This window comes from Pseudophryne corroboree, chromosome 2 (assembly GCF_028390025.1).
Source record: "Pseudophryne corroboree isolate aPseCor3 chromosome 2, aPseCor3.hap2, whole genome shotgun sequence".
Classification (NCBI taxonomy): domain Eukaryota; kingdom Metazoa; phylum Chordata; class Amphibia; order Anura; family Myobatrachidae; genus Pseudophryne; species Pseudophryne corroboree.
The window spans coordinates 32,755,892-32,827,980 of NC_086445.1; the positions used below are offsets into that span (position 1 = coordinate 32,755,892).

At 47.5% G+C, this 72,089-nt stretch overlaps 1 protein-coding gene across 1 annotated transcript; it reads left to right on the forward strand.

Annotated features, from left to right (window-relative positions):
• The first annotated feature begins 39,414 nt into the window (after nt 1-39,414).
• LOC134989848 (E3 ubiquitin-protein ligase TRIM39-like) lies at nt 39,415-40,482 on the forward strand. Its single transcript, XM_063950630.1, has one exon. The coding sequence runs from the start codon at nt 39,415-39,417 to the stop codon at nt 40,480-40,482; it is 1,068 nt and encodes a 355-aa protein (XP_063806700.1).
• Nucleotides 40,483-72,089: the final 31,607 nt, after the last annotated feature.

Here is a 72,089-nt window from a genome sequence, read left to right on the forward strand (position 1 = left end):
AGTCAAATTACACCACACAGTAGTGTCCATCAGTCACATTACACCACACAGTAGTGTTCATCAGTCACATTACACCACACAGTAGTGTCCATCAGTCACATTACACCACACAGTAGTGTCCGTCAATCACATTACACCACACAGTAGTGTCCATCAGTCACATTACACCGCACAGTAGTGTCCGTCAGTCACATTACACCGCACAGTAGTGTCCATCAGTCACATTACACCACACAGTAGTGTCCGTCAATCACATTACACCACACAGTAGTGTCCATCAGTCACATTACACCGCACAGTAGTGTCCATCAGTCACATTATACCACACAGTAGTGTCCATCAGTCACATTACACCGCACAGTAGTGTCCATCAGTCACATTATACCACACAGTAGTGTCCGTCAGTCACATTACACCGCACAGTAGTGTCCATCAGTCACATTACACCGCACATTAGTGTCCGTCAATCACATTACACCACACAGTAGTGTCCATCAGTCACATTACACTGCACAGTAGTGTCCGTCAGTCACATTACACCGCACAGTAGTGTCCATCAGTCACATTACACCGCACAGCAGTGTCCATCAGTCACATTACACCGCACAGTAGTGTCCATCAGTCACATTACACCACACAGTAGTGTCCATCAGTCACATTACACAGCACAGTAGTGTCCATCAGTCACATTACACCACACAGTAGTGTCCGTCAGTCACATTACACCACACAGTAGTGTCCGTCAGTCACATTACACCGCACAGTAGTGTCCATCAGTCACATTACACCACACAGTAGTGTCCGTCAGTCACATTACACCGCACAGTAGTACCCCTTATACCATGTTAGAGCTCCTTACACACATTACACCACAGTAGAGCAGAGCCCCTTATACATGTTACGCTAGGTAGCCCCTTGCACACATTGCACCAGGTAGACCCTTATACACATTGCACCAGGTAGACGCTTATACACATTGCACCCTTATACGCACTGCTACAAGTAGCTCCTTATAAGCACTGCTACTAAGTAGCCCCTTATACGCACTGTGACAGGTAAACCCTTATACACGTTGCACTTATTAAGTGCCCCCTATGCAATGCCCTCATTAGTAGTGCTCCCTGTAGTTATGCCCCCAGTAGATATGCCCTCTGTAGTCATGTCCCCTGTAGTTATGCCCCCATTAGATGTGCCCCCAGTAGATATGACCCCTGTAGCTATGCTGCCAGTAGAGATGTCCCCAGTAGATATGCCACCAGTAATGATGCCCCCAGTAGATATGCCCCGATTAGATCTGTACCCAGTAGATATGCCCCCAGTAGATATGCCCCCACAGGGGCGTAACTAGAAATTTTTCTCCCCCAAGCCAAAACATTCTCTGGCACCCAACCCCCCTCCCCATTAATTGGCACTAGTAAAGTGACGAATCTGCGTGCGCTGCAAAGGGGACGTGGCCTTGCTGAAATGGGTGTGGCTTTGCATAAAGGGGCGTGGCATTGCAGGAAAAGACTACTTAATACCCCAGTTTTGCAACCTGTATGCCCAGACGTTGGCCACCACAGGAAAAAAAATAATCCTGATTCATGCCCCTTACATTATTTGTCATTTTTCCTCCTTATAGTAATGCCCAGTATACATTATGCCACGTACTGCAATGGCCCTTAGACATTATGCCAAACACAATAATGCCCATGACACAATATGCCACACACCCTAATGCCCCCGACACATTATGCCACACACCGTAATGCCTGTGACACATTATGACAGGAATCGCAATGCCCGTTATACATTATGCCACACACTGCAATGTCCGTGATACATTATGCCACACACTGCAATGCCCGTGATACATTATGCCACACACTGCAATGACCCTGAGACATTATACCACATACCACAATGCCCGTGATATAGTATACCACACACCGTAATGCCCATTACACATTAAGTCCTACAATAAGGCTTCTAATTACTTTTAAATTACCTGCTCGTTGCCAGGGGTTTCATGCGTTGGGTGTTATGCTTGTTGCCAGAGGTATCATGTGCTGGGTTTCAAGTTTGTTGCCAGGGGGTAATATTCGTTTCTAGGGGTATCATGCACTGGGTGTCATGCTCGATGCTAGGGGGAAATGCTTGTTGCCAGGGATTTCATAAGCTGGGTGTTGTTCTTGTAACCAGGGGGTAATGCTTGTTGCTAGGCCTGTGCTCCCAGTGCCACATATGCCCCTAGTGCCAGATATTCCCCCACAGTGCCAGATACACATATGCCCCCAGTGCCCCATATGCCCCCAAGTGCCAGCTACACATACCCCCAGTGCCAAATATCCCCCCCCCCCAGTGCCAGGTACACATATACCCTCAGTGCCAAATATGCCCCCCAGTGCCAGGTACACATATACTCCCAGTGCCAAATATGCACCCCCAGTGCCAGGTATACATATACCCCCCAGTGCAAAATATGCCCCCCAGTGCCAGGTACACATATACCCCCCAGTGCCAAATATGCTCCCACACTGCCAGGTACATATATACCCCCCAGTGCCAGGTACCCCCTCCCCCTCCCCCCCCCGCCCTCCCCCGCTGTTGTGCTGTTTTGGGAAGGACACGGAGGGCACAGTGCGCGCCTCTCCTGTGTGTCCCTCCTCGGTCTCCGGCGGCAGCGGCGTGTCTGTTAAATGAACTGCCAGTTCATGAGCCAATCAGAGCTCACGAACAGGCAGTTCATTTAACAAACACGTCGCTGCCGCCGGAGACCCAGGAGGGACACACAGGAGAGGCGAGCACTGTGCCCTCCGTGTCCTTCCCAAAATAGCAGAAATCAGTGGTGGCGGCAATGGCGCCCCTGCAGCCCTGTGCCTCCAAGCAATCGCAGTGGCTGCGGGGCCCTAGTTACGCCACTGTGCCCCCATTAGATATGCTCCCAGTAGATATGCCCCCATTAGATATGCCCCCTGTAGGTATGCCCCCAGTAGAGATGTCCCCAGTAGATATGCCTCCTGTAGTTATGCCCCCTTTAGATATGACCCCTGTAGTTATGCCCCCAGTAGAGATGTTCCCAGTAGATATGCCCCATGTAGTTATGCCCCCAGTAGAGATGCCCCCAGTAGATGTGCCCCCAATTGATGTGCCCCCCTAGTAGCGACGCTTGCACACACAAAAAACCCAACACAGTATTCACCAGCCCCACTCCTGCTCCAGACCAATGCCCTCCTTCTGGCCGCCTGTTCCTCGGACCTGTAGGAGAGACATCTCTCCCATAGCGCCGCACAACCGCACACTGCCTGAGCCAGAAGATGGAGCCGGAAGCCGGAGCTCAGGAGTGAGCTCCTGCCTCCGGCTACAGCTGAGGGGAAGGTGCCAACTGCAGCAGGTTCCCACACAGCCAACTGCACCAGGGTGTGGGGTGCGGGTGGGTGGCAGGCACCTGCAGGGTGAATGCGGCCGCGCCCTCAGGCCGCAGCACCCCAAGCACCTGCCCGGCTTGCCTGTGCCTAGAACCGCTCCTGTAGGTAAGGTACAGTAGGTTGGGGTCTTGTGTTCTAGGGGGTCAGAGTCCTGTAAGTGCCCAGGTCTCCTTGTGACCCTCTTTAATCCCTGTCCCCACTGTGGTCCAGTTCTTGCCAGTGTGCAAGCCTGCACCCTGACTGGTAGCAGTGTGGCCGCGTGACTTCCAATCTACTACATTCCAATCTATTTTTATCAAGCACTCAGAACCCCTTTCTTTCACAGACCTGTATATGGTCATTTTTGAGACATCTGGCCTTCACCACCACAAACTAACGCTTACCCTGAGTAAGGTGTTACCTAATTGCAGCCTGCAGAACTGTCCTTATCACTAGTCAGGACAACTGGGACTAATATTTCTTACAGTATAGCCTGTATCCATCTGTGACAAACCAGGTAAGTGTCGGGTTTGGACGGATATGATGATTGGTTGAGTTACCTTTTTATTCCTGCCGCCTGGACCTTTAGCAGTATAGAACTTTGCTGAGAGGTGTGTCGGACAACTCCTAAGAAATAACCGTTGCCTTTAGTTGCTTAGAATTAATTTCAATTTATTGATATAGCAATGGTGCTTAAGAAATTCCTGGTAAGTTAAATAAGTATTAATTCGATAAACCATCACAATACGGTTTCATTGTCAACAGAATAATTAACTTTACAGTTAGTAACCGTGTTTATTACACTACTCCGTACTGTCAATTCCGCATGTAAATAAATGGATACCCAACTTTCTCTAATAACATGCCGGTTATAAGTGAATACAAGCATAAAACATTTGGTAAAACTCTAACAGACCAGTATTGCTGGTTAAATGTACGTACTACAACTTTGTAAGATTAATACATGTATCACATCCCCGGTACTCCCCAAGTCTGACTTCAATATGCAGTTCAATTGGGTACTACTTTTATCATGTTAATTGAACTTGTCCTTAACGATGGACGAATACAGTTACCACTCTAATATGGGTGACGTCCCTCAGTGGATCTATCACAATTAATTCCCGTCCAAGCTATAGTCTCTCGTTCAGAATTTACTGTTGAGATCTGTAAAACGCCCTGTTACTCTAAATGACTGTGAGTGCCTTAATGAAGGTATTTATTAGTCACTCCATTACCAAGTCACTGGTATTCCTCTCTCACTGGGTGGACATGCACATCTATGTAACTTGACGGATTCAGTTCATTCTCCTGACTTTAGGACGTATTACACGGACTCCCTCTCTTTGTTGTTAGCATAGTAGGGTAGCAGAGGCTTGATTCCTGACGGAAATGTGATAGCTCTTAACTGCGATACGATCTTCTCTCCTATCGATGCTTACTAGTTGTGTCGATTGCTGCCTCCGGACTACTATATAAACGTGTTGAATCAATGCTGAATTACACTGCAGTGTGTCTTTTACTTCTTTTCAGTCTGTTTAATAAGTGCACTTATTGCTATTTGCAGGTAGCTTGACTCTCTGTGTGGTGTGGCTGCGTGGAGTTGTAGGATTAATAAAGTTAAGGTACCTTTCCTATACTCTCAGCTGTGGCTGACTCTTTGTTTCTTTTTATTATAGATGGCTCCGCCTCCCTGGCCGTCACTCACCAACAGGCCGCTCCTCTCCTCTCCCTCCGGATCTCTGCGTCACTGCCAGCCGCCTCAGCTCAGCTCCTCACCACCGCCGCTGGAGGCTTGCGTCCCGGGTCCCGCCGGCGTGGATTTTCCGCTCACTGCTGCCGAGGGAGAGCTCACATCGCTACTGCTGCTGGGTGCCAAACACCGGGTGAGAGTCGCTGATCGCGAAGGGAGACCAAACCCTGTCCTCAAGCTCCGTAGCCTTTCAGCGCTTCCCCTGCTTCATTAGCTCAGACCCCCTCTCTTCCGTTGCTCAACTGCCAACTGACTCGTCCTCACTCCCCTTCACCTCCTTTCCCTGAGTCCCCGTATCCTTCCGCCAGGACCCAACAGTTTTATTCTTGTGCAGGGCCAGTCTCTCTCCATATCCCCCATGTGCGGGTCCCCCCAGACTATTGTTCATGCAGCACAGATTTTTAGATACAATAAATTCAATACAATAAATACAATAAATTTAGATACAATAAATTCACTGCCCAGTGGGTGACAACAATACCACTATATTTACTACCGTGGTGCACAATTATCATCTTCACGGCAGTGGGGCACCACATTCAGCCCCACTTAAATGATGCTTGTCCTCATGCATCTTACTTTTCCACCGAACAGTTACAAAATGTCTTACAATTTTCCTAAATTACTGCATATACTAATGACTTAAATCAGTGTGATACAATATCTCATGCATACTTAGAGTGGACTTACAATTGTCTAAACCGGAGTGGTTTGACTCCCCTAGTGCTTCTAACCGGCCTTTTTGAGCTTATTTCCATATTGATCTCATCCTCATTTTCCTGAACCGGTTTGGGTTCCATGACGTTCTCATTCACTGGGGTGCTTGCAGGCGGTAGGGCATCTACAACTCCTCTACTGGATGGAAAGGGCCCACCCATAAATAGTAATAATTTAACTGGATCTCGTAAAGGATAACGGTTTGCATCTTCCCAACTTTTTATTGCGGGAATGGTTTCTCTTTGTACACCCTCTGACATTGCTTTGGATACGCATAGCTTGAGCTGATTTCGATGTACCATTATCGTTCTACTTTCAATTCCTTCTTCCTTCTTTATCTCATAGACAACGGTGTCCGGAGTGGGAAGGTTAATTACTATATATGGTATGAGTTCCCATTTATTATCCAATTTGTTCTTACGCTGAGTGTTCTTTTTCCAGACCCTATCTCCGACTTGTAATGGTTCAGCCAGCGCATCTCTGTTGTAATAATCCTCCTGTCTTCGATGTACTTCTTCCATCTTCCTTTCTACCACTTCCCTAGCTTCCTCAATGCGACGTTTATGCTCCGTCACCCATTCGGTTTGTGGGACGAGGGCATCTTCCGGGATCGTATTTAACTCAAGATCTGCGGGTAGTTTTCCCAGCCTTCCGAACAAAAGGTAGTATGGTGTATACCCAGTAGATGCCTGTTCCATATTATTATAAAGATAGGTCAATTCTGGCAACAACGCAGGCCAGTTTAGTCTTTGGGGCAACGGAATCGACCGGATCATTTCCAATAGGGTCTGGTTTGCTCGCTCGCATAACCCATTACTTTGTCGGTGGTATGGGGTGGTCCGAAGTTTCCTAGACCCATAGATTTTGCACAATTCTGTAAACAGCAACGATTCGAATGCGGGGCCTTGATCAGTTAAAACGCGTTCCTGATACCCATATGGTCGGACAAAACTCTTCAAGAAGATTTCTGCTGTGGTTTTGGCGGTGATATCTCGGACCGGAACTGTTACAATAAATTTGGAGTAATGATCGATAATCATGAGGGCATATTGATATCCGGCATTACTAGGCCCTAACTTGACATGATCCAAGGCTACGAGGTCCAAGGGGCGTTGACTAGAAATGGGATGTAATGGTGCTTTCTGCCCCGGCTGAACGTCTCTTCTCACCACACAGGCAGAACACCTTTCTATCCATTTCTCTATGTCCAACCGTAAGCCGACCCAAAAGAATTTCTTTCTTATGGCTGTCTTGGTCTTCTTGACTCCAAAATGCCCGGAACGGTCGTGATAGGCTTGTAATATCTGATCCTTCTGTTGTTGCGGCACTATATTCTGATTCACAGCCTGGTGGGTTCTTGGGTCTATAGTGCTGCGGACCATAATCCCCTGGGCATAACTAACGCGATCCCTATGCCTTAGTAACTGAAGGAGCTCGGGATCTAATCCTTGTCGTTCGGTCCTGCTTGGAATTTTTCTTGTAGAAATGATTTGTTTGAGTTGTCGCAGTACTGGACTTCCATCTTGAATCTTTTTCCAATCCATATCATGCTGACTTAGAATGTCATCAGTTACTGCAGAGATGAGGATTTCTGTATGGTTAATAACCGCCACCCGTTGTTTACTTGGTCCTGGTCCGAACATAGGGATTTCTACTTCTTCCCATTGATCCTCTACTTCTTCTTCCGGACTTTCGGGCAGTCGAGATAGTGCATCGGCATTAACATTAGACCGTCCACTCCTGAATTTGATTCGATATTGGAAGTTTTCCAGCCGGGCCATCCATCTCTGTTCTAACGCCCCTAACCGCGCTGTCTGGAGGTGTGCTAGGGGGTTATTATCCGTATAGATAACACACGGAGTTGCAGCCAGGTAATCTTTAAATTTATCTGTTACGGCCCAAATCAGTGCTAATAGTTCTAGTTTGAAGGCACTGTAATTTTCATCATTCCTTTCGGTTTTCCTTAGCCCCCTACTTGCGTAAGCAATTACTCTTTCTTTTCCTTCCTGATCTTGCGCCAAGACCGCGCCCAAACCTTGAGTACTTGCATCGGTATACACTTTAAATGGAATCTCATAGTTGGGATAAGCTAGGAGTGGGGCTTCTGTAAGTAATGTCTTCAATCTCTCAAATGCTTCATCCTGGCGATTCGTCCACTTGATGATGGTATTCCTCCTTATTTCATTTCCTGAATCGTTTCTCAACAGTTCGTGTAGTGGAGCGTCAATTTTTGCAAAATTGGCTATAAACCTTCTATAATAGCCTACGAATCCCAAGAAGCGTCTTACATCTCGGATCGTTGTAGGGATAGGCCAGTCTCTTACCGCTCTTACTTTTTCGGGGTCAGGCTCCACCCCCTTGGTGCTGACAATATGGCCTAAGTATTGTACCTTGGACTTGAGTAAATAGCACTTAGATGGCTTCAGTTTAAACCCATAATTGGCGAGTCGACCGAAAACTTCATCCAGATGCTGTAAATGCTCTTGATAATTTTTGGAGAAGACGATAATATCGTCGAGGTAAAGAAGGAGCATGTCGAAGTTACGATACCCCAAACAGTGTTCCATTACTCGCTGGAAGGTGGCGGGAGCGTTACATAATCCAAAGGGCATCCTGTCAAATTCAAATAGTCCCATTGGGGTAGTAAAGGCCGTTTTTTCTCTGTCCTCCGGGGCCACCGATACTTGCCAATACCCACTAGTTAAATCCAGGGTGGAAAAATAAGCAGCCGACCGCAAGGCTGCTAAAGATTCCTCTATTCGTGGTAGGGGATAGGCATCTCGGTGTGTGACTGAATTCAACTTCCTGTAGTCTACGCAAAAACGCAAACTTCCATCCTTTTTCTTGACCAGTACCAGGGGTGCAGCCCAAGGACTGTGACTTTCTCTAATCACTCCAGTCGCCTTCATTTCTTCTATCATACTCTTCACTGGTTGATATAGCGCAGGTGGGATAGGGCGATGGCGTTCCCGGACGGGAGCAGCCTTCCCTGTCGGAATACGATGTCGAATGCCCTCCACGTACCCGAAATCTGATGGATTTTTACTGAAGGTTTTCTCATTCTTCTTTACTAGATGTAGGGCTCCCACCTTTTCTTCTTCCGGGGTATTTTGATCACCAATAGTTATTTCTTTCCACCAGGGGCCGTCTTCCTCTTTTTCAGTAGGGCTGCTTGTTGCCAGGCTCTGTTGAGCTACAATGGGCCCAAGACCATCCACGCCAACTATATCTTGGAACGTAACTTCAAAAATCTGTGCAATAGGTTGATACCGATATAATCTAATTGGGTGATTATGAGGGTTTAAGACTCGTACAGGCACTTGGCCTTGGTTTACCGTTACTACACTTCTAGCCACCGTGAAGTAATCAGTCCAGCCTCTCTGATTCCTTTCGATTATGGCTTCGTAGTTTCTTCCTCTGGGTCCTATTCTGGTCTTACACCACACGATATTTTCCGAGTTTGGCGGTAACAGTATAGTTCGCTTTTCAGCTACTCTGACAGTGCCGATTTCCCCATTCGAAGGTACGAACCGTTGTTGGCACTGGAGGAATCGAATGGCGTGTTGTAACGTTCGTTTTGCTAAGCAGGTACGATTAAATGATTCTTTTTTTAATATCGTGACTAATTCTTCAGGGCAACTCCTAAGAATATTCATTCCAATGATGACAGGTGGAAAGTTCTTATCATCCACCATAGTAACGAGACAGCCCTGTCTTGGTAGTTGAGCTTGACCGATTTCCACTTCCACTTCCCAATACCCACAGCACTCAATTCTTTGGCCATTGCTGGCTAGCAAGTTCAACCAGGCCGGCGGTGGTGTGGTCATATCCTCTTCTCCCCAGTGTCGAGCAAACTCATTCCATTGGATAGTGGTAACCTGAGACCCTGTATCTAAAAGCGCTGTCATGGCAACCCCATTGATCTTAATTTCTATCGATGGGCATGGACCCACATACTGAGGCCACCACTCTCGAGGTGCGGGACCTACTGTGGAGGGTTCTCCCGAGGGGTGGTCCCTGGCCTCGGGATATCGGGGTTTAAAGGCTCCCGTTGCTGACAATTGCGTTTCACATGCCCACTCTCCTTACAGCGTCGGCAAATCGGCCTGCCTTGGTCGTCGAATCGATCTGTTGATAGTCGGCGAGAAGTCCAGGCCGCGTCTCTTCTATTGACATAACGTGTTCTCCTTTCTCCTTGCCACTCTTGTCCTTTGCGACTTAGGCGTTTCCTTCAAAGCTTTAAGCTCCCGACACAGTTCCGTCATTCCCTGGGTTAATTCAGCTATCTGCCTTCTCATTACGTCTTGAGCATCAATTGTAACTGTCGACTGGTTCCCTTGTGCTACTGCCTCCAAGGTTACAGTAGATGGTCTGAGCGGGGGCGTATCCCCAAAAATCTTGATTGCCAGCTCCTTGAACTCCTGGAAGCTGCACGTCGGTTCTTGGCGTTGCAACATTTTTATTTGGCCCTTCGTATGGTCGCTATAAATTCCGTCTATGAATTGATTTATAAGAGTGTCGTCTTCCGGTATAATTTCAGTGGGTTCGCACAGTTTAATGGCTTGTAGCGCTTCATGTAATTCTACAGCGAATTCACGTAAACCCTCTCGGGGCTGTTGCTTCCTGGCGTAGAGACGCGTCTTTAGTTCTGACAGTGTCTTGGCATCATACATGTTAGCCATTTTCTCTAATATTTCTTTGGCAGTTTTCCTTTGTCTAGCGGGCCACGACTTCACTTCCCGTCGCGCTAGGCCTTTCAATTGCCCTATGACTATCTCAATCTTTTGAGATTCATTTAACGGGTACAACCGGAACATAGCCTCGATTTGATCCTTGAAGTCCCTAAATTCCTTTGCTCTTGTGGAAGGATCATCTCCCGAAAACGTGAGGAGCCAAGGTGCGCCAAAATAGTATGGCATGGTAATAGGGGCGGATGCAGGCATAGCAGGCCCTTCCCGGTCAGATGTTTCTCCTGCACCTGATTGGGCCTGGTCGTCTCCTTGAGACATTTCGTTTGATTCCACGGGGACTAACCCTGACTCTTGTACGAATCCTGTTCGTGACGCCACAATGTGACAAACCAGGTAAGTGTCGGGTTTGGACGGATATGACGATTGGTTGAGTTACCTTTTTATTCCTGCCGCCTGGACCTTTAGCAGTATAGAACTTTGCTGAGAGGTGTGTCGGACAACTCCTAAGAAATAACCGTTGCCTTTAGTTGCTTAGAATTAATTTCAATTTATTGATATAGCAATGGTGCTTAAGAAATTCCTGGTAAGTTAAATAAGTATTAATTCGATAAACCATCACAATACGGTTTCATTGTCAACAGAATAATTAACTTTACAGTTAGTAACCGTGTTTATTACACTACTCCGTACTGTCAATTCCGCCTGTAAATAATAAGATTTTACTTACCGATAAATCTATTTCTCGTAGTCCGTAGTGGATGCTGGGGACTCCGTCAGGACCATGGGGATTAGCGGCTCCGCAGGAGACAGGGCACAAAAATAAAGCTTTAGGATCAGGTGGTGTGCACTGGCTCCTCCCCCTATGACCCTCCTCCAAGCCTCAGTTAGGATACTGTACCCGGACGAGCGTACACAATAAGGAAGGATTTTGAATCCCGGGTAAGACTCATACCAGCCACACCAATCACACAACTTGTGATCTGAACCCAGTTAACAGTATGACAAACGTAGGAGCCTCTGAACAGACGGCTCACAACAATAACAACCCGATTTTTTTGTAACAATAACTATGTACAAGTATTGCAGACAATCCGCACTTGGGATGGGCGCCCAGCATCCACTACGGACTACGAGAAATAGATTTATGGGTAAGTAAAATCTTATTTTCTCTGACGTCCTAGTGGATGCTGGGGACTCCGTCAGGACCATGGGGATTATACCAAAGCTCCCAAACGGGCGGGAGAGTGCGGATGACTCTGCAGCACCGAATGAGAGAACTCCAGGTCCTCTTTAGCCAGGGTATCAAATTTGTAGAATTTTACAAACGTGTTCTGGGGGAGACCACGTAGCTGCTCGGCAGAGTTGTAATGCCGAGACCCCTCGGGCAGCCGCCCAGGATGAGCCCACCTTCCTTGTGGAATGGGCCTTGACAGGTTTAGGCTGTGGCAGGCCTGCCACAGAATGTGCAAGTTGAATTGTGTTACAAATCCAACGAGCAATAGTCTGCTTAGAAGCAGGAGCACCCAGCTTGTTGGGTGCATACAGTATAAACAGCGAGTCAGATTTTCTGACTCCAGCCGTCCTTGAAATATATATTTTCAATGCCCTGACAACGTCCAGCAACTTGGAATCCTCCAAATCGCTAGTAGCCGCAGGCACCACAATAGGCTGGTTCAGGTGAAACGCTGACACCACCTTAGGCAGAAACTGAGGACGCTTCCGCAGTTCTGCCCTGTCCGAATGGAAAATCAGATATGGGCTTCTATATGATAAAGCCGCCAATTCTGACACTCTCCTGGCTGAAGCCAGGGCCAGTAGCATGGCTACTTTCCATGTAAGATATTTCAAATCCACCGATTTGAGTGGCTCAAACCAATGGGATTTGAGAAAATCCAAAACTACATTAAGGTCCCACGGAGCCACTGGGGGCACAACCGGGGGCTGTATATGTAGTACTCCTTTTACAAAAGTCTGGACTTCAGGAACTGAAGCCAATTCTTTCTGGAAGAAAATCGACAGGGCCGAAATTTGAACCTTAATGGACCCCAATTTGAGGCCCATAGACAATCCTGTTTGCAGGAAATGTAGGAATCGACCCAATTGAAATTCCTCCGTGGGGGCCTTCCTGGCCTCACACCACGCAACATATTTTCTCCAAATGCGGTGATAATGTTGTGCAGTCACCTCCTTCCTGGCTTTTACCAGTGTAGGAATGACCTCTTCCGGAATGCCTTTTTCCCTTAGAATTCGGCGTTCAACCGCCATGCCGTCAAACGCAGCCGCGGTAAGTCTTGGAATAGACACGGTCCCTGCTGAAGCAGGTCCCGTCTTAGAGGTAGAGGCCACGGATCTTCCGTGAGCATCTCCTGAAGTTCCGGGTACCAAGTTCTTCTTGGCCAATCCGGAGCCACGAGTATCGTTCTTACTCCCCTTTGCCGTATAATTCTCAGTACTTTTGGTATGAGAGGCAGAGGAGGAAACACATACACTGACTGGAACACCCACGGTGTTACCAGAGCGTCCACAGCTATTGCCTGAGAGTCTCTTGACCTGGCGCAATACCTGTCAAGTTTTTTGTTGAGGCGAGACGCCATCATATCCACCTTTGGTTTTTCCCAACGGTTCACAATCATGTGGAAGACTTCTGGATGAAGTCCCCACTCTCCCGGGTGTAGATCGTGTCTGCTGAGGAAGTCTGCTTCCCAGTTGTCCACTCCCGGAATGAACACTGCTGACAGTGCTATCACATGGTCTTCCGCCCAGCGAAGAATCCTTGCAGCTTCTGCCATTGCTCTCCTGCTTCTTGTGCCACCCTGTCTGTTTACGTGGGCGACTGCCGTGATGTTGTCCGACTGGATCAACACCGGCTGACCCTGAAGCAGGGGTTTTGCCAGGCTTAGAGCATTGTAAATCGCTCTTAGCTCCAGTATATTTATGTGAAGAGACATCTCCAGGCTTGACCATACTCCCTGGAAGTTTCTTCCCTGTGTGACCGCTCCCCAGCCTCTCAGACTGGCATCCGTGGTCACCAGGACCCAGTCCTGTATGCCGAATCTGCGGCCCTCTAACAGATGAGCACTCTGCAACCACCACAGAAGAGACACCCTTGTCCGTGGCGATAAGGTTATCCGCTGATGCATCTGCAGATGCGATCCGGACCATTTGTCCAGCAGATCCCACTGAAAAGTTCTTGCGTGAAATCTGCCAAATGGAATCGCTTCATAAGAAGCCACCATTTTTCCCAGGACCCTTGTGCAATGATGCACTGACACTTTTCCTGGTTTTAGGAGGTTCCTGACTAGCTCGGATAACTCCCTGGCTTTCTTCTCCGGGAGAAACACCTTTTTCTGGACTGTGTCCAGAATCATCCCTAGGAACAGCAGACGTGTCGTCGGAAACAGCTGCGGTTTTGGAATATTTAGAATCCACCCGTGCTGTCGTAGAACTACTTGAGATAGTGCTACTCCGACCTCCAACTGTTCTCTGGACCTTGCCCTTATCAGGAGATCGTCCATTTTCTTTGAAGAAGAATCATCATTTCGGCCATTACCTTGGTAAGGACCCGGGGTGCCGTGGACAATCCAACCGGCAGCGTCTGAAACTGATAGTGACAGTTCTGTACCACGAACCTGAGGTACCCTTTGAGAAGGGCAAATTGGGACATGGAGGTAAGCATCTGTCCCGGGACACCATATAGTCCCCTTTTTCCTGGTTCGCTATCACTGCTCTGAGTGACTCCATCTTGATTTGAACCTTTTTATGTAAGTGTTCAAATATTTCAGATTTAGAATAGGTCTCACCGAGCCGTCTGGCTTCAGTACCACAATATAGTGTGGAATAATACCCCTTTCCTTGTTGTAGGAGGGGTACTTTGATTATCACCTGCTGGGAATACAGCTTGTGAATTGTTTCCACTACTGCCTCCCTGTCGGAGGGAGACGTTGGTAAAGCAGACTTCAGGAACCTGCGAGGGGGAGACGTCTCGAACTTCCAATCTGTACCCCTGGGATACTACTTGTAGGATCCAGGGGTCCACTTGCGAGTGAGCCCACTGCGTGCTGAAACTCTTGAGACGACCCCCCACCGCACCTGAGTCCGCTTGTACGGCCCCAGCGTCATGCTGAGGACTTGGCAGAAGCGGTGGAGGGCTTCTGTTCTTGGGAATGGGCTGCCTGCTGCAGTCTTCTTCCCTTTCCTCTATCCCATGGCAGATATGACTGACCTTTTGACCGCTTGCCCTTATGGGGACGAAAGGACTGATGCTGAAAAGACGTTGTCTTTTTCTCCTTTATACGGCAATACTTCCATGTGCCGTTTGGAATCTGCATCACCTGACCACTGTCGTGTCCATAAACAACTTCTGGCAGATATGGACATCGCACTTACTCTTGATGCCAGAGTGCAAATATCCCTCTGTGCATCTCGCATATATAGAAATGCATCCTTTAAATGCTCTATAGTCAATAAAATACTGTCCCTGTCAAGGGTATCAATATTTTCAGTCAGGGAATCCGACCAAGCCACCCCAGCGCTGCACATCCAGGCTGAGGCGATCGCTGGTGGCAGTATAACACCAGTATGTGTGTATATACTTTTTAGGATATTTTCCAGCCTCCTATCAGCTGGCTCCTTGAGGGCGGCCCTATCTGGAGACGGTACCGCCACTTGTTTTGATAAGCGTGTGAGCGCCTTATCCACCCTAAGGGGTGTTTCCCAACGCGCCCTAACTTCTGGCGGGAAAGGGTATACCGCCAATAATTTTCTATCGGGGGAAACCCACGCATCATCACACACTTCATTTAATTTATCTGATTCAGGAAAAACTACAGGTAGTTTTTTCACACTCCACAAAATACCCTTTTTTGTGGTACTTGTAGTATCAGAAATATGTAACACCTCCTTCATTGCCCTTAACAAGTAACGTGTGGCCCTAAAAGAAAAATACGTTTGTTTCTTCACCGTCGACACTGGAGTCAGTGTCCGTGTCTGTGTCTGTGTCGACCGACTGAGGTAAAAAGACGTTTTAACTAGAGATGAGCGCCTGAAATTTTTCGGGTTTTGTGTTTTGGTTTTGGGTTCGGTTCCGCGGCCGTGTTTTGGGTTCGAACGCGTTTTGGCAAAACCTCACCGAATTATTTTTGTCGGATTCGGGTGTGTTTTGGATTCGGGTGTTTTTTTCAAAAAACCCTAAAAAACAGCTTAAATCATAGAATTTGGGGGTAATTTTGATCCCAAAGTATTATTAACCTCAAAAAACATAATTTACACTCATTTTCAGCCTATTCTGAACACATCACACCTCACAATATTATTTTTAGTCCTAAAATTTGCACCGAGGTCGCTGTGTGAGTAAGATAAGCGACCCTAGTGGCCGACACAAACACCGGGCCCATCTAGGAGTGGCACTGCAGTGTCACGCAGGATGTCCCTTCCAAAAAACCCTCCCCAAACAGCACATGACGCAAAGAAAAAAAGAGGCGCAATGAGGTAGCTGTGTGAGTAAGATTAGCGACCCTAGTGGCCGACACAAACACCGGGCCCATCTAGGAGTGGCACTGCAGTGTCACGCAGGATGGCCCTTCCAAAAAACCCTCCCCAAACAGCACATGACGCAAAGAAAAAAAGAGGCGCAATGAGGTAGCTGTGTGAGTAAGATTAGCGACCCTAGTGGCCGACACAAACACCGGGCCCATCTAGGAGTGGCACTGCAGTGTCACGCAGGATGGCCCTTCCAAAAAACCCTCCCCAAACAGCACATGACGCAAAGAAAAAAAGAGGCGCAATGAGGTAGCTGACTGTGTGAGTAAGATTAGCGACCCTAGTGGCCGACACAAACACCGGGCACATCTAGGAGTGGCACTGCAGTGTCACGCAGGATGTCCCTTCCAAAAAAACCTCCCCAAACAGCACATGACGCAAAGAAAAAAAGAGGCGCAATGAGGTAGCTGTGTGAGTAAGATTAGCGACCCTAGTGGCCGACACAAACACCGGGCCCATCTAGGAGTGGCACTGCAGTGTCACGCAGGATGTCCCTTCCAAAAAACCCTCCCCAATCAGCACATGATGCAAAGAAAAAGAAAAGAAAAAAGAGGTGCAAGATGGAATTATCCTTGGGCCCTCCCACCCACCCTTATGTTGTATAAACAAAACAGGACATGCACACTTTAACCAACCCATCATTTCAGTGACAGGGTCTGCCACACGACTGTGACTGATATGACGGGTTGGTTTGGACCCCCCCCAAAAAAGAAGCAATTAATCTCTCCTTGCACAAACTGGCTCTACAGAGGCAAGATGTCCACCTCATCTTCACCCTCCGATATATCACCGTGTACATCCCCCTCCTCACAGATTATCAATTCGTCCCCACTGGAATCCACCATCTCAGCTCCCTGTGTACTTTGTGGAGGCAATTGCTGCTGGTCAATGTCTCCGCGGAGGAATTGATTATAATTCATTTTAATGAACATCATCTTCTCCACATTTTCTGGATGTAACCTCGTACGCCGATTGCTGACAAGGTGAGCGGCGGCACTAAACACTCTTTCGGAGTACACACTTGTGGGAGGGCAACTTAGGTAGAATAAAGCCAGTTTGTGCAAGGGCCTCCAAATTGCCTCTTTTTCCTGCCAGTATAAGTACGGACTGTGTGACGTGCCTACTTGGATGCGGTCACTCATATAATCCTCCACCATTCTATCAATGTTGAGAGAATCATATGCAGTGACAGTAGACGACATGTCCGTAATCGTTGTCAGGTCCTTCAGTCCGGACCAGATGTCAGCATCAGCAGTCGCTCCAGACTGCCCTGCATCACCGCCAGCGGGTGGGCTCGGAATTCTGAGCCTTTTCCTCGCACCCCCAGTTGCGGGAGAATGTGAAGGAGGAGATGTTGACAGGTCGCGTTCCGCTTGACTTGACAATTTTGTCACCAGCAGGTCTTTCAACCCCAGCAGACCTGTGTCTGCCGGAAAGAGAGATCCAAGGTAGGCTTTAAATCTAGGATCGAGCACGGTGGCCAAAATGTAGTGCTCTGATTTCAACAGATTGACCACCCGTGAATCCTTGTTAAGCGAATTAAGGGCTGCATCCACAAGTCCCACATGCCTAGCGGAATCGCTCCGTGTTAGCTCCTTCTTCAATGCCTCCAGCTTCTTCTGCAAAAGCCTGATGAGGGGAATGACCTGACTCAGGCTGGCAGTGTCTGAACTGACTTCACGTGTGGCAAGTTCAAAGGGCATCAGAACCTTGCACAACGTTGAAATCATTCTCCACTGCACTTGAGACAGGTGCATTCCATCTCCTATATCGTGCTCAATTGTATAGGCTTGAATGGCCTTTTGCTGCTCCTCCAACCTCTGAAGCATATAGAGGGTTGAATTCCACCTCGTTACCACTTCTTGCTTCAGATGATGGCAGGGCAGGTTCAGTAGTTTTTGGTGGTGCTCCAGTCTTCTGTACGTGGTGCCTGTACGCCGAAAGTGTCCCGCAATTTTTCTGGCCACCGACAGCATCTCTTGCACGCCCCTGTCGTTTTTTAAAAAATTCTGCACCACCAAATTCAAGGTATGTGCAAAACATGGGACGTGCTGGAATTTGCCCATATTTAATGCACACACAATATTGCTGGCGTTGTCCGATGCCACAAATCCACAGGAGAGTCCAATTGGGGTAAGCCATTCCGCGATGATCTTCCTCAGTTGCCGTAAGAGGTTTTCAGCTGTGTGCGTATTCTGGAAAGCGGTGATACAAAGCGTAGCCTGCCTAGGAAAGAGTTGGCGTTTGCGAGATGCTGCTACTGGTGCCGCCGCTGCTGTTCTTGCGGCGGGAGTCCATACATCTACCCAGTGGGCTGTCACAGTCATATAGTCCTGACCCTGCCCTGCTCCACTTGTCCACATGTCCGTGGTTAAGTGGACATTGGGTACAACTGCATTTTTTAGGACACTGGTGAGTCTTTTTCTGACGTCCGTGTACATTCTCGGTATCGCCTGCCTAGAGAAGTGGAACCTAGATGGTATTTGGTAACGGGGGCACACTGCCTCAATAAATTGTCTAGTTCCCTGTGAACTAACGGCGGATACCGGACGCACGTCTAACACCAACATAGTTGTCAAGGACTCAGTTATCCGCTTTGCAGTAGGATGACTGCTGTGATATTTCATCTTCCTCGCAAAGGACTGTTGAACAGTCAATTGCTTACTGGAAGTAGTACAAGTGGGCTTACGACTTCCCCTCTGGGATGACCATCGACTCCCAGCGGCAACAACAGCAGCGCCAGCAGCAGTAGGCGTTACACGCAAGGATGCATCGGAGGAATCCCAGGCAGGAAAGGACTCGTCAGACTTGCCAGTGACATGGCCTGCAGGACTATTGGCATTCCTGGGGAAGGAGGAAATTGACACTGAGGGAGTTGGTGGGGTGGTTTGCGTGAGCTTGGTTACAAGAGGAAGGGATTTACTGGTCAGTGGACTGCTTCCGCTGTCACCCAAAGTTTTTGAACTTGTCACTGACTTATTATGAATGCGCTGCAGGTGACGTATAAGGGAGGATGTTCCGAGGTGGTTAACGTCCTTACCCCTACTTATTACAGCTTGACAAAGGGAACACACGGCTTGACACCTGTTGTCCGCATTTCTGGTGAAATACCTCCACACCGAAGAGCTGATTTTTTTGGTATTTTCACCTGGCATGTCAACGGCCATATTCCTCCCACGGACAACAGGTGTCTCCCCGGGTGCCTGACTTAAACAAACCACCTCACCATCAGAATCCTCCTGGTCAATTTCCTCCCCAGCGCCAGCAACACCCATATCCTCCTCATCCTGGTGTACTTCAACACTGACATCTTCAATCTGACTATCAGGAACTGGACTGCGGGTGCTCCTTCCAGCACTTGCAGGGGGCATGCAAATAGTGGAAGGCGCATGCTCTTCACGTCCAGTGTTGGGAAGGTCAGGCATCGCAAACGACACAATTGGACTCTCCTTGTGGATTTGGGATTTCAAAGAACGCACAGTTCTTTGCGGTGCTTTTGCCAGCTTGAGTCTTTTCAGTTTTCTAGCGAGAGGCTGAGTGCTTCCATCCTCATGTGAAGCTGAACCACTAGCCATGAACATAGGCCAGGGCCTCAGCCGTTCCTTGCCACTCCGTGTGGTAAATGGCATATTGGCAAGTTTACGCTTCTCCTCCGACAATTTTATTTTAGGTTTTGGAGTCCTTTTTTTTCTGATATTTGGTGTTTTGGATTTGACATGCTCTGTACTATGACATTGGGCATCGGCCTTGGCAGACGACGTTGCTGGCATTTCATCGTCTCGGCCATGACTAGTGGCAGCAGCTTCAGCACGAGGTGGAAGTGGATCTTGATCTTTCCCTAATTTTGGAACCTCAACTTTTTTGTTCTCCATATTTTATAGGCAGAACTAAAAGGCACCTCAGGTAAACAATGGAGATGGATGGATTGGATAGTTTACTAGTATACAATTATGGACGGACTGCCACGGTTAGGTGGTATAAAAAAACCACGGTTAGGTGGTATATATTATAATAATAATACAATTATGGATGGACGGACTGCCTGCCGACTGCCGACACAGAGGTAGCCACAGCCGTGAACTACCGCACTGTACACTGGTTGATAAAGAGATAGTAGTATACTCGTAACAACTAGTATGACACTATGACGACGGTATAAAGAATGGAAAAAAAACCACGGTTAGGTGGTATATATTATAATAATAATACAATTATGGATGGACGGACTGCCTGCCGACTGCCGACACAGAGGTAGCCACAGCCGTGAACTACCGCACTGTACACTGGTTGATAAAGAGATAGTAGTATACTCGTAACAACTAGTATGACACTATGACGACGGTATAAAGAATGCAAAAAAAACCACGGTTAGGTGGTATATATTATAATAATAATACAATTATGGATGGACGGACTGCCTGCCGACTGCCGACACAGAGGTAGCCACAGCCGTGAACTACCGCACTGTACACTGGTTGATAAAGAGATAGTAGTATACTCGTAACAACTAGTATGACACTATGACGACGGTATAAAGAATGAAAAAAAAACCACGGTTAGGTGGTATATATTATAATAATAATACAATTATGGATGGACGGACTGCCTGCCGACTGCCGACACAGAGGTAGCCACAGCCGTGAACTACCGCACTGTACACTGGTTGATAAAGAGATAGTAGTATACTCGTAACAATTAGGATGACACTATGACGGTATAAAGAATGAAAAAAAAACCACGGTTAGGTGGTAGGTATATAATAATAAATAATACAATTCTGGTCGGACGGACTGCCTGCCGTGTGCCGACACAGAGGTAGCCACAGCCGTGAACTACCGCACTGTACACTGGTTGATAAAGAGATAGTAGTATACTCGTAACAATTAGGATGACACTATGACGGTATAAAGAATGAAAAAAAAACCACGGTTAGGTGGTAGGTATATAATAATAAATAATACAATTCTGGTCGGACGGACTGCCTGCCGTGTGCCGACACAGAGGTAGCCACAGCCGTGAACTACCGCACTGTACACTGGTTGATAAAGAGATAGTAGTATACTCGTAACAATTAGGATGACACTATGACGGTATAAAGAATGAAAAAAAAACCACGGTTAGGTGGTAGGTATATAATAATAAATAATACAATTCTGGTCGGACGGACTGCCTGCCGTGTGCCGACACAGAGGTAGCCACAGCCGTGAACTACCGCACTGTACACTGGTTGATAAAGAGATAGTAGTATACTCGTAACAATTAGGATGACACTATGACGGTATAAAGAATGAAAAAAAAACCACGGTTAGGTGGTAGGTATATAATAATAAATAATACAATTCTGGTCGGACGGACTGCCTGCCGTGTGCCGACACAGAGGTAGCCACAGCCGTGAACTACCGCACTGTACACTGGTTGATAAAGAGATAGTAGTATACTCGTAACAATTAGGATGACACTATGACGGTATAAAGAATGAAAAAAAAACCACGGTTAGGTGGTAGGTATATAATAATAAATAATACAATTCTGGTCGGACGGACTGCCTGCCGTGTGCCGACACAGAGGTAGCCACAGCCGTGAACTACCGCACTGTACTGTGTCTGCTGCTAATATAGACTGGTTGATATTTAAAGAGATATTAGTAGTATACAACAATACTATACTGGTGGTCAGGCACTGGTCACCACTCCTGCAGCAAAAGTGTGCACTGTTAATTAATATAATTGTACTCCTGGCTCCTGCTAACAACCTGCAGTGCTCCCCAGTCTCCCCCACAATTAATTATAAGCTTTTAATTTATACATTGATGACTGTGCAGCACACTGGGCTGAGCTGAGTGCACACAGACTGAGTCACACTGTGTGACTGACTGTGCTGTGTATCGTTTTTTTTTTCAGGCAGAGAACGGATATAGCAGAGAGAAGTGAACGGATATATTATATTAAATAAAAGTTAACTAGCAACTGCACTGGTCACTGACTGTGGTAAACTAACTCTGTCTGCGACTCTGCACAATCTCTCTCTATCTAATCTATCTATCTCTATTCTAATGGAGAGGACGCCAGACACGTCCTCTCCCTATCAATCTCAATGCACGAGTGAAAATGGCGGCGACGCGCGGCTCCTTATATAGAATCCGAGTCTCGCTATAGAATCCGAGCCTCGCGAGAATCCGACAGCGTCATGATGACGTTCGGGCGCGCTCGGGTTAACCGAGCAAGGCGGGAAGATCCGAGTCGCTCGGACCCGTGGAAAAAAAAGTGAAGTTCGTGCGGGTTCGGATTCAAAGAAACCGAACCCGCTCATCTCTAGTTTTAACGCCCCTGACGGTGTTTGAGACGCCTGGACAGGTACTAATTGGTTTGCCGGCCGTCTCATGTCGTCAACCGACCTTGCAGCGTGTTGACATTATCACGTAATTCCTTAAATAAGCCATCCATTCCGGTGTCGACTCCCTAGAGAGTGACATCACCATTACAGGCAATTGCTCCGCCTCCTCACCAACATCGTCCTCATACATGTCGACACACACGTACCGACACACAGCACACACACAGGGAATGCTCTGATAGAGGACAGGACCCCACTAGCCCTTTGGAGAGACAGAGGGAGAGTTTGCCAGCACACACCAAAACGCTATAATTATACAGGGACAACCTTTATATAAGTGTTTTTCCCTTATAGCATCTTAATATATATAATCATATCGCCAAATAAGTGCCCCCCCTCTCTGTTTTAACCCTGTTTCTGTAGTGCAGTGCAGGGGAGAGCCTGGGAGCCTTCCCACCAGCATTTCTGTGAGGGAAAATGGCGCTGTGTGCTGAGGAGAATAGGCCCCGCCCCCTTTTCGGCGGGCTTCTTCTCCCGTTTTTCTGAGACCTGGCAGGGGTTAAATACATCCATATAGCCCCAGGGGCTATATGTGATGTATCTTTTAGCCAGTATAGGTATTTCATTGCTGCCCAGGGCGCCCCCCACAGGGCCCTGCACCCTCAGTGACCGCTGGTGTGAAGTGTGTGACAACAATGGCGCACAGCTGCAGTGCTGTGCGCTACCTCATGAAGACTGAAAAGTCTTCTGCCGCCGGTTTCTGGACCTCTTCACTTTTCGGCATCTGCAAGGGGGTCGGCGGCGCGGCTCCGGGACCGGACTCCATGGCTGGGCCTGTGTTCGATCCCTCTGGAGCTAATGGTGTCCAGTAGCCTAAGAAGCCAATCCATCCTGCACGCAGGTGAGTTCACTTCTTCTCCCCTAAGTCCCTCAATGCAGTGAGCCTGTTGCCAGCAGGACTCACTGTAAAATAAAAAACCTAAAAACTTTTTCTAAGCAGCTCTTTAGGAGAGCCACCTAGATTGCACCCTGCTCGGACGGGCACAAAAACCTAACTGAGGCTTGGAGGAGGGTCATAGGGGGAGGAGCCAGTGCACACCACCTGATCCTAAAGCTTTATTTTTGTGCCCTGTCTCCTGCGGAGCCGCTAATCCCCATGGTCCTGACGGAGTCCCCAGCATCCACTAGGACGTCAGAGAAAAATGGATACCCAACTTTCTCTAATAACATGCCGGTTATAAGTGAATACAAGCATAAAACATTTGGTAAAACTCTAACAGACCAGTATTGCTGGTTAAATGTACGTACTACAACTTTGTAAGATTAATACATGTATCACATCCCCGGTACTCCCCAAGTCTGACTTCAATATGCAGTTCAATTGGGTACAACTTTTATCATGTTAATTGAACTTGTCCTTAACGATGGACGAATACAGTTACCACTCTAATATGGGTGACGTCCCTCAGTGGATCTATCACAATTAATTCCCGTCCAAGCTATAGTCTCTCGTTCAGAATTTACTGTTGAGATCTGTAAAACGCCCTGTTACTCTAAATGACTGTGAGTGCCTTAATGAAGGTATTTATTAGTCACTCCATTACCAAGTCACTGGTATTCCTCTCTCACTGGGTGGACATGCACATCTATGTAACTTGACGGATTCAGTTCATTCTCCTGACTTTAGGACGTATTACACTGACTCCCTCTCTTTGTTGTTAGCATAGTAGGGTAGCAGAGGCTTGATTCCTGACGGAAATGTGATAGCTCTTAACTGCGATACGATCTTCTCTCCTATCGATGCTTACTAGTTGTGTCGATTGCTGCCTCCGGACTACTATATGAACGTGTTGAATCAATGCTGAATTACACTGCAGTGTGTCTTTTACTACTTTTCAGTCTGTTTAATAAGTGCACTTATTGCTATTTGCAGGTAGCTTGACTCTCTGTGTGGTGTGCCTGCGTGGAGTTGTAGGATTAATAAAGTTAAGGTACCTTTCCTATACTCTCAGCTGTGGCTGACTCTTTGTTTCTTTTTATTATAGATGGCTCCGCCTCCCTGGCCGTCACTCACCAACAGGCCGCTCCTCTCCTCTCCCTCCGGATCTCTGCGTCACTGCCAGCCGCCTCAGCTCAGCTCCTCACCACCGCCGCTGGAGGCTTGCGTCCCGGGTCCCGCCGACGTGGATTTTCCGCTCACTGCTGCCGAGGGAGAGCTCACATCGCTACTGCTGCTGGGTGCCAAACACCGGGTGAGAGTCGCTGATCGCGAAGGGAGACCAAACCCTGTCCTCAAGCTCCGTAGCCTTTCAGCGCTTCCCCTGCTTCGTTAGCTCAGACCCCCTCTCTTCCGTTGCTCAACTGCCAACTGACTCGTCCTCACTCCCCTTCACCTCCTTTCCCCGAGTCCCCGTATCCTTCCGCCGGGACCCAACAGTTTTATTCTTGTGCAGGGCCAGTCTCTCTCCATATCCCCCATGTGCGGGTCCCCCCAGACTATTGTTCATGCAGCACAGATTTTTAGATACAATAAATTCAATACAATAAATACAATAAATTTAGATACAATAAATTCACTGCCCAGTGGGTGACAACAATACCACTATATTTACTACCGTGGTGCACAATTATCATCTTCACGGCAGTGGGGCACCACACATCATTTGTACAGAGGGCCAGCGCAAGGTTTCTTGGCACCCTACCCAAAACTCCTGCCTACTGTCCCTTACCTTGTATCCTACCCTCAGGTGAAAGTCTGTTGCATGGCAACTGCTCTATTCCCTTCCCCTTCCCATGAGCATGATGCTGCTCTCCCCCACCCCCAGTCAGTTGCATGGCTGCTCCCTTCCCCCACCTCGCCTGTCTGTGTGGATGCCTGCCGTTACCTCCCCCCCCCCACACACACACACACACTCTGTTAAATGGCTGTTGTTCTATCCCCCCACTGTCTGTGTGCATGGTTCTGCTAATCTCCCTCAGTCTGTGTGCATGTCTGCTTCTCATCTCCGCCCCCAACTCCCCACCAGACTGCTGCTCTCCACCACTTCCCTTATCAAATGCAGACAGTGCAATGTGCAGCCACCTTACCCATGGGCTGCAATGTGGAGTTGGGACTGAGTAGTCTGGGAAGTAGTCTGGAATGAAGGGCAGAGTCACAAGTCACCCCCGGCAAGTACTCCAGGAGCTGTCAAAGTTACTGCCTGTGCCGAGCGGAGGTGTAGCTGGATGATGCAATATGGGATCGCTTGGCGGCTGCAGATACTTACTAGAATGCAGTTACGTTTCCACACCAATAAACAGTCAAACTAAAAATAGTATTATTTTGCTGAAACCAACTTCAAATTTTCTAAGTGCTGGAACTGCCAGTTATACTTAGTTGGTGGTGCACCAAGGTACAGTAGAATCCTACTGGTAGTCAAAGTGCTAAGAGGAAGAAAGAAAGACCCTGTGTTGGCGCACTCGTTATAATCAATATGTAGATTAAGACTTAACTTTTAATTAAAAACATTTAAAATCCTTTTTTTTTTTGGACAAAAGATACTCAAAACCCTGTATCCACTATACCATGTAAACTTCCATACTCATTACATTTACATGTACGTGGTAAACAGATCATCTAAAAGTATCATTTTAATTCAGGCAAAAGTAGCCCAATATGCAGCAGGATGCAAATAAACTCTAAATTAGGGAACTGAAGTGCAGCGCCCTCAAAAAATGATGTAAACTATATACTCCGGAAATTGGAAATAGGTTACAGGTTCAAGGTACTGACCAACAATTAAGAATAATAATAGATGTCAGAATAGAAAAATCGAGATGTGAGAAAATGTATGACTCTGTTGTCAACGTTAGACTGGATTATAGATTCGCCCAAAACCTACTACACCGGATATTCTCGGGGGGTCACCCTCCAGGTACTGGTCCGGCCCGACACTTTATTGCTTCCAAGATCGGACGAGGGCCCTCATTCCGAGTTGTTCGCTCGTTATTTTTCATAGCATCGCAGCGATTTTCCGCAAACTGCGCATGCGCAATGTTCGCACTGCAGCTGCGCCAAGTAAATTTGCTAAGAAGTTTGGTATTTTACTCACGGCATTACGAGGTTCTTTCCTCGTTCTGGTGATCGGAGTGTGATTGACAGGAAGTGGGTGTTTCTGGGCGGAAACTGGCCGTTTTATGGGAGTGTGTGAAAAAACGCTGCCGTTTCTGAGAAAAACGCGGGAGTGGCTAGAGAAACGGGGGAGTGTCTGGGCGAACACTGGGTGTGTTTGTGACGTCAAACCAGGAACGAAACTGACTGAACTGATCGCAGTGGCAGAGTAAGTGTCGAGCTACTCAGAAACTGCTTAGAAATTTCTATTCGCAATTTTGAGAATCTTTCGTTAGCAATTTTGATAAGCTAAGATTCACTCCCAGTAGGCGACGGCTTAGCGTGTGCAATGCTGCTAAAAGCAGCTTGCGAGCGAACAACTTGGAATGAGGACCGAGATTGGGCATGTTAAGTATGGTTTGGTAGTAGACACACCTCCCGTATCTTGCCCAGAATCGTTGATGAGAGTTCATGAATAAAGGCTAAAAAGAAGTAATAAGTACAAGATGGAAAAAGGGGACTGTGAGATGTCTGTCAGTTATCAGCCAAACAGAGCCTCACTGAATCGCCAATGAGAGTCCTGAATATAGAAAAGTCTAGAAAACTAGAGGTGGAGAAAAATGTGTTAATCCTCTAAGTGAAGAAAAAATATTGGACAGAGTGATAGTATTCTGCCTGAGAGGATTGTTAACCATTGAAAAAATGCCACTGAGGAAATTTTTTTTGCTTTCACAGACAAAACCGTCTGAATGAAATTATCTGAAACGGAGTATTATATAGTTCAGCTACCCAAATTGTTTGAGCATGCCTGGAGTTGTAGAAAAATGATAGAATGGTAATGCAGTCATATAAGTTGGCTATATAGATCTCACGATAATTATCTAGATCAAACACAGTAATATTACCTCCGGCTATCTGGGCTATTGCACGGTATATATATATACTATCTAAACACTTTTATGGCATTCTTCTAAACTGTATAATTATTCCTTAATAATACCCCACCTAAGAGTAATAATACATTTTGTATATATATATATATATATATATATATATCTCCTATATAATAGCCCAGATCTGTGACTTTGTGACTCATTTGCTAACGCTGGGCGGAGTCACAACACTGGGCGGAGTTAGTCAAATGAGTCACAGATCTGGACAAATCTATAGGAGACTAGGAGCAGAAGCAGATAGTATGGGCATGGCACAGGCAGGGGTGCATACCTCCCAGCTTTCTTCAGGCAGAAGGAGGGTCACACAGGCAGCGAAAAAGGGGGCGTGACCAACGAAAGGGGCGTGGCTTAATGGGAGGGCCCCATTTTCGTCAGTGAGGGGGCATGCCCAGCGCTCTGTGAGCTGCTGGCATGCCCCAGGGGCGGATTATGAGTCCGGGGGGGGCCAGGGCACATGAAACAGGGGGGCCCTATCTCATTGCTGTGCCTGCTGTGGGTTTGGGGGCGTGGTCTAATCTCGGGGACGCGGGGCCACACCCCCTTATGCAAATTCCGGAGATTTTTATTTATTTATTTTTTATGCTGACTGTAGCACAATGCTGCTGCTGTTGCTGGCAGAACGGGGGAGCTTCTGAGCTGGGACAGAGCTACTCCAGCCGGGGGGGCCCCTAAAACTGTGGGGCCCATGGTACGTTCCCCCTGCCCCCCCCCCCTTAATCCGGCTCTGCTGCCGGAACCCCTCCTTAATCTGTACCCCCTGATGCCCCCTCTCCTCCTGTCTCCTCTAAATAGACCCTGTGCGCATCTATTCACCGCTGCTCTGCTAAGCAGAACAGCGAGTACAGGAGCTTCCCAACTCCCCCCCCACCCCCCTACCGGGGGACACTGCGGGGAGGTATGGGGGGGGGTGTGAGGGGGTATGCCGTACAGACAGACGGGCACCGGCTCTCTGTAGGCTTGACCCCCCCACATCAGCAAACTCAGCAGGGGCTCTCTGGCACGGAGGAGCGTCACTTTCTGGCACACTCCACGCTTCTTAGCTGCAGTTTTGTGGGGCACCTGCCGCTGTGCAGGTTTCATACTGCCTCTGTTATCTCCAGTCCCGGCAACCCCACCGCTAGCTGCAGCGCTGCCGCCCGCAGTGAGGTGCGCCCAGCTCCTTCACACACTTTAGCCGGCGGGTAGCGCTGCAGAAGTCCGCGCCGCGTGCATGCTATGACCCCCTCCTCCCTCCAGCCGCAGCGTCTCCTGGGGGCTAACCAGTCACTCCCAGTCTCCCCTTACCATAGTGCCCGGCAGCTGTGCGAGGTCCGTGGTGTGTGACTGAGGAGTGGGGGAGGGATGCGGACGGGCAGGGGAAGCAGGACTCCAGCCTGAGAGAGTCAGCCATGCCAAGTCTCCACCAGCAGCAGATCCCAACAGCAGCAGTGACTCCGGTAAGACACATCTGTCTGTCACCACTGTTTTGTCCCTAATACCAATCTCTCCCGTGCCCTGTGTTCTGTCATGTCCCTATCACCCCTGGCCTTGCCCTGTCACCCTTATCCTGGCACTTTCACCCGTATCCTGGCCCTTTCACCCTTATCCTGGCCCTGTCATCTTTATCCTGGCCCTGTCACCCTTATGCTGGCCCTGTTACCCCTATCCTGGCCCTGTCACCCCTGTGCTTGCTCTGTCAACCCTATACTGGCCCTGTCACCCCTGTCCTGGTCCTGCTGCCCCTACCCTGGCCATGTCACCCCTATCCTGTCCCTGTCATTTCTGTCATGGCCCCGTCGCCCCTGTCCTGGCCCCGTCACACCTGTCCTTGCCCCGTCACCCCTGTACTGGCCCCGCCACCCCTGTCCTGGCCCCGTCACCCCTGTTCTGACCCTGTCACCCCTGTCCTGGACCTCTCACCCCTGTTCTGACCCTGTCACCCCTGTCCTGGCCCTGTTACTGCATACCCTCCAACTACCTTTTTGGCAGGTACAGTACCCGCAGCGCCTCCAGACCCCTCCCCAATGCACCACACCTCCGTACCTTCCCCTCCCCCACACACTGTGCCTCCAGACCCCCTACACCACTCGCGGCACCCACTCCCCCGCCCCTCCTCCACCCACAGCACCTCCAGGCCCCCTCTACCATCCACCCCCCATATATGTCTCCCCCCACACCTGCCTACCTCCACCCACAGCATCTGCAGACACCCTCCTCAATCCGTGGCCCCCCCTCACCCACCCCTCACCCACCCACGGCACCCCCACACCTGCCCCTCCACCACCTGCAGCGCCTCGAGACCCCCATCTGCCGCACCACCTGTACCTGCTCCTCCCCCATCCATGGTGCCTCCGGACCCCCTGCCCCACCCCCGGCACCCCCGCCCCTTCCCATCCCACAGCACCTCCAAAACCCTTCACCCATCCGTAACATCCCCGCACCTGCCCCTCTCCACCCATGACACCCCTGCCCCTCCCCCACCTGCAGTGCTTCCGGTCCCCTCCCCCATCTGCAGCCCCCACTCTTCTGACCCTCCCCCATCCGCAGCACCTCCCGACCCTTCCCCATCCGGGCCCCCCCCCCGCTTCCGCCCCCCCTCCACCCGCAGCAGCTACAGACACCCTCCCCCAACCGCAGTCCCCCCCCCCCCCCGCACCAGCTACATTCTGTACATCATGCCCTGCAGGTGCTGTTCACGCCGTCGCAAGGGGCTGCGCCTCCTTCACCATCGCACGCCCTTTCATTGTGCAATATTTAACCACTAACAAAGGAATGTAGGTAATACTCCATATAATACAAATATTGAACCCCAGAAAGGCATGCAAGGGTTAAGGGGGCATAGCCCCTTGCGACGGTGTGAAGAGCGCCCGTAGGGCACGATGAAGCACCTAGTATATATATATATATATATACACAAAATGTATTATTACTCTTAGGTGGGATAATATTAAGGAATACTTATTAGTGATGTGCACCGGAAATTTTTCGGGTATTGTGTTTTGGTTTTGGGTTCGGTTCCGCGGCCGTGTTTTGGGTTCAAACGCGTTTTGGCAAAACCTCACCGAATTTTTTTTGTCGGATTCGGGTGTGTTTTGGATTCGGGTGTTTTTTTTCAAAAAACCCTAAAAAACAGCTTAAATCATTGAATTTGGGGGTCATTTTGATCCCATAGTATTATTAACTTCAATAACCATAATTTACACTCATTTTCATTCTATTCTGAACACCTCACACCTCACAATTTTATTTTTAGTCCTAAAATTTGCACCGAGGTCGCTGGATGGCTAAGCTAAGCGACCCAAGTGGCCGACACAAACACCTGGCCCATCTAGGAGTGGCACTGCAGTGTCAGGCAGGATGGCCCTTCCAAAAAATACTCCCCAAACAGCACATGACGTAAAGAAAAAAAGAGGCGCAATGAGGTAGCTGTGTGAGTAAGCTAAGCGACCCTAGTGGCCGACACAAACACCTGGCCCATCTAGGAGTGGCACTGCAGTGTCACGCAGGATGGCCCTTCCAAAAAATACTCCCCAAACAGCACATGACGCAAAGAAGAAAAAAAAGAGGCGCAATGAGGTAGCTGTGTGAGTAAGCTAAGCGACCCTAGTGGCCGACACAAACACCTGGCCCATCTAGGAGTGGCACTGCAGTGTCAGGCAGGATGGCCCTTCCAAAAAATACTCCCCAAACAGCATATGACGCAAAGAAGAAAAAAAAGAGGCGCAATGAGGTAGCTGTGTGAGTAAGCTAAGCGACCCTAGTGGCCGACACAAACACCTGGCCCATCTAGGAGTGGCACTGCAGTGTCACGCAGGATGGCCCTTCCAAAAAATACTCCCCAAACAGCACATGACGCAAAGAAGAAAAAAAAGAGGCGCAATGAGGTAGCTGTGTGAGTAAGTTAAGCGACCCTAGTGGCCGACACAAACACCTGGCCCATCTAGGAGTGGCACTGCAGTGTCAGGCAGGATGGCCCTTCCAAAAAATACTCCCCAAACAGCACATGACGCAAAGAAGAAAAAAAAGAGGCGCAATGAGATAGCTGTGTGAGTAAGCTAAGCGACCCTAGTGGCCGACACAAACACCTGGCCCATCTAGGAGTGGCACTGCAGTGTCAGGCAGGATGGCCCTTCCAAAAAATACTCCCCAAACAGCACATAACGCAAAGAAAAATGAAAGAAAAAAGATGTGCAAGATGGAATTGTCCTTGGGCCCTCCCACCCACCCTTATGTTGTATAAACAGGACATGCACACTTTAACCAACCCATCATTTCAGCGACAGGGTCTGCCACACGACTGTGACTGAAATGACTGGTTGATTTGGGCCCCCACCAAAAAAGAAGCAATCTCTCCTTGCACAAACTGGCTCTACAGAGGCAAGATGTCCACCTCATCATCATCGTCCGATTCATCACCCCTTTCACTGTGTACATCCCCCTCCTCACAGATTATTAATTCGTCCCTACTGGAATCCACCATCTCAGATCCCTGTGTACTTTCTGGAGGCAATTGCTGCTGGTGAATGTCTCCAAGGAGGAATTGATTATAATTCATTTTAATGAACATCATCTTCTCCACATTTTCTGGAAGTAACCTCGTACGCCGATTGCTGACAAGGTGAGCGGCGGCACTAAACACTCTTTCGGAGTACACACTGGAGGGAGGGCAACTTAGGTAGAATAAAGCCAGTTTGTGCAAGGGCCTCCAAATTGCCTCTTTTTCCTGCCAGTATACGTACGGACTGTCTGACGTGCCTACTTGGATGCGGTCACTCATATAATCCTCCACCATTCTTTCAATGGTGAGAGAATCATATGCAGTGACAGTAGACGACATGTCAGTAATCGTTGGCAGGTCCTTCAGTCCGGACCAGATGTCAGCATCAGCAGTCGCTCCAGACTGCCCTGCATCACCGCCAGCGGGTGGGCTCGGAATTCGTAGCCTTTTCCTCGCACCCCCAGTTGCGGGAGAATGTGAAGGAGGAGATGTTGACGGGTCGCGTTCCGCTTGACTTGACAATTTTCTCACCAGCAGTTCTTTGAACCTCTGCAGACTTGTGTCTGCCGGAAAGAGAGATCCAACGTAGGTTTTAAATATAGGATCGAGCACGGTGGCCAAAATGTAGTGCTCTGATTTCAACAGATTGACCACACGTGAATCCTGGTTAAGCGAATGAAGGGCTCCATCCACAAGTCCCACATGCCTAGCGGAATCGCTCTGTTTTAGCTCCTCCTTCAATGCCTCCAGCTTCTTCTGCAAAAGCCTGATGAGGGGAATGACCTGACTCAGGCTGGCAGTGTCTGAACTGACTTCACGTGTGGCAAGTTCAAAAGGTTGCAGAACCTTGCACAACGTTGAAATCATTCTCCACTGCGCTTGAGACAGGTGCATTCCACCTCCTTTGCCTATATCGTGGCCAGATGTATAGGCTTGAATGGCCTTTTGCTGCTCCTCCATCCTCTGAAGCATATAGAGGGTTGAATTCCACCTCGTTACCACCTCTTGCTTCAGATGATGGCAGGGCAGGTTCAGGTGTTTTTGGTGGTGCTCCAGTCTTCTGTACGCGGTGCCTGTACGCCGAAAGTGGCCCGCAATTCTTCTGGCCACCGAAAGCATCTCTTGCACGCCCCTGTCGTTTTTTTAAATAATTCTGCACCACCAAATTCAATGTATGTGCAAAACATGGGACGTGCTGGAATTTGCCCAGATGTAATGCACGCACAATATTGCTGGCGTTGTCCGATGCCACAAATCCCCAGGAGAGTCCAATTGGGGTAAGAAATTCTTCGATGATCTTCCTCAGTTGCCGTAAGAGGTTTTCAGCTGTATGCGTATTCTGGAAAGCAGTGATACAAAGCGTAGCCTGCCTAGGAATGAGTTGGCGTTTGCGAGATGCTGCTACTGGTGCCGCCGCTGCTGTTCTTGCAGCCGGAGGCAATACATCTACCCAGTGGGCTGTCACAGTCATGTAGTCCTGAGTCTGCCCTGCTCCACTTGTCCACATGTCCGTGGTTAAGTGGACATTGGGTACAACTGCATTTTTTAGGACACTGGTGAGTCTTTTTCTGACGTCCGTGTACATTCTCGGTATCGCCTGCCTAGAGAAGTGGAACCTAGATGGTATTTGGTAACGTGGGCACACTACCTCAAGAAATTGTCTAGTTCCCTGTGAACTAACGGCGGATACCGGACGCACGTCTAACACCAACATAGTTGTCAAGGCCTCAGTTATCCGCTTTGCAACAGGATGACTGCTGTGATATTTCATCTTCCTCGCAAAGGACTGTTGGACAGTCAATTGCTTACTGGAAGTAGTACAAGTGGTCTTCCGACTTCCCCTCTGGGATGACGATCGACTCCCAGCAGCAACAACAGCAGCGCCAGCAGCAGTAGGCGTTACACTCAGGGATGCATAGGAGGAATCCCAGGCAGGAGAGGACTCGTCAGACTTGCCAGTGACATGGCCTGCAAGACTATTGGCTTTCCTGGGTAAGGAGGAAATTGACACTGAGGGAGTTGGTGGTGTGGTTTGCGCGAGCTTGGTTACAAGAGGAAGGGATTTACTGGTCAGTGGACTGCTTCCGCTGTCGCCCAAAGTTTTTGAACTTGTCACTGACTTATTATGAATGCGCTGCAGGTGACGTATAAGGGAGGATGTTCCGAGGTGGTTAACGTCCTTACCCCTACTTATTACAGCTTGACAAAGGCAACACACGGCTTGACACCTGTTGTCCGCATTTCTGTTGAAATACTTCCACACTGAAGAGCTGATTTTTTTTGGTATTTTCACCAGGCATGTCAATGGCCATATTCCTCCCACGGACAACAGGTGTCTCCCCGGGTGCCTGACTTAAACAAACCACCTCACCATCAGAATCCTCCTTGTCAATTTCCTCCCCAGCGCCAGCAACACCCATATCCTCATCCTGTTGTACTTCAACACTGACATCTTCAATTTCACTATCAGGAACTAGACTGCGGGTGCTCCTTTCAACACTTGCAGGGGGCGTGCAAATGGTGGAAGGCGCAAGCTCTTCCCGTCCAGTGTTGGGAAGGTCAGGCATCGCAACCGACACAATTGGACTCTCCTTTGGGATTTGGGATTTCGAAGAACGCACAGTTCTTTGCTGTGCTTTTGCCGCAAGTCTTTTCTTTTTTCTAGCGAGAGGATGAGTGCTTCCATCCTCATGTGAAGCTGAACCACTAGCCATGAACATAGGCCAGGACCTCAGCCGTTCCTTGCCACTCCGTGTCGTAAATGGCATATTGGCAAGTTTACGCTTCTCCTCAGATGCTTTTAATTTTGATTTTTGGGTCATTTTTTTACTGATCTTTTGTGTTTTGGATTTTACATGCTCTGTACTATGACATTGGGCATCGGCCTTGGCAGACGACGTTGATGGCATTTCATCATCTCGGCCATGACTAGTGGCAGCAGCTTCAGCACGAGGTGGAAGTGGATCTTGATCTTTCCCTATTTTTTTAACCTCCACATTTTTGTTCTCCATATTTTGCGCACAACTAAAAGCCACCACAGGTATACAATGTAGATAGATGGATAGTATAGTATTACTTATACTTATGGACGACGAGTGCACTGACGACACAGAGGTAGGTACAGCCGTGGCCTACCGTACTGCTGCTTAGTGCCTATATATATAATATACTGTATAACGGACATGGTGGACACTGTCAGCAGACTGCTAAACTAGTATGAATAAAGAAAAAAAAAACACCACAGGTATACAATGTAGATGGATGGATAGTATAGTATTACTTATACTTATGGACGACGAGTGCACTGACGACACAGAGGTAGGTACAGCCGTGGCCTACCGTACTGCTGCTTAGTGCTTATATATATAATATACTGTATAACGGACCTGGTGGACACTGTCAGCAGACTGCTAAACTAGTATGAAGAAAGAAGAAAAAACACCACAGGTATACAATGTAGATGGATGGATAGTATAGTATTACTTATACTTATGGATGACGAGTGCACTGACGACACAGAGGTAGGTACAGCCGTGGCCTACCGTACTGCTGCTTAGTGCTTATATATATAATATACTGTATAACGGACCTGGTGGACACTGTCAGCAGACTGCTAAACTAGTATGAAGAAAGAAAAAAAAAACACCACAGGTATACAATGTAGATGGATGGATAGTATAGTATTACTTATACTTATGGACGACGAGTGCACTGACGACACAGAGGTAGGTACAGCCGTGGCCTACCGTACTGCTGCTTAGTGCTTATATATATAATATACTGTATAACGGACCTGGTGGACACTGTCAGCAGACTGCTAAACTAGTATGAAGAAAGAAAAAAAAAACACCACAGGTATACAATGTAGATGGATGGATAGTATAGTATTACTTATACTTATGGACGACGAGTGCACTGACGACACAGAGGTAGGTACAGCCGTGGCCTACCGTACTGCTGCTTAGTGCTTATATATATAATATACTGTATAACGGACCTGGTGGACACTGTCAGCAGACTGCTAAACTAGTATGAAGAAAGAAAGAAAGAAAAAACACCACAGGTATACAATGTAGATGGATGGATAGTATAGTATTACTTATACTTATGGACGACGAGTGCACTGACGACACAGAGGTAGGTACAGCCGTGGCCTACCGTACTGCTGCTTAGTGCGTATATATATAATATACTGTATAACGGACCTGGTGGACACTGTCAGCAGACTGCTAAACTAGTATGAAGAAAGAAAAAAAAACACCACAGGTATACAATGTAGATGGATGGATAGTATAGTATTACTTATACTTATGGACGACGAGTGCACTGACGACACAGAGGTAGGTACAGCCGTGGCCTACCGTACTGCTGCTTAGTGCTTATATATATAATATACTGTATAACGGACCTGGTGGACACTGTCAGCAGACTGCTAAACTAGTATGAAGAAAGAAAGAAAGAAAAAACACCACAGGTATACAATGTAGATGGATGGATAGTATAGTATTACTTATACTTATGGACGACGAGTGCACTGACGACACAGAGGTAGGTACAGCCGTGGCCTACCGTACTGCTGCTTAGTGCGTATATATATAATATACTGTATAACGGACCTGGTGGACACTGTCAGCAGACTGCTAAACTAGTATGAAGAAAGAAAAAAAAACACCACAGTGTTTTTCAGGCAGACAAACGTATACTGGACTGGTGGTCACTGTCAGCAAAACTGTGCACTGTACTCCTGCTATAACTGCTCCCCAGTCCCCACAATTAGGCAGTGTGAGCAGAGCAGTGCACTCAGCACAGATATATCATGCAGCAGTGCAGCACACTGAGTGAGCACAGCCACAGATATGGTGGAGCGTTTTTTTTCAGGCAGAGAAACAAAGGATTAAAATCACTGGTGGTATAATCAAAACCCTGCACTGTACTCCCTACCAGCTGCTCCCCGTCCCCAATCCTCCCCACAATTATAACAATGTCACACTTAGTCTTTTCTATTACGGAGAGGACGCCAGCCACGTCCTCTCCCTATCAATCTCAATGCACGTGTGAAAATGGCGGCGACGCGCGGCTCCTTATATAGAATCCGAGTCTCGCGAGAATCCGACAGCGGGATGATGACGTTCGGGCGCGCTCGGGTTAACCGAGCAAGGCGGGAGGATCCGAGTCGCTCGGACCCGTGTAAAAAAAAGGTGAAGTTTGGGCGGGTCGGATTCCGAGGAACCGAACCCGCTCATCACTAATACTTATACAGTTTAGAGGAATGCCATAAAAGTGTTTAGATATGACAGATTTTCGAATAAATAGCAGTGCAGACACAATAAACACAAGTTGGCTATGTAACACATGAAATTACTGTGTGAAACAGACAGAGAGGTATTATGATTAGCAGATTAAATTGTTACACAGCTAGGGATGTAGCAAAGTCATAAATGGCAATATCTCAAAGAGAATTGAAACAGCAGAATGCCTTTGTGCTGTCTAGTACACTTGTATCTTTTCACTCTAGCAACGTTGACACAAAAGTAACTGGTGCTAGCTAAGACACAAGCTGCACAGCTAAAAAGAATCCCACAAAGTTAACACATGGATAAGTGGTATGGTTTGAAAAAGATATGCTGTTTACATAGGGAAAATAACAAAATCATTTTGCGCAGGTTAAAAGGTTTCAAAGTAACATACTGTATGAAACCATAATTTCTAGTACTCTCAAAGTTATTTCTATTTGAGCACTGATTAATGCTGTGAGGCATCAGAGTATTGGCTGAGACAGATAAAAAAGTATTAAATCCAGCTGGCTAAATAAACATATCAGAGGGAATATGGGCCCTCATTCCGAGTTGATCGGTCGCAAGGCGAATTTAGCAGAGTTACACACGCTAAGCCGCCGCCTACTGGGAGTGTATCTTAGCATCTTAAAATTGCGACCGATGTATTCGCAATATTGCGAGCACAAACTACTTAGCAGTTTTAGAGTAGCTCCAGACTTACTCTGCCTGTGCGATCAGTTCAGTGCTTGTCGTTCCTGGTTTGACGTCACAAACACACCCAGCGTTCGCCCAACCACTCCCCCGTTTCTCCGGCCACTCCTGCGTTTTTTCCGGAAACGGTAGCGTTTTCAGCCACACGCCCATAAAACGCCGTGTTTCCGCCCAGTAACACCCATTTCCTGTCAATCACATTACGTTCGCCGGAGCGATGAGAAAGCCGTGAGTAAAAATACTTTCTTCATAGCAAAGATACTTGGCGCAGTCGCAGTGCGAATATTGCGCATGCGCACTAAGCGGAATTTCACTGCGATGCGATGAAAAATACCGAGCGAACGACTCGGAATGAGGGCCATGGACAGAGGATATCCCTCTGCTGTGTTATGCACCTGAATCAATTTAAAGCACTGGTAATTGCCATATCCCTCTAAATAGTGTGCACAGATAGATTAGCGTCTTAAACCAACTTACTAAACAAATAGTAGGATACAATAAAGCGCATCCTGGTGTACAAATAATATAGTGGTGACCGGAGGGTAAGTAATACGTTACCACTCAATAACCGAAGGTGCGGGATAGCAGCAAAAAGAGCAGGTAGAAGCCGTTTGTAAGTCACAGCCGTTGTTTGGTCATGAATCGGAGAGGGCACGCCTGTGTGATCCTGCTCTCGGGAGCCGCCGGAAGACTAGTTTCGCCCGTAGGACAGGCTTGGTCACTTCCTAGCGGCTGTGTATTCCGGAGAATATCCAGTGTAGTAGGTTTTGGGCGAATCTATAATCCAGTCTAACGCTGACAGCAGATTCATACATTTTCTCATTTCTAGTGTTTTCTATTCTGACATCTATTATTATTCTTCATTATTGGTCGGTACTGTGAACCTGTAACCTATTTCCAATTTACGGAGTATATAGTTTACATCATTTTTTGAGGGCGCTGCACTTCAATTCCCTAATTTAGGGTTTATTTGCATCCAGCTGCATATTGGGCTACTTTTGCCTCAATTAAAATTATACTTTTATATGATCTGTTTACCACGTACATGTAAATGTAATGAGTATGGAAGTTTACATGGTATAGTGGACACAGGGATTTGAGTATCTTTTGTCCAAAAAACAAGGATTTTAAATGTTTTCAATTAAAAGTTAAGTATTAATCTACATATTGTTTAGAACGAGTGTGCCAACACAGGGTCTTTCTTTCCTCCTCTTAGCACTTCGGCTGCAGATACTGTAAGATACGGATTCTGGGGAGGTTGCAGTGGCTGTTACCGTCTCTCCTGTACCTGCTGCTAAATCCTGTCTGCATTGTGAGGCTCATCTGTGTGATGATCACCTGAGAGTACACAGCAAGTCAGCAGAACACGTCTTATGTGATCCCACCACTGCCCTGGGGAACAGGAAATGCTCCGTCCATAAGAAGAGCCTGGAGATTACTGCACTGAGGATGCTCCTGCAGTCTAAATGGGGAACACAGAGGACATCAGATGGAGTTGATGGATAAGGCTTCTGAAACTAAAAAGGGAAAGATGAGAAATGTTCTGCAGAAACTGACCACAAAGAGAGCGGAGACTGAGAAGAGAGTGCAGAGTCTGCAGGAGCGCAGGAGAGAAGATCAGGGGAAAGCAGCTGGTATAACAGAGAGAGTCACTGCCCTGTTTAGATACATCAGGAGACAGCTGGAAGACCAGGAGAAGAGAGTCCTGAGTGAGATCTCCAGGCAGGAACAGCGCGTTTCACTCTCAGTCTCTGATCTGATCCAGCAGCTGGAAATAAAGAAGGAGGAGCTGTCCGGGAAGATGTGTCACATTGAGGAGCTGTGTAACATGTCTGATCCAGTGACTGTCTTACAGGAACCAGACACCGGTGACATGTGTGATACTGAGGACACAGAGAGACATGATACCCAGGTCCATGGTGCAGGAGATCTGGATGTGGGTCTCATCTCAGGGACATTACACACATTATCTGATATAATAACAGGGATAAATACAGGGATCTATGTGGAGGAAGCTACAGACATATCACTGGATGTAACCACAGCTGGTGATAATATACAGATATCAGGTGACAGGAAAACTGCATCCAGGTCAGAAATAAACCAGAATCGCCCAGTAACACCACAGAGATTTCAGTGTAATCAGGTAATAAGCACCAGGGGATTCTCCTCTGGGCGACATTACTGGGAGGTGGATGTCAGTAAATCAGTGAGGTGGAGGCTGGGGATGTGTTACCCCAGTATAGACAGGAGAGGATATCAGTCAGTCATTGGAAGTAATAACAAGTCCTGGTGTCTGTGCAGGTATAATAATCAGTACTTAGTGATACATGACAGTACAGGGAACTGGGTAGGTGGCAATATTCGCTGTGACAGAGTGAGGGTATATCTGGATTATGAGGCAGGACAGCTGTCCTTTTATTCTCTGAGTGACCGGATCAGACACTTACATACAGTCACCGCCGCCCTCACTGAACCCCTTCATGCTGTATTAAATGTAGAAGATGGTCGTATAACTATATCTGGGGGAGTCAGGAGCTGGGAGAAATTACCATAAGAAATCTATCCATCAGATCTGATCCACTAGTATAAAATGTCAGATACAGAATAAAAGTGTTTATTATATGGCTGATTTACTAAAATAATTTTGGTTTTATATTTATAGTTGGCAATTTTTGTATGTCTTTTTAATCTATTATTATTAAACTTTTACATATAATATATAAGAACAATCTCAACAAACTATACAGACAAATATCCATAAAAGAATAAAGCTGAAAGGCGTCTCATGCAGTCAGTAAAGGTTATTACCTGATCGGCACATATTTTACAAGAATAAACATGAAAGTGTAATAAAATGACTCAGGCGAATATGTCAGTAGATGATACAGCAGCTATTTCCTGCACATGTGATAATAATAAAGGGGAGGCGGCACAGACAAAGAAAAGAGGGTGTGGTAAAAAGGGGAGGGGCAAGGAGGGGAAGGGGATATTACATTAGATTAAGTATCTGGGTATAAACAAACACTGAGACATGAAATATAATAAGACTGAGAGAGTTGTCAGTACATACTAACGTTTCCAACGGATTCAGACAGAAGTCTCTTATGTAAGAACCATTCCATTTTCTCAAGTCTTAATAATCTTGGTTTGCGTGTCGTGATCTAATTTGTTGATGTATACGCCATATTTTTTATAAAACCCCTGTTATACCTTTTACAACATCAGGTAAGTTGCTGTTATGATTCCCGTACTCCAGACCAGAAGAGATCTTATGACAGAGGTCTGAGTACTGGGAATATATGCTGGTTGTGGGAGCAGGAGAGCCTAGTAACCCCTGGCGCCCTAACTCCGTTGTCTCGCCCGTGTTATCAGAGATCCCTTGCGAGACTATGGTTGCTTGAGCCCATGGCAGCCGCGTTCGAAGGGCGGATTATGTCTGCCCAACCCCGATGCCCCCGCAGGTCTTAATGGGAGACAAAGGGAAATCCGAGACAGGGTGATAACAAGGGGCCCTCTGACTAAGCAACCAGGCCAGGGGTTACAAACTAACTAACTTAAACCAAAGGTATGTGCGGACTAGCCGCCAGGGAAAAGGACAACCAAAGATCCACTGATCCGTTACTCCTATCCAGCACCGCTGGATACCAGAGTGGATCTGTGGGAGCGGAATCCTCCGCAAAAGCTCCAGAACACAAATAAACTAAATAATAAACAGTAAGCGGACACGCCGCAACACACGGCTAAGCCGCGACTCACGAACACCACAGGATGTTAAAGGTGCTCGGTCAGACTCCAGGAATAGATGGCAAACTTCCGAGTACAGGATCTCTGAGGACAGGAACAACCGGATGAGCAGGACTGGAAACTCTCTGTAGCAGACACAGGCAAACAGGAAGCTATCACCGGCGTCTGTAGGAAGTCCTGAGGGTGCCTTTATTCAGGGACCCTCCAATCAAGATCCAGACAGGGTAATCTATTGACATGCCGTGCAGCTTTTATGCTGCACGGCCAGCACATAATCAGGTAATCAAAACAGACCCAGCAACGGGGAACGCGGCTGAACGTGGCGTCCCCGTTGCTAAGGTCAGAGCGGCTCAGTGCGCCCGGCGTCTAGCGTTGCCAGGGAGCCGGCGGCTGAACGCGCACGGCGTCCCTGGTTGCTAGGCGCCGGGCCGCACCGCCGAGCGGACCCCGGCGCCTAACAGTACCCCCCCCTTGAGGAGGGGTCAAGGAACCCCTAAAGCCAGGTTTCCGAGTAAATTCTCGAAAAAATGCCCTTTTGAGCCTTGGGGCATGAAGGTCCTCATCCAGGACCCAAGACCTTTCCTCTGGCCCATAACCTCTCCAATGTACCAAAAAATAAAGCCGACCCCGGGACAACTTGGAATCGAGAACCTTCTCCACCAAGAACTCCTGCTGACCCTGTACATTTACTGGAGATCTCCCCTGAGATATTTTACGAGGAAATCTACTGGACGAAACATAAGGTTTAAGCAATGAGCAATGGAAGGTATTTCCGATCCGTAAAGTTTTTGGTAAGCGTAACCGGAAAGCAACTGGATTGACTTTTTTGATAATGAAAAATGGTCCAATAAATCTAGGACCCAATCTGGCTGAGGTTTGTCGGAGTTTAATGTTGCGAGTCGACAACCACACCCTGTCTCCTACTTTAAAAGTGCACGGCCGCCGGAGCCTGTCAGAAAATCTTTTTTCCCGGAATGCTGCTTTTCTGAGAGCCAGGTGCACTTTTTTCCAAATAAGTTTAAGATGAGAGGTCAGGGCCAGAGAGGAGACAGAGGAATGTTGAAAAAATGAATTAGCTCTGGGGTGAAAACCAAAAACTGCAAAAAATGGAGACACATTGGTGGAGGAATGACAGGCATTATTATAAGCAAACTCCGCCAATGGAAGAAACTCAGACCAGTCATTTTGGAGTTTGGCCGAGTACAAACGCAAATATTGTTTAAGAGATTGGTTAACTCGCTCAGTCTGTCCATTGGATTGGGGATGATAGCCGGAGGTTAATGATAATTTCATCTTCAACGAAGCACAAAAGGACTTCCAAAATTGTGCAATGAATTGTGGACCCCTGTCAGAGACAATATCAGTGGGTAAGCCATGGAGTCTGAAAACATGGCGGAGGAACAAGACTGCCAATCCCTGGGCAGATGGCAATCGGGGAAGAGCAATGAAATGGGCCATTTTGCTAAAACGGTCCACTACCACCCATATGACTCGGCATCCGGCTGACAGAGGGAGGTCCACCACAAAATCCATGGAGATATGCGACCATGGCCTAAGGGGAACATTCAAGGGCATAAGTTGACCAATAGGCAAAGAACGGGGAACTTTATGCTGTGCACAGACCTGACAAGAAAAAACAAACTCTTTAATGTCTTTGGAAAGACCAGGCCACCATACTGAGCGGGAGACTAATTCCAAAGTCTTAGCGATTCCCGGATGCCCGGCAACCTTGCTATCATGAAACTCCGCCAAAACAGTAGCTCTCAAAAACTCAGGGACAAAAAGACGACCAGCAGGAGTATTTCCAGGAGCTTGATGTTGAAGCAGCTTTAACTGGGTAAATACATCCTGTGTGAGGCCTGCCCGAATGACTGAAGACGGAAGTATGGGAGTAACAGGACAGTTGTCTTGCACTGGAAGAAAACTGCGTGACAGGGCATCTGCCTTAGTATTCTTGGAACCTGGCCTGAAGGTGATAATGAATTTGAAACGAGTAAAAAATAAAGCCCAACGAGCCTGCCGGGCATTCAGTCGTTTAGCAGATTCAATGTATTGAAGATTTTTGTGATCAGTCAAAACTGAAATGGTATGGGTCGCTCCTTCAAGCCAATGCCTCCACTCCTCGAAAGCCCATTTAATAGCCAGCAATTCCCGGTTACCAACATCGTAGTTGGATTCTGCAGATGAGAATTTCCTGGACATAAAGGCACAAGGATGTAATTCAAGGGAATCTGGATCCTTCTGAGAAAGGATAGCCCCTACTCCAACCTCCGAGGCATCAACCTCAACAATGAAAGGCAATTCTGGGTTGGGATGTCTAAGGACAGGGGCAGAGACAAAGGCTTGTTTCAAGGCCTGAAAAGATAACTCAGCTTCACATGACCAATTGGTAGGATCTGCTCCCTTCTTAGTAAGTGCCACAATGGGAGCAACTAGGTCAGAGAAAGAGTGAATAAATCTTCTGTAGTAGTTCGCAAACCCTAAAAAGCGCTGAATTGCTTTTAAATTGGTGGGTTGCGCCCAACTAAGGATGGCTTGGAGCTTCTTAGGTTCCATACGGAATCCCCGAGGGGAAATAATGTACCCTAAAAAGGATACCTCCGTGACATGAAATTCACACTTCTCCAGTTTGGCATATAGGTGATTTTCACGTAATTTCTTTAGCACCTGACGCACCTGGGTAACATGTTGTTCTACAGAGTCAGAATAAATCAAAATATCGTCTAAGTAGACTACAACGAATCTTCCAAGAAATTCACGGAGCACATCATTAATGAGATCCTGGAAAACTGCCGGAGCGTTTGACAGGCCGAATGGCATAACCAGATACTCATAGTGGCCTGATTGAGTACTGAATGCCGTTTTCCACTCATCCCCTGACTTGATTCTGATGAGGTTATATGCTCCTCTAAGGTCAATTTTAGAAAAAATCACAGCCGAACGAAGCTGATCAAAAAGGACAGAGATCAGCGGCAGAGGGTAAGTATTCTTTACTGAGATCTTATTCAAAGCTCTAAAGTCAATGCAGGGTCTGAGTGAACCATCCTTCTTCTCTACGAAGAAGAAACCTGCACTTAATGGGGATTTAGATGGCCTGATAAACCCTTTCCCAAGGCTTTCTTTCACATACTCATTCATGGCCACAGTTTCAGGACCAGACAATGCATATAACCTTCCTTTAGGCAACGTGGCACCAGGAATTAGCTCAATGGCACAATCGTAAGGCCTATGGGGAGGCAGAATATCCGCATTGCCCTTGGAAAACACGTCGACAAAATCCTGATATTCCTCAGGAATGGGTGCAGGAACGGCGGCAGCTACTCGGATAGGAAGCGTAATACATTCTTTATTACAGATGGTACCCCATTGTAAGATCTCCCCCGACTGCCAATCAATGATGGGATTATGAAAGGCCAGCCAAGGGTGACCCAGAACCACAGGAACTGCTGGGCAATGAGTAAGAAAAAACTCAATCTTTTCAGAATGCAGGGCACCCACCGAGAGTAAAACAGGAGGTGTACATAGAGAAATAACCCCATTGGACAAGGGACTCCCATCTAAACCATGCATGGTGACACACCTACCCAAGGTTAACTGAGGAATACCTAAGGCCTTGGCCCATGTTAAATCCATAAAGTTCCCTGCAGCTCCACTGTCCACAAAAGCAGAGACCGAGGAACAGAGGCTGCCAAAGGAAACTTTAGCAGGAACCAACAGTGAATTATTTGAGGAGATAAGCTGCAGACCAAAGTGAACCCCCTCACAACTCACTTGGTCAGGAAGTTTCACGATTTGTTCGGACAACTACGGGCAAAATGTCCCTTACCTCCACAGTATAAACAAAGACCAGAATTTTGCCTCCTGGTTCTTTCTTCAGGAGACAATTTGGAGAGACCTATCTGCATAGGCTCCTCCATGTCTACAGGAATGGAAAGCACACAAGGAGTAGACCCGACAGATGCCCCCTTTTCAACCCTCCGCTCTCTGAGCCGACGATCTATCTTAATAGAGAGCTCCATGAGTTTATCGAGAGTCTCAGGAGCGGGATACTGAAGGAGACTGTCTTTTATAGATTCAGATAAGCCGAGGCGAAACTGACTGCGCAGGGCCGGGTCATTCCATCCACAGTCGTTCGACCAACGGCGAAACTCCGTACAATAATTCTCTGCGGGATTCCTACCCTGTCTAAGAGCACGCAACTGACTCTCAGCGGACGCCTCTCTATCAGGGTCGTCATACAATAGCCCTAAAGATTTTAAAAATGCGTCTACAGACGATAAGGCCGGATCGTCTGTCTTTAAACCAAAAGCCCAGGTCTGAGGATCCCCCTGAAGCAGAGAAATAATAATTCCAACCCGCTGAGCCTCCGTACCTGAGGAGACTGGTCTTAAACGAAAATAAAGTTTACAAGACTCTTTAAAATTAAAAAACTGTTTTCTATCCCCAGAAAAACGGTCAGGCAGATGCATTTTTGGTTCAGGGATGACCCTCGGGGAAGTCCGTAACAGATCTTCTTGTGAGCTCACCCGGAGGGACAGATCCTGAACCATCTGAGTAAGTTCTTGAATCTGACTGACTAAAAACTGGCCAGGATTTGGCCCAACACCGGCGGGATTCATGAGGCCGACAAAATCTCCCAACTGAATAAGTGAAAAAATTAACTCTTGTTAAAAATTTTTCTTTTGTCAGGCCGGTGATAATGTTATGATTCCCGTACTCCAGACCAGAAGAGATCTTATGACAGAGGTCTGAGTACTGGGAATATATGCTGGTTGTGGGAGCAGGAGAGCCTAGTAACCCCTGGCGCCCTAACTCCGTTGTCTCGCCCGTGTTATCAGAGATCCCTTGCGAGACTATGGTTGCTTGAGCCCATGGCAGCCGCGTTCGAAGGGCGGATTATGTCTGCCCAACCCCGATGCCCCCGCAGGTCTTAATGGGAGACAAAGGGAAATCCGAGACAGGGTGATAACAAGGGGCCCTCTGACTAAGCAACCAGGCCAGGGGTTACAAACTAACTAACTTAAACCAAAGGTATGTGCGGACTAGCCGCCAGGGAAAAGGACAACCAAAGATCCACTGATCCGTTACTCCTATCCAGCACCGCTGGATACCAGAGTGGATCTGTGGGAGCGGAATCCTCCGCAAAAGCTCCAGAACACAAATAAACTAAATAATAAACAGTAAGCGGACACGCCGCAACACACGGCTAAGCCGCGACTCACGAACACCACAGGATGTTAAAGGTGCTCGGTCAGACTCCAGGAATAGATGGCAAACTTCCGAGTACAGGATCTCTGAGGACAGGAACAACCGGATGAGCAGGACTGGAAACTCTCTGTAGCAGACACAGGCAAACAGGAAGCTATCACCGGCGTCTGTAGGAAGTCCTGAGGGTGCCTTTATTCAGGGACCCTCCAATCAAGATCCAGACAGGGTAATCTATTGACATGCCGTGCAGCTTGTATGCTGCACGGCCAGCACATAATCAGGTAATCAAAACAGACCCAGCAACGGGGAACGCGGCTGAACGTGGCGTCCCCGTTGCTAAGGTCAGAGCGGCTCAGTGCGCCCGGCGTCTAGCGTTGCCAGGGAGCCGGCGGCTGAACGCGCACGGCGTCCCTGGTTGCTAGGCGCCGGGCCGCACCGCCGAGCGGACCCCGGCGCCTAACAGTTGCCATCCTGGCCATGGGGTAGATACACTCCTGATTTGTGACATGAACAGTAAATTCAGCAAAAGTTGTAAAAACATGAAAAAAAATCCATGTGTCGACCATATGTGTGCTGACCATTGTCATGGTGTGTTGACCTTTTGACCCTGTCAACCTATTTACTGTTGACCATAGGGTGTCGATCTATTGACTGTGGACCTTTTTCCTGTATATCAATCATCCACCACCCATTCCCAGTGTATAAAGATGTGTCCTTACACATATTTACTGTAGGAGGCTGAATATCGTGGTGTTGCCGCAATATAGCGCAGCCTGTCGCAGCCACAGGTTTCTTTGGTCTTACTACTGTTCGTGGGAGTGTATATATGCCATCTCCTGCGAATGCCACCAAGAAAAACTACTGCTACCAACGGGCAGCAGGAGCATAGCTCCCCACAACCCATTCTTACTAACTCCCGCAGGCCCCCCTTCTTATTTATGGCAGCAGGAGCAAAGCTCCCCGCAACCCATTCTTACTAACTCCCGCAGGCTCCCCCTTCTTATTTATGGCAGCAGGAGCATCGCTCCCCACAACCCATTCTTACTAACTCCCGCAGGCTCCCCCTTCTTATTTATGGCAGCAGGAGCATAGCTCCCCACAACCCATTCTTACAAACTCCCGCAGGCTCCCCCTTCTTATTTATGGCAGCAGGAGCATAGCTCCCCACAATCCATTCTTACTAACTCCCGCAGCCCCCCCCCCCTTCTTATTTATGGCAGCAGGAGCATAGCTCCCCACAACCCATTCTTACTAACTCCCGCAGGCTCCCCCTTCTTATTTATGGCAGCAGGAGCATAGCTCCCCAATACCAATTCTTACTAACTCCCGCAGGCTCCCCCTTCTTATTTATGGCAGCAGGAGCATAGCTCCCCACAACCCATTCTTACTAACTCCCGCAGCCCCCCCCCCGCCCTTCTTATTTATGGCAGCAGGAGCATAGCTCCCCACAACCCATTCTTACTAACTCCCGCAGGCTCCCCCTTCTTATTTATGGCAGCAGGAGCATAGCTCCCCACAACCCATTCTTACTAACTCCTGCAGGCTCCCCCTTCTTATTTATGGCAGCAGGAGCATAGCTCCCCACAACCCGTGCTTACTAACTCCCGCAGCCCCCCCCTTCTTATTTATGGCAGCAGGAGCATAGCTCCCCACAACCCATTCTTACTAACTCCCGCAGCCCCCCCCCCTTCTTATTTATGGCAGCAGGAGCATAGCTCCCCATAACCCATTCTTACTAACTCCCGCAGGCTCCCCCTTCTTATTTATGGCAGCAGGAGCATAGCTCCCCACAACCCATTCTTACTAACTCCCGCAGGCTCCCCCTTCTTATTTATGGCAGCAGGAGCATAGCTCCCCACAACCCGTTCTTACTAACTCCCGCAGCCCCCCCCCCTTCTTATTTATGGCAGCAGGAGCATAGCTCCCCACAACCCATTCTTACTAACTCCCGCAGCGCCCCCCCTTTTTATTTATGGCAGCAGGAGCATAGCTCCCCACAACCCACTCTTACTAACTCCCGCAGCCCCCCCCCCCTTCTTATTTATGGCAGCAGGAGCATCGCTCCCAACAACCCATTCTTACTAACTCCCGCAGGCTCCCCCTCCTTATTTATGGCAGCAGGAGCAAAGCTCCACACAACCCGTTCTTACTAACTCCCGCAGCCCCCCCCCCCTTCTTATTTATGGCAGCAGGAGCATAGCTCCCCACAACCCACTCTTACTAACTCCCGCAGCCCCCCCCTTCTTATTTATGGCAGCAGGAGCATCGCTCCCCACAACCCATTCTTACTAACTCCCGCAGGCTCCCCCTTCTTATTTATGGCAGCAGGAGCATAGCTCCCCACAACCCATTCTTACTAACTCCCGCAGGCTCCCCCTTCTTATTTATGGCAGCAGGAGCATAGCTCCCCACAACCCATTCTTACTAACTACCACAGGCCCCCGCTTCTTATTTATGGCAGCAGGAGCATAGCTCCCCACAACCCATTCTTACTAACTCCCGCAGGCTCCCCCTTCTTATTTATGGCAGCAGGAGCATAGCTCCCCACAACCCATTCTTACTAACTCCCGCAGGCTCCCCCTTCTTATTTATGGCAGCAGGAGCATAGCTCCCCACAACCCATTCTTACTAACTACCACAGGCCCCCGCTTCTTATTTATGGCAGCAGGAGCATAGCTCCCCACAACCCATTCTTACTAACTCCCGCAGGCTCCCCCTTCTTATTTATGGCAGCAGGAGCATAGCTCCCCACAACCCATTCTTACTAACTCCCGCAGGCTCCCCCTTCTTATTTATGGCAGCAGGAGCATAGCTCCCCACAACCCATTCTTACTAACTACCACAGGCCCCCGCTTCTTATTTATGGCAACAGGAGCAAAGCTCCCCACAACCCATTCTTACTAACTCCCGCAGCCCCCCCCCCCCTTCTTATTTATGGCAGCAGGAGCATAGCTCCCCACAACCCATTCTTACTAACTCCCACAGGCTCCCCCTTCTTATTTATGGCAGCAGGAGCATAGCTCCCCACAACCCATTCTTACTAACTCCCACAGGCCCCCGCTTCTTATTTATGTCAGCAGGAGCATAGCTCCCTGCAACCCATTCTTACTAACTCCCACAGGCTCCCCCTTCTCATTTATGGCAGCAGGACCATAGCTCCCCACAACCCATTCTTACAAACTCCCACAGGCCCCCGCTTCTTATTTATGGCAGCGGGAGCATAGCTCCCCACAACCCATTCTTACTAACTCCCGCAGGCCCACGCTTCTTATTTATGGCAGCAGGAGCATAGCTCCCCACAACCCATTCTTACTAACTCCCGCAGGCCCCCGCTTCTTATTTATGGCAGCAGGAGCATAGCTCCCCACAACCCATTCTTACTAACTCCCGCAGGCCCCCCCTTCTTATTTATGGTAGCAGGAGCATAGCGCCCCACAACCCATTCTTACTAACTACCACAGGCCCCCCCTTCTTATTTACGGTAGCAGGAGCATAGCTCCCCACAACCCATTCTTACTAACTCCCACAGGCTCCCCCTTCTTATTTATGGCAGCAGGAGCATAGCTCCCCACAACCCATTCTTACTAACTACCACAGGCCCCCGCTTCTTATTTATGGTAGCAGGAGCATAGCTCCCCACAACCCATTCTTACTAACTCCCATAGGCCCCCCTTCTTATTTATGGTAGCAGGAGCATAGCTCCCCGCAACCCACTCTTACTAACTCCCGCAGGCCCCCCTTCTTATTGATGGCAGCAGGAGCATAGCTCCCCGCAACCCATTCTTACTAACTACCGCAGGCCCCCCCTTCTTATTTATGGCAGCAGGAGCAAAGCTCCCCACAACCCATTCTTACTAACTCCCGCAGGCCCCCCCTTCTTATTTATGGTAGCAGGAGCATAGCTCCCCACAACCCACTCTTACTAACTACCACAGTCCCCCCTTCCTATTTATGGCAGCAGGAGCATAGCTCCCCACTACCCATTCTTACTAACTCCTGCAGGCTCCCCCTTCCTATTTATGGCAGCAGGAGCATAGCTCCCCACAACCCATTCTTACTAACTCCCGCAGGCCCCCCCTTCTTATTTATGGTAGCAGGAGCATAGCTCCCCACAACCCATTCTTACTATCTACCGCAGGCCCCCCTTCTTATTTATGGCAGCAGGAGCATAGCTCCCCACAACCCATTCTTACTAACTCCCGCAGGCTCCCCCTTCTTATTTATGGCAGCAGGAGCATCGCTCCCCACAACCCATTCTTACTAACTCCCGCAGCCCCCCCCATTCTTATTTATGGCAGCAGGAGCATAGCTCCCCACAACCCATTCTTACTAACTCCCGCAGGCCCCCCCTTCTTATTTATGGCAGCAGGAGAATCGCTCCCCGCAACCCATTTTTACTAACTCCCGCAGGCCCCCCTTCTTATTTATGGCAGCAGGAGCATAGCTCCCCGCAACCCATTCTTACTAACTACCACAGGCTCCCTCTTCCTATTTATGGCAGCAGGAGCATAGCTCCCCACAACCCATTCTTACTAACTCCCGCAGCCCCCCCCTTCTTATTTATGGCAGCAGGAGCATAGCTCCCCACAACCCATTCTTACTAACTCCCACAGGCTCCCCCTTCTTATTTATGGCAGCAGGAGCATAGCTCCCCACAACCCATTCTTACTAACTCCCACAGGCCCCCGCTTCTTATTTATGGCAGCAGGAGCATAGCTCCCTACAACTCATTCTTACTAACTCCCGCAGGCCCCCCCTTCTAATTTATGGCAGCAGGAGCATAGCTCCCCACAACCCATTCTTACTAACTCCCGCAGGCTCCCCCTTCTTATTTATGGCAGCAGGAGCATAGCTCCCTGCAACCCATTCTTACTAACTCCCACAGGCTCCCCCTTCTCATTTATGGCAGCAGGACCATAGCTCCCTACAACCCATTCTTACAAACTCCCACAGGGCCCCGCTTCTTATTTATGGCAACAGGAGCATAGCTCCCCACAACCCATTCTTACTAACTCCCGCGGGCCCACGCTTCTTATTTATGGCAGCAGGAGCATAGCTCCCCACAACCCATTCTTACTAACTCCCGCAGGTCCCCGCTTCTTATTTATGGCAGCAGGAGCATAGCTCCCCACAACCCATTCTTACTAACTCCCGCAGGCCCCAACTTCTTATTTATGGTAGCAGGAGCATAGCGCCCCACAACCCATTCTTACTAACTACCACAGGCCCCCCCTTCTTATTTACGGTAGCAGGAGCATAGCTCCCCACAACCCATTCTTACTAACTCCCACAGGCTCCCCCTTCTTATTTATGGCAGCAGGAGCATAGCTCCCCACAACCCATTCTTACTAACTCCCACAGGCTCCCCTTTCTTATTTATGGCAGCAGGAGCATAGCTCCCTGCAACCCATTCTTACTAACTCCCACAGGCTCCCCCTTCTTATTTATGGTAGCAGGAGCATAGCTCCCCACAACCCATTCTTACTAACTCCCATAGGCCCCCCTTCTTATTTATGGTAGCAGGAGCATAGCTCCCCGCAACCCACTCTTACTAACTCCCGCAGGCCCCCCTTCTTATTGATGGCAGCAGGAGCATAGCTCCCCGCAACCCATTCTTACTAACTACCGCAGGCCCCCCCTTCTTATTTATGGCAGCAGGAGCAAAGCTCCCCACAACCCATTCTTACTAACTCCCGCAGGCCCCCCCTTCTTATTTATGGTAGCAGGAGCATAGCTCCCCACAACCCACTCTTACTAACTACCACAGTCCCCCCTTCCTATTTATGGCAGCAGGAGCATAGCTCCCCACTACCCATTCTTACTAACTACCGCAGGCCCCCCCTTCTTATTTATGGCAGCAGGAGCATAGCTCCCCACAACCCATTCTTACTAACTCCTGCAGGCTCCCCCTTCCTATTTATGGCAGCAGGAGCATAGCTCCCCACAACCCATTCTTACTAACTCCCGCAGGCCCCCCCTTCTTATTTATGGTAGTAGGAGCATAGCTCCCCACAACCCATTCTTACTATCTACCGCAGGCCCCCCTTCTTATTTATGGCAGCAGGAGCATAGCTCCTTACAACCCATTCTTACTAACTCCCGCAGGCTCCCCCTTCTTATTTATGGCATCAGGAGCATCGCTCCCCACAACCCATTCTTACTAACTCCCGCAGCCCCCCCCCCCTTCTTATTTATGGCAGCAGGAGCATAGCTCCCCACAACCCATTCTTACTAACTCCCGCAGGCTCCCCCTTCTTATTTATGGCAGCAGGAGCATAGCTCCCCACAACCCATTCTTACTAACTACCACAGGCCCCCGCTTCTTATTTATGGCAACAGGAGCAAAGCTCCCCACAACCCATTCTTACTAACTCCCGCAGCCCCCCCCCCTTCTTATTTATGGCAGCAGGAGCATAGCTCCCCACAACCCATTCTTACTAACTCCCACAGGCTCCCCCTTCTTATTTATGGCAGCAGGAGCATAGCTCCCCACAACCCATTCTTACTAACTCCCACAGGCCCCCGCTTCTTATTTATGGCAGCAGGAGCATAGCTCCCCACAACCCATTCTTACTAACTCCCGCAGGCTCCCCCTTCTTATTTATGGCAGCAGGAGCATAGCTCCCCACAACCCATTCTTACTAACTCCCACAGGCTCCCCCTTCTTATTTATGGCAGCAGGAGCATAGCTCCCCACAACCCATTCTTACTAACTCCCACAGGCCCCCGCTTCTTATTTATGGCAGCAGGAGCATAGCTCCCCACAACCCATTCTTACTAACTCCCGCAGGCTCCCCCTTCTTATTTATGGCAGCAGGAGCATAGCTCCCCACAACCCATTCTTACTAACTACCACAGGCCCCCGCTTCTTATTTATGGCAACAGGAGCAAAGCTCCCCACAACCCATTCTTACTAACTCCCGCAGCCCCCCCCTTCTTATTTATGGCAGCAGGAGCATAGCTCCCCACAACCCATTCTTACTAACTCCCACAGGCTCCCCCTTCTCATTTATGGCAGCAGGACCATAGCTCCCCACAACCCATTCTTACAAACTCCCACAGGCCCCCGCTTCTTATTTATGGCAGCAGGAGCATAGCTCCCCACAACCCATTCTTACTAACTCCCGCAGGCCCACGCTTCTTATTTATGGCAGCAGGAGCATAGCTCCCCACAACCCATTCTTACTAACTCCCGCAGGCCCCCGCTTCTTATTTATGGCAGCAGGAGCATAGCTCCCCACAACCCATTCTTACTAACTCCCGCAGGCCCCCCCTTCTTATTTATGGTAGCAGGAGCATAGCGCCCCACTACCCATTCTTACTAACTACCACAGGCCCCCCCTTCTTATTTACGGTAGCAGGAGCATAGCTCCCCACAACCCATTCTTACTAACTCCCACAGGCTCCCCCTTCTTATTTATGGCAGCAGGAGCATAGCTCCCCACAACCCATTCTTACTAACTACCACAGGCCCCCGCTTCTTATTTATGGTAGCAGGAGCATAGCTCCCCACAACCCATTCTTACTAACTCCCATAGGCCCCCCTTCTTATTTATGGTAGCAGGAGCATAGCTCCCCGCAACCCACTCTTACTAACTCCCGCAGGCCCCCCTTCTTATTGATGGCAGCAGGAGCATAGCTCCCCGCAACCCATTCTTACTAACTACCGCAGGCCCCCCCTTCTTATTTATGGCAGCAGGAGCAAAGCTCCCCACAACCCATTCTTACTAACTCCCGCAGGCCCCCCCTTCTTATTTATGGTAGCAGGAGCATAGCTCCCCACAACCCACTCTTACTAACTACCACAGTCCCCCCTTCCTATTTATGGCAGCAGGAGCATAGCTCCCCACTACCCATTCTTACTAACTCCTGCAGGCTCCCCCTTCCTATTTATGGCAGCAGGAGCATAGCTCCCCACAACCCATTCTTACTAACTCCCGCAGGCCCCCCCTTCTTATTTATGGTAGCAGGAGCATAGCTCCCCACAACCCATTCTTACTATCTACCGCAGGCCCCCCTTCTTATTTATGGCAGCAGGAGCATAGCTCCCCACAACCCATTCTTACTAACTCCCGCAGGCTCCCCCTTCTTATTTATGGCATCAGGAGCATCGCTCCCCACAACCCATTCTTACTAACTCCCGCAGCCCCCCCCCCTTCTTATTTATGGCAGCAGGAGCATAGCTCCCCACAACCCATTCTTACTAACTCCCGCAGGCCCCCCCTTCTTATTTATGGCAGCAGGAGAATCGCTCCCCGCAACCCATTTTTACTAACTCCCGCAGGCCCCCCTTCTTATTTATGGCAGCAGGAGCATAGCTCCCCGCAACCCATTCTTACTAACTACCACAGGCTCCCTCTTCCTATTTATGGCAGCAGGAGCATAGCTCCCCACAACCCATTCTTACTAACTCCCGCAGCCCCCCCCCCCCCCCTTCTTATTTATGGCAGCAGGAGCATAGCTCCCCACAACCCATTCTTACTAACTCCCACAGGCTCCCCCTTCTTATTTATGGCAGCAGGAGCATAGCTCCCCACAACCCATTCTAACTAACTCCCACAGGCCCCCGCTTCTTATTTATGGCAGCAGGAGCATAGCTCCCTACAACTCATTCTTACTAACTCCCGCAGGCCCCCCCTTCTTATTTATGGCAGCAGGAGCATAGCTCCCCACAACCCATTCTTACTAACTCCCGCAGGCTCCCCCTTCTTATTTATGGCAGCAGGAGCATAGCTCCCTGCAACCCATTCTTACTAACTCCCACAGGCTCCCCCTTCTCATTTATGGCAGCAGGACCATAGCTCCCTACAACCCATTCTTACAAACTCCCACAGGGCCCCTCTTCTTATTTATGGCAACAGGAGCATAGCTCCCCACAACCCATTCTTACTAACTCCCGCGGGCCCACGCTTCTTATTTATGGCAGCAGGAGCATAGCTCCCCACAACCCATTCTTACTAACTCCCGCGGGCCCCCGCTTCTTATTTATGGCAGCAGGAGCATAGCTCCCCACAACCCATTCTTACTAACTCCCGCAGGCCCCAACTTCTTATTTATGGTAGCAGGAGCATAGCGCCCCACAACCCATTCTTACTAACTACCACAGGCCCCCCCTTCTTATTTACGGTAGCAGGAGCATAGCTCCCCACAACCCATTCTTACTAACTCCCACAGGCTCCCCCTTCTTATTTATGGCAGCAGGAGCATAGCTCCCCACAACCCATTCTTACTAACTCCCACAGGCTCCCCTTTCTTATTTATGGCAGCAGGAGCATAGCTCCCTGCAACCCATTCTTACTAACTCCCACAGGCTCCCCCTTCTTATTTATGGTAGCAGGAGCATAGCTCCCCACAACCCATTCTTACTAACTCCCATAGGCCCCCCTTCTTATTTATGGTAGCAGGAGCATAGCTCCCCGCAACCCACTCTTACTAACTCCCACAGGCCCCCCTTCTTATTGATGGCAGCAGGAGCATAGCTCCCCGCAACCCATTCTTACTAACTACCGCAGGCCCCCCCTTCTTATTTATGGCAGCAGGAGCAAAGCTCCCCACAACCCATTCTTACTAACTCCCGCAGGCCCCCCCTTCTTATTTATGGTAGCAGGAGCATAGCTCCCCACAACCCACTCTTACTAACTACCACAGTCCCCCCTTCCTATTTATGGCAGCAGGAGCATAGCTCCCCACTACCCATTCTTACTAACTACCGCAGGCCCCCCCTTCTTATTTATGGCAGCAGGAGCATAGCTCCCCACAACCCATTCTTACTAACTCCTGCAGGCTCCCCCTTCCTATTTATGGCAGCAGGAGCATAGCTCCCCACAACCCATTCTTACTAACTCCCGCAGGCCCCCCCCTTCTTATTTATGGTAGCAGGAGCATAGCTCCCCACAACCCATTCTTACTATCTACCGCAGGCCCCCCTTCTTATTTATGGCAGCAGGAGCATAGCTCCCCACAACCCATTCTTACTAACTCCCGCAGGCTCCCCCTTCTTATTTATGGCATCAGGAGCATCGCTCCCCACAACCCATTCTTACTAACTCCCGCAGCCCCCCCCCCTTCTTATTTATGGCAGCAGGAGCATAGCTCCCCACAACCCATTCTTACTAACTCCTGCAGGCCCCCCTTCTTATATATGGTAGCAGGAGCATAGCTCCCCACAACCCATTCTTACTTACTCCCGCAGGCCCCCCCTTCTTATTTATGGCAGCAGGAGAATCGCTCCCCGCAACCCATTCTTACTAACTCCCGCAGGCCCCCCTTCTTATTTATGGCAGCAGGAGCATAGCTCCCCGCAACCCATTCTTACTAACTCCCGCAGCCCCCCCCCCTTCTTATTTATGGCAGCAGGAGCATAGCTCCCCACAACCCATTCTTACTAACTCCTGCAGGCCCCCCTTCTTATATATGGTAGCAGGAGCATAGCTCCCCACAACCCATTCTTACTAACTCCCGCAGCCCCCCCCCCTTCTTATTTATGGAAGCAGGAGCATAGCTCCCCGCAACCCATTCTTACTAACTCCCGCAGGCCCCCTTCTTATTTATGGCAGCAGGAGCATAGCTCCCCGCAACCCATTCTTACTAACTACCACAGGCTCCCTCTTCCTATTTATGGCAGCAGGAGCATAGCTCCCCGCAACCCATTCTTACTAACTCCCGCAGGCCCCCGCCCCCCTACTTATTTATGGAAGCAGGAGCATAGCTCCCCACAACCCATTCTTACTAACTCCTGCAGGCCCCCCTTCTTATTTATGGCAGCAGGAGCATAGCTCCCCACAACCCATTCTTACTAACTACCACAGGCTCCCTCTTCCTATTTATGGCAGCAGGAGCATAGCTCCCCGCAACCCATTCTTACTAACTCCCGCAGCCCCCCCCCTACTTATTTATGGAAGCAGGAGCATAGCTCCCCACAACCCATTCTTACTAACTCCTGCAGGCCCCCCTTCTTATTTATGGCAGCAGGAGCATAGCTCCCTACAACCCATTCTTACTAACTCCCGCAGGCCCCCCTTCTTATGTATGGCAGCAGGAGCATAGCTCCCCGCAACCCATTCTTACTAACTCCCGCAGGCCCCCCTTCTTATGTATGGCAGCAGGAGCATAGCTCCCCGCAACCCATTCTTACTAACTCCCGCAGGCCCCCCTTCTTATGTATGGCAGCAGGAGCATAGCTCCCCGCAACCCATTCTTACTAACTACCACAGGCTCCCTCTTCCTATTTATGGCAGCAGGAGCATAGCTCCCCACAACCCACTCTTACTAACTACCACAGTCCCCCCTTCCTATTTATGGCAGCAGGAGCATAGCTCCCCACTACCCATTCTTACTAACTCCTGCAGGCTCCCCCTTCTTATTTATGGCAGCAGGAGCAAAGCTCCCCACAACCCATTCTTACTAACTCCCGCAGGCCCCCCCTTCTTATTTATGGCAGCAGGAGAATCGCTCCCCGCAACCCATTCTTACTAACTCCCGCAGGCCCCCCTTCTTATTTATGGCAGCAGGAGCATAGCTCCCCGCAACCCATTCTTACTAACTACCACAGGCTCCCTCTTCCTATTTATGGCAGCAGGAGCATAGCTCCCCGCAACCCATTCTTACTAACTCCCGCAGGCCCCCGCCCCCCTACTTATTTATGGAAGCAGGAGCATATCTCCCCACAACCCATTCTTACTAACTCCTGCAGGCCCCCCTTCTTATTTATGGCAGCAGGAGCATAGCTCCCCACAACCCATTCTTACTAACTACCACAGGCTCCCTCTTCCTATTTATGGCAGCAGGAGCATAGCTCCCCGCAACCCATTCTTACTAACTCCCGCAGCCCCCCCCCCCTTCTTATTTATGGAAGCAGGAGCATAGCTCCCCGCAACCCATTCTTACTAACTCCCGCAGGCCCCTCTTCTTATTTATGGCAGCAGGAGCATAGCTCCCCGCAACCCATTCTTACTAACTACCACAGGCTCCCTCTTCCTGTTTATGGCAGCAGGAGCATAGCTCCCCGCAACCCATTCTTACTAACTCCCGCAGGCCCCCGCCCCCCTACTTATTTATGGAAGCAGGAGCATAGCTCCCCACAACCCATTCTTACTAACTCCTGCAGGCCCCCCTTCTTATTTATGGCAGCAGGAGCATAGCTCCCCACAACCCATTCTTACTAACTACCACAGGCTCCCTCTTCCTATTTATGGCAGCAGGAGCATAGCTCCCTGCAACCCATTCTTACTAACTCCCGCAGCCCCCCCCCCTACTTATTTATGGAAGCAGGAGCATAGCTCCCCACGACCCATTCTTACTAACTCCTGCAGGCCCCCCTTCTTATTTATGGCAGCAGGAGCATAGCTCCCTACAACCCATTCTTACTAACTCCCGCAGGCCCCCCTTCTTATGTATGGCAGCATGAGCATAGCTCCCCGCAACCCATTCTTACTAACTCCCGCAGGCCCCCCTTCTTATGTATGGCAGCAGGAGCATAGCTCCCCGCAACCCATTCTTACTAACTACCACAGGCTCCCTCTTCCTATTTATGGCAGCAGGAGCATAGCTCCCCACAACCCACTCTTACTAACTACCACAGTCCCCCCTTCCTATTTATGGCAGCAGGAGCATAGCTCCCCACTACCCATTCTTACTAACTCCTGCAGGCTCCCCCTTCTTATTTATGGCAGCAGGAGCAAAGCTCCCCACAACCCATTCTTACTAACTCCCGCAGGCCCCTCCTTATTTATGGCAGCAGGAGAATCGCTCCCCGCAACCCATTCTTACTAACTCCCGCAGGCCCCCCTTCTTATTTATGGCAGCAGGAGCATAGCTCCCCGCAACCCATTCTTACTAACTACCACAGGCTCCCTCTTCCTATTTATGGCAGCAGGAGCACAGCTCCCCGCAACCCATTCTTACTAACTCCTGCAGGCCCCCGCCCCCCTACTTATTTATGGAAGCAGGAGCATAGCTCCCCACAACCCATTCTTACTAACTCCTGCAGGCCCCCCTTCTTATTTATGGCAGCAGGAGCATAGCTCCCCACAACCCATTCTTACTAACTACCACAGGCTCCCTCTTCCTATTTATGGCAGCAGGAGCATAGCTCCCCGCAACCCATTCTTACTAACTCCCGCAGCCCCCCCCTACTTATTTATGGAAGCAGGAGCATAGCTCCCCACAACCCATTCTTACTAACTCCCGCAGGCCCCCGCCCCCCTACTTATTTATGGAAGCAGGAGCATAGCTCCCCACAACCCATTCTTACTAACTCCTGCAGGCCCCCCTTCTTATTTATGGCAGCAGGAGCATAGCTCCCCACAACCCATTCTTACTAACTACCACAGGCTCCCTCTTCCTATTTATGGCAGCAGGAGCATAGCTCCCCACAACCCATTCTTACTAACTCCTGCAGGCTCCACCTTCTTATTTATGGCAGCAGGAGCATAGCTCCCCACAACCCATTCTTACTAACTACCACAGGCTCCCTCTTCCTATTTATGGCAGCAGGAGCATAGCTCCCCGCAACCCATTCTTACTAACTCCCGCAGCCCCCCCCTACTTATTTATGGAAGCAGGAGCATAGCTCCCCACAACCCATTCTTACTAACTCCCGCAGGCCCCCGCCCCCCTACTTATTTATGGAAGCAGGAGCATAGCTCCCCACAACCCATTCTTACTAACTCCTGCAGGCCCCCCTTCTTATTTATGGCAGCAGGAGCATAGCTCCCCACAACCCATTCTTACTAACTACCACAGGCTCCCTCTTCCTATTTATGGCAGCAGGAGCATAGCTCCCCACAACCCATTCTTACTAACTCCTGCAGGCCCCCCTTCTTATTTATGGCAGCAGGAGCATAGCTCCCCCCAACCCATTCTTACTAACTCCCGCAGGCCCCCCTTCTTATGTATGGCAGCAGGAGCATAGCTCCCCGCAACCCATTCTTACTAACTCCCACAGGCTCCCTCTTCCTATTTATGGCAGCAGGAGCATAGCTCCCCGCAACCCATTCCTACTAACTCCCGCAGGCCCCCCTTCATATTTAGGGCAGCGGGAGTATCGCTCCCCCACTGCCTGTGGCCACACACATTATTTCCCCTTACTATGTAGTGGGATATCACTAAGCATGAAACATGGAAATGTTTATCATGTATCAGACACTCAGACCAACAGCATCCCCTTCCATTGCCCTGGGTATCCAGCTCCCCTGGTTTCTGCCTCTATTAGCATGACATCATTACCAGAGGTGGCGCCAGAGGAGGGGCTGCAGCACAGTTCAAATTTCAAATAGTGGAGCCGCACCAACTGCCAGTGAGTCACTTTGGGATGACAGTTGGTGCATGTAGGTGTGGTTCCCCTATTTGAAATTTGGACTGTGCTTCAGCCTCACCTCTGGAACTCCCACTGATCATTACTCTTGTTTGAATAAAAAAATTGTACTAAGCCATAGTAACAGAGTAACATAGTAATTGAGGTTGAATAGAGGCAAATTGCCCATCGTGTTCAACCTGTATTAAGTTGTGATGATTCTACATACTTGCTGAATAATGACTAGTTAACTACTATAACTCATGTTACCCCCGGATTAACCACGTTGATATTTTAAGTATTATAACCTTGGATATAATTTTCATTCAGAAATGTATTCATTCCTTTTTAAATCCAATTACAGAGTCCGCCATTACCACCTTCCCTGGCAGGGAATTCCACATCCAGATTGCCCTAACAGTGAAGAACCCTTTCCTCCGTTGCGTTCGGAACTTTCTCTCCTCCAGCCGCAGCGAGTGCCCATGTGTCCTAAACTGTGTTCTTTTAATAAATAATTCCTCTGATAACTCTTTGTGATGTCCCTTTACATATTTGAAGATATTAATAATATCTCCTCTTAAGCGCCTCTTTTCTAGTGTATACATTTTCAACCTAGTAAACCTTTCCTTATAGTCCAGTCCCTCTAGGCCTTTAATCAATTTAGTAGCTCACCTTTGAACCGTTTCGAGTTCACTGATGTCTTTTTTTATACAATGGTGCCCAAAACTGAACACAATATTCCAGGTGCGGACGTACCAATGCCTTATACAGCGGAATGATTACATCCGAGTCCCTTGTCTCAATTCCCTTTTTATGCACGCTAGCACCTTACTTGCCTTCTTTACTGCGTTTTGACATTGTGTATGGTTATTAAGCCTATTATCAATGAGTACCCCCAAATCTTTTTCCAAATCTGTTTTACCTAGTCGTTCCCCATTTAATATGTAGGTTGCGAGTTTGTTTTTAGTCCCGAAATGCATAACCTTGCATTTGTCTGTATTGAACCTCATTTTCCATTTAGACATCCAGAGTTCAAGTTTAGATAGATCATTCTGCAAGGACTCCACATCCAATTCTGAATTAATTACCTTACACAGTTTAATATCATCTACAAAGATTGACAGTGTGCTTTCCAGGCCTATTTCTAGGTCATTCATAAATATGTTGAACAGTAGTGGTCCGAGTACGGACCCTTGTGGTATTCCGCTGACTACTGGGGACCAGTAATAATATGTGTATAAAAAAGGTATTTTTTAATATGATTTAATACAATAAAAACAATCTAGCCAATAGTTACAAGGAGGTTTTGGACAAAGCCTTTTCAGAAACCCTTGCAAGAGACAGAGAAGAACTCCTTTCGATGAGGGTTCCTGAGGCTCCCCCCTTGTCAGTATTAATTGGTCACAAACCCGTTTTTATCTCTAAATTTAATAACGCCTCAAACTCAATTAGAAAAATAATTTTAAAAAAATTCCAACATTAAAAATAGATAGAATCCTTGCAGACTCCCTAGAAAAAGAAGCTAAAATTATTTTCGAGAAGACCAAGAATCTTCAAAATTACCTATCTCCTAGCCATTTCGCCTTATCAAATGACCCGAGACTTTCGAGTTCCAACTCAAGTGTCCCTAGAACTGGTTGCTACAGATGTAATAGACCAAAATGCATTACCTGTGGACATATTAAGGAGGGTACGCAATTTTCATAATCTAGAACTAAAGAATCCTTTCATATAGTGGGCAATATAAACTATCAAACCACATTTATTGTCTATGTAATCTCTTGCAACTGTGGGAATCAATATGTTGGCAGAACTACACGCCCTCTTAACACTAGGTTCTTAGAACATAGAAGACTAAAGGCCCGTACACACTGGTCGATATATCGGCCGTTCTCTTGAACGGCCGATACATCGCGGGACCGTCGGCCAGTGTGTACGGGCGATACGTCTGTGAACTCCGTCGTTCACAGACGTATCGCGTCGGCCGCGCAGCACAGCCGACAGTCAATATATCTAACGATATATTGGCGCGTCGCTGTGTGTGTACGGGGCGGTCGTCCGACCGCCCGTACACATGCTGCGGCGGCCGGCGGTGATTGACAGGTGAACTGGGCGGGCGCTCACGCCTGCCCGCCCAGTTCATGACGTCAGTCCCCCGACGGATCGGGCTGTGTGTATGCACAGCACACTGCCCGATCCGTACATAGATATATCTGCAGATCAATTGATCTGTAGATATATCTAATAGTGTGTACCCACCTTAATTCTTAAGGAATCAATTAATCACAGCATACCTAGGCATGTTAACTCACCTCAAGGAGGTGACTGTGGGGTTTTATCCATACAGGGAGTGGAACATATAAAGCAGACATTTCGAGGTGGGGACAGATATAATCTTCTCTGTAACAGGGAAGCATACTGGATTTGTATTCTAGACACTCTGTTTCCCCTAGGTCTCAATGAAAATATTGAGCTGAACAATTTGGGCAGTACGGCTGGTGTAATGGTTAGCATTACTGCCTCACAGCACTGAGGTCATGGGTTCAATTCCCACCATGGCCCTAACTGTGTGGAGTTTGTATATTTTCCCCGTACTTGCGTGGGTTTCCTCCGGGTACTCCGGTTTCCTCCCACAATCCAAAAATATACTGGTAGGTTAATTGGCTCCCAACAAAAACTAACCCTAGCATGAATGTGTGCTTGTGTACATGTGGTAGGGAATATAGAGTGTAAGCTCCACTGGGGCAGGGACTGATGTGAATGGCCAAATATCCTCTGTAAAGTGCTGCGGAATATGTGTGCGCTATATAAATAACTGGTAATAAATAAATAAATAAATAACAATGTATAAACAAATTCCCCTATGTTACTTTTTCCTTTTCCCTTCTCCCTTTCCCGTTCCCCATTTCCCTTTTTTTTTTTCCTCCCCTTTCCCTGTTCTTTCCCTTCCTCTTCCTTGTCATCACCCCCTAGTACTTACACATACTGCACATCTTTTTCAGGCATGTGTTGCAAGTCCACATTGCAATACATATGAGATCTACTTGTTTTTGGGTTACTTCTGGCTCCATGCATTCTGAGCATCTATAGAGATATATATTTATTAATTTATATGGAATGCCCTAATGCACATAAGAAATATAGATGGTTCTGGTACATCTACCTCTGATTTAGGAAAAATTCCTCTGTACTACTACCTTTATACTTTAGTAAAATTCGCCTTATTACAGTGGTTTCCAAACTTTTTTGAATCACGGCGCCCTAGAATATCAGAATTAATTTCACAGCACCCCTAGGCCAAAAATGTCTTATTGAGAAATTTAGAAAGAAATATTACATTAAGTAGATTGTGTTTATATGTCATCCTTAGGGTCAGTTGTGTGATGAGGGACAAGATTTGCTTCTGTTTGTCCCCATATTTTATGACTGGCAGCCACCAGCACTGGTTTCGCCTATTATATTGACCATGAATAATTTGATTTGGTCCTGGACCACCAACCCAGGGCACCCCTGCAAGTGTCCCGAGGCACCCCAGGGAGCCACGGCACACAGTTTGGGAACCTCTGCTTTATTATCATCTCTTGTACATCTCTGACTTAAGTCACACCTGTAGAACTGTTTAGTGTGTTGTGCCCTAGGAGAGCTGTAGATGATGAGTGAAATAGGTGAAATAATCCCTATGTTTGTAAATTTCATCTAATCTAAATATGCTACATTATATGACCCATGTGTCTCTTTTTGGGCTCAACATATGTACTTAAAGAACAAGAGAAATACATCTATATTCTGAATTTATTTTTCAATATTAATTATTTGTGCATGCTCTTCAAAAATAATTTTAAATATTAAAATACCAAAAGTATATAAATAATATGAAGATAAAAATATATAAAGTAAGTGTGTCCAAGCTAGACTCGAACCTACAACCTCATTGTAGCTCAGTTACTTATTCACTGAGCTACTATAGCTACTCAGCTAACTTAGGATTTTTTTGAAATATATGTATTTTTATGAGCTATATAATTAGATGGACAGATGTACTCCTCTGGGATGCCATTTCTATTTAATATATATGTTTTTGTTTATGTTTATGGAGAGTGGTGGGAATAACGTGAAACACAAAACCCTTTTCAATGGAATAGATATGAAGTTAACTATATAAATTATGGGATCCGGTCTGAAGATCGAAAGTATCTAGGTCGACAATGTTTAGGTCGACAGTCACTAGGTCGACATGGATGGAAGGTCGACAGGGTTTCTAGGTCGACATGTGCTAGGTCGACAGGTCTAAAGGTCGACATGAGTTTTTCACATTTTTTTTCTTTTTTTGAATTTTTTCATACTTAACGATCCACGTGGACTACGATTGGAACGGTAATCTGTGCCGAGCGAAGTGGTAGCGGAGCGAAGGCACCATGCGCAAGCTATGCGAGGGGACGCGGTGCACTAATTTGGGATCCCGGTCACTCTACGAAGAAAACGACACAAAAAAAATAAATCCTCATGTCGACCTTTAGACCTGTCGACCTAGCACATGTCGACCTAGAAACCCTGTCGACCTTCCATCCGTGTCGACCTAGTGACTGTCGACCTATAGTGGTCGACCTAAACATTGTCGACCTAGATACTGTCGATTTGATGAACCACACCCATAAATTATACATAAAAATAATTAATATGTTCTGCAAAGAAAGTAGGGTAAATATACTCATATCTAATGCTAAACCTATAGCGACATGCTAGATATATACATGTCTATTAGAAATATTATATATATATATATATATATATATATATGGATACAGGTGCAATCTATAGAAAGCAGGCACGGCACTCCCGGATTAATGAATAAAACAGCAGTTTACTTCAACGTTTCGGGGACAAGATCCCCGTCTTCAGGAAGCAATACAAACAGAATATTGAAAAAGACAAACTTAATATCCCGGTGCAAACCCCCGCCGCGGGCGCCGGAGACGGGTCACGTGGTACGGGACACTGTGTGGCGCATCAGGATGACGTCCGTCGCACTCATTACCCGGCGTTGTCATGCCAACGCTAAACGCTCTCCCGCTCCGATCGACAGCGTGGGAGCTGAAATCAAAAACAAATACACTAGTTACACTGGTACAAGGAGACATAAAAGATAATAATAATAATAAACAAAACACATATAGTGCACATGCAATAAAGTCGCTGAGCACGATCAGCAATGGGAGTACAGAAAAGGAGCTCAAATGTAAAACAAACAGTTCCGTTAGAATACTACCATGGTTACTACTGACAACCTGTAGATAGAAATATGCATTCAGGTTAAAAAAGCACGTATCAAAGGATATTACAGATTAATTATATAAATGCATTCCAGGTAATACGTTCATTGAGACCCATAGGCGACACTGTGCCAAGTCTAAAAATCCAAGATGCTTCTCTTTTAAGGAGTATTCCCTGACGGTCACCCCCACGTACAGGTGGAGGGACATGGTCAATGATCTTATAGCGTAAAGAAGCCAAAGTATGTCCTCTATTTCTAAAGTGGGCTGCTACAGGTTGTTCCATAGGTTTTCCCTCCAAAGCAGCTTTAATTGCGGACCGATGGAGGGCCATCCGTTCTTTAAAGGTTCTCGTTGTCATACCCACGTAATAAAGTCAGCAAGGACAAATAATCACGTATACTACATATCGTGTGGTGCAAGTTACCACATGTCTTATGTCGAATTCTTTACCAGAATGGGGATGTTTAATACTTGAACCCGTTACCATGTAACTACACGTGACGCATGAGGGACAACGGTAGCAGCCAGGTTTTTTTGTAGAATAATTAAACAAATTATGGTCAGTGATATCCGTGTGTACTAGATAATCTCGGAGATTGCGACCTCGTCGGTAACTTGTCATGGGACGAAGTTTTTGTAAAGCAGGTAAATCCTTATCACTAGAAATAATTGGCTATATTGCCCAACTTGCTACAAGTAGAACAGCACTCGATGTGTCAAAAGTAGTGACCCATGTAAAGTGTCACTATCTGATGCATTGGTTCTGTATTTCAATAAGTCACTTCTGGGTAACTTCAATACTTTATCCTTGGTTTGTAACAGACTTGATAAATTATAACCTCTGCAACGAAACTTGTTAACAATGATATCAAGCTGTGATGGCAGATCTTCCAGATTACTAGTAATACGGGCAACTCTGAGCATCTGGGAATATGGTAGACCGCGCTTTAATGGTGGTGGATGATGGCTTCCTGATTGCAACAATGTATTTCTATCTGTCGGTTTGTAAAAGATGGACGTCTGAATTGTGCCATCTATCAAAGATACTGACACATCTAAAAAGTCAATATTTGTATAGCTCCATTTGTATGTAAATTTCACTGGTGAAGCGGATTGGTTAATTGTTGTCATAAGTTCCTCAAATGCAGATGGACCCCCATGCCAAATCATAAACAGGTCGTCTATATATCTAGTATAGAGACCGACATTGTTGGCAAAATCTGGTTTCTGAAAAAACAACAATTGTTCCTCATGGAACATAAACACATTAGCGTACGATGGGGCCACAGGGGATCCCATCGCGCAACCAGACATTTGTAAATAATACGATCCGTCGAACGAAAAATAATTGTGTGTCAACACCATTTCAAGAAGTTGGAGAAACATATGAGCATCGATTCCGAAGTTATCAATATTCTCTGAAATAAAGGATTGCATAGCCAGTAGCCCCTGATGATGGGGGATACATGTGTACAGACTAGTTACATCCATCACACACAAGATGGAGTTTGGTCTAATTTGTGCCTGTGTATTTAATAAATTCAAAAAGGCTGTGGTGTCCTTAAGGTAAGTAGGGCGCTGACATATATAGGGTTGAATGAGTTTGTCCAAAAACTGTGATAAGCGTTGGTCAATTTTTTCACATAAAAAACGGTTTGATAACTTCGGAATCGATGCTCATATGTTTCTCCAACTTCTTGAAATGGTGCTGACACACAATTATTTTTTGTTCGACGGATCGTATTATTTACAAATGTCTGGTTGTGCGATGGGGTCCCCTGTGGCCCCATCGTACGCTAATGTGTTTATGTTCCATGAGGAACAATTGTTGTTTTTTCAGAAACCAGATTTTGCCAACAATGTCGGTCTCTATACTAGATATATAGACGACCTGTTTATGATTTGGCATGGGGGTCCATCTGCATTTGAGGAACTTATGACAACAATTAACCAATCCGCTTCACCAGTGAAATTTACATACAAATGGAGCTATACAAATATTGACTTTTTAGATGTGTCAGTATCTTTGATAGATGGCACAATTCAGACGTCCATCTTTTACAAACCGACAGATAGAAATACATTTTTGCAATCAGGAAGCCATCATCCACCACCATTAAAGCGCGGTCTACCATATTCCCAGATGCTCAGAGTTGCCCGTATTACTAGTAATCTGGAAGGTCTGCCATCACAGCTTGATATCATTGTTAACAAGTTTCGTTGCAGAGGTTATAATTTATCAAGTCTGTTACAAACCAAGGATAAAGTATTGAAGTTACCCAGAAGTGACTTATTGAAATCCAGAACCAATGCATCAGATAGTGACACTTTAACATGGGTCACTACTTTTGACACATCGAGTGCTGTTCTACTTGTAGCAAGTTGGGCAATATGGCCAATTATTTTTAGTGATAAGGATTTACCTGCTTTACAAAAACTTCGTCCCATGACAAGTTACCGACGAGGTCGCAATCTCCGAGATTATCTAGTACACACGGATATCACTGACCATAATTTGTTTAATTATTCTACAAAAAAACCTGGCTGCTACCGTTGTCCCTCATGCGTCACGTGTAGTTACATGGTAACGGGTTCAAGTATTAAACATCCCCATTCTGGTAAAGAATTCAACATAAGACATGTGGTAACTTGCACCACACGATATGTAGTATACGTGATTATTTGTCCTTGCGGACTTTATTACGTGGGTATGACAACGAGAACCTTTAAAGAACGGATGGCCCTCCATCGGTCCGCAATTAAAGCTGCTTTGGAGGGAAAACCTATGGAACAACCTGTAGCAGCCCACTTTAGAAATAGAGGACATACTTTGGCTTCTTTACGCTATAAAATCATTGACCATGTCCCTCCACCTGTACGTGGGGGTGACCGTCAGGGAATACTCCTTAAAAGAGAAGCATCTTGGATTTTTAGACTTGGCACAGTGTTGCCTATGGGTCTCAATGAACGTATTACCTGGAATGCATTTATATAATTAATCTGTAATATCCTTTGATACGTGCTTTTTTAACCTGAATGCATATTTCTATCTACAGGTTGTCAGTAGTAACCATGGTAGTATTCTAACGGAACTGTTTGTTTTACATTTAAGCTCCTTTTCTGTACTCCCATTGCTGATCGTGCTCAGCAACTTTATTGCATGTGCACTATATGTGTTTTGTTTATTATTATTATCTTTTATGTCTCCTTGTACCAGTGTAACTAGTGTATTTGTTTTTGATTTCAGCTCCCACGCTGTCGATCGGAGCGGGAGAGCGTTTAGCGTTGGCATGACAACGCCGGGTAATGAGTGTGACGGACGTCATCCTGATGCGCCGCACAGTGTCCCGTACCACGTGACCCGTCTCCGGCGCCCGCGGCGGGGGTTTGCACCGGGATATAAGTTTTGTCTTTTTCAATATTCTGTTTGTATTGCTTCCTGAAGACGGGGATCTTGTCCCCGAAACGTTGAAGTAAACTGCTGTTTTATTCATTAATCCGGGAGTGCCGTGCCTGCTTTCTATAGATTGCACCTGTATCCATATGTACTTTCGATAAAGGCACACCGGTGGTTGCTATTGTAGTATTTAGTGCCAGACCTACTTGGGACATATATATATATATATATATATATATATATATATATGTGGGGACTCGTGTATTCTCCGTTTTCCACCACCTTTCACTATTAATTATAATATGCACTATCTATAATGTTATTTTTCTTTATATATTGTATTAATTGTTCTTTTTCTAAAAATCATCTGTACCAATGATATCATGTGAATTAACACTATACAAATTACGCAGTACTGAATGACTACTCAGGTGTGTATATTATTACTCCAAAGCCAATTGGATACAAACAATTTAAATACCTATCCACTTTCTTACTGGATATCCACGCCTCCTGATGAAACCGCCGTTCGTTTGGGGTGGAGAAACGCGTTAAGGGTTGCGGGCACTGCTTGTCCATTGAAGGAGACCCCATTTACTTCCCAAACTCCTGCTTCAATTGAACTTAATCTCCCCTGCTGGTGCCTGACGAGACGGCACATTCCTACTGTCCGCCGCTGTGCTTGTGAAGCCCTGTCTTCAGACTGACCATTGTGAACTTGCAGCAGTCCCTCCTGACACAGCAAGGAAGGATACCTTCAGCCGCTTGAAGCTCACGCTGCAATATGCCACTTTCGAGAATCAGCGGAGACCAATAATTACGGGTGAGAACGCTGCCTCTTAAATGAGGAACTTGGAATAAGCACAAAGTATTTTTAAAAAAACTTTGTGACCTTCTCTTTTGTGCGCATACATATTTTGGAGAACTCCTGCACTTCATCATGTTCATTAATGGACTGCAGTACTGCATTTAATATAAGCTAATTCATCTGAATGTTTATACATTCTATATATATATAATCAACAGTATTGTGGTTATATTTTGTATTGTAACTATTGGCTAGATTGTTTTTATTGTATTAAATCATATTAAAAAATACCTTTTTTATACACATATTATTAGTGCTCCTTAATGTTTCTATGAAACCTGAATAATCTCTATTGTTTAAGGCATCCTGCTGCCACACAGGAGCTGCTATTTAATCGAGTTAATTAATGCATTTGGTGCTTTTTAAATACAGTATATGCAACATTGTATTAGTGCCTGATTTAGTTAGGTTACTATACCCTGCACTCTGTATTTACTGGGGAACAGGTTGAGGACTTCCTGTTGACCACTACTCACTGCACCCTGCTATCCAACCAGTTGCTTATCCATGTGCAAATAGTTTTTCCTAGGCCAAGCTCCTTTAATTTGATCATCAGTCTCTTGTGAGGAACTGTGTTGAAGGCTTTTGCAAAATCTAGGAAGTCCACATCTACTGCTTTTCCTTGATCAAGATTATTGCTCACTTCCTCGTAGAAGCTAATTAAGTTAGTCTGACATGACCTGTCCCTCACAAACCCATGCTGGTTCTTGGTAATAATCCTAGCGGACTGTAAATACTCATGTATGCTGTCCCTTAGAATTCCTTCCAATATTTTCCCCACTATAGATGTTAAACTAACTGGTCTGTAGTTTCCCGGAAGATTTTTGGATCCCTTTTAAAATAATGGCACTACCTCAGCTCTACGCTAATCTTTCGGTACCATGCCTGATCTAATTGAACTATTAAAAATCAAGTATAGGGGTCGTGCTAGTCTTGAACTAAGCTCCATACAAACCCTCGGGTGAAGTCCATCAGGACCAGGTGATTTATTAATCTTAATTTTGCTTAGTCTCTCCCGGACTACTTCTTCGCTTAAACTAGTATCTAACCATGAATCATTACTGTTGCAATTGTTATGCTCTTCTCCCACCATCAGTTCTTCTCTGGTGAATACTGATGAAAAGAATTGGTTCAGTATTTCCTCTTTTATTTCATCATCATTTATCAATTCTCCTAATACATCTTTTAATGGACCTATATTCTCCTTTTTTAACCTTTTACCGTTTATGTATTTAAAAACTTTTTAGGATTGGTTTTACTGTCTATAGCGATTTGCTTTTCATTTTCCATTTTAGCTGCTTTTATTGCTTTTTTGCTTTTCTTATTACATTCCTTGTAATACTTGAAAGACTCCTCCTTTCCATTAGATTGAAATGCT

Bases quoted from the DNA above. Each gene is read 5' to 3' on its own strand.
- LOC134989848 (XM_063950630.1), top strand. From the start codon at position 39,415: ATGGAGTTGATGGATAAGGCTTCTGAAACTAAAAAGGGAAAGATGAGA.